At 38.3% G+C, this 72,089-nt stretch overlaps 1 long non-coding RNA gene and 2 pseudogenes across 1 annotated transcript; all 3 read right to left on the bottom strand.

Moving 5' to 3' along the window:
* Positions 1-38,560: 38,560 nt before the first annotated feature.
* LOC111755413 (small nucleolar RNA SNORA2/SNORA34 family) lies at positions 38,561-38,679 on the bottom strand (annotated as a pseudogene).
* Positions 38,680-40,569: 1,890 nt separating this feature from the next.
* LOC134475378 (uncharacterized) lies at positions 40,570-50,161 on the bottom strand. Its single transcript, XR_010046483.1, has 3 exons — positions 50,051-50,161; positions 48,184-48,341; positions 40,570-40,736 (listed from the first exon to the last, which is right to left on the bottom strand). It is a non-coding gene; the product is annotated as an uncharacterized LOC134475378 (long non-coding RNA).
* A 10,813-nt stretch (positions 50,162-60,974) lies between these two features.
* Positions 60,975-62,304, bottom strand: LOC100732262 (vacuolar protein sorting-associated protein 4B-like; annotated as a pseudogene).
* Between the last annotated feature and the right edge of the window lie 9,785 nt (positions 62,305-72,089).

Genomic DNA, 72,089 nt, shown 5'->3' with positions numbered 1-72,089 from the left:
TTAAAAATGTTTCAAAAATTGATCTCATAGAAGTAAAGAGTAGAACAGCGGTGGCCAGAGGCTGGGAAAGGTAGGGAGGGTGGGTAAATACTGACCACGCCTACTAAGTTAACAGGCGTGTCAGATAAGAGCAAGACATTCTGGAGTGCTACTGCACAGTAGGATGACTCTGTGCAACAATTATGTAGTGTGTATTTCAAAAAATGAAGAAAAATTCTGCATGCTTTCACCATAAAGAAATGATAATATTTGAGGAAAAACAGATGTTTAATCTGATTTGAATATTACACAATGTATACACGTATCAAAACATTGCACAGTACTTCATGTGATTATATATTGTACAAACATATGTAATTCTTACATAGCCATTAAGTGTTTCAGTTTATGAACAAAAATAGTGCAGGTGGAATTTGAATCCAGGCATTAGACTGCAAAAGCTAGACTTGGCAATGGTTCTCTCCTGCCGATTCCCTAACAGGAAACAGAACAGACAGGCTCGCTGGACTGATGGATGTGGAGGGTGACAGGAAAGAGTAAAGGGTGATCCTCCAGTTCGTGATGTACAAAACTGCCAGAACAAGACATGTCAACACCTTTTCTTTTTTTGGTGAGGTGGAAGCCAAGACTAAAGGCAATAAACCAGGGCAAAGAATCTGTAGAGTGTGGTAGAGGAGTGTATTGTGGGTTAAATGTAGGCATGTGATCCCACAAAGCCTTATGTGCCCACAGACAGTCCTTTGGGGGATCACTGGATCATAGGAGTGTGATACAATAGTCGTCCATTAGTCCGTTGGTGGGTATATAGCTGAGCATAATGTTTCGAATTGGAGCAGGGTGGGAAGAGGTGTGGCCCGGAGCGGCATATAGCAGTGTCCCTCTTCTCTTGATCTCTCTGCCTCCCAGTGCCATGCCAGGAGCTGTTTCCTGGGCTGTGCCCCTCTGCCACACCACCCTGCCTTGGAGCCAGCTGACTATGAACTGGAAATGCTATAAACTGTGTGAGCCAAAATAAACATTTCCTCCTTTAAATTGTCTGTGTTAGGGCCAGGGATGTAGCCCAGCAGTGCAAGGCCTGCCTGGCAAGTGCAAGGCTGTGAGTTTGATCCCTGATACAAACAAACAAAAACAAAAGCTTTGCTTTGGGTATTCTGTCCCAGCAACAAGAAAATAACTAAGACGGAGTAGAAGGTAGCACAGGGGACAATGTGAAAGGTGACCACCGCAAGCTGAGAAGAGAGGGTTCAGGGAGGCTCCTCATTCTAGGGATTGGGTTTCAGCTCTGCCCAGTGCCCAGGAACATAAGGAGAGCACAGAAGAAGACAATGTTAGCAAGCAGAAAAATGCACTTCACTCAGCTTCAGAAATTGGCGCCTGTTAAGATCAGTGGCAGAAACGCAGGAAGCAAGGCCCCGGGAGAAGATTCTGACTGACAAACACAGTACTCTAAAGCTACTTCCTTAAAGCTCAACCAAGTCTCCTCTACTGCACTGAAGCACGCTTCTGTTGTTGTGCATTCCCTGACAGTGCACAACTAAGTGAGCTGGTGTGAGTGGTGGGATGGAATGGGGAGAGTGTGCAACACTTGGCTCAGGAAAACATCTACCCCCGTCCCCAGTCATGAGACCTTAACATAAGGATAGACCCTGGTCTGTAGGGTGGGCCAGGGTTTGCTGAGTTCAGCCCTGTCTCTCTTTCTTGCCTGAGACATAGTTTCCAGACACCCACAATGTAAAGGAGGAGAGGTTTATTCTGGCTCCCAGTCTGCAGAGATTCCAGGCCACCATCAGCTGGTTTCAAGGCAGGGGAGCACACAGAGAGGGGCGCAGAGGAGAAAGAGCTCCTGGCATGCATGCAGGCCCAGAGCAGAATGAGAGGAGGGGTGGAGATAGAACTATGCCTCGGCGACTCCCCGCTTCTAAACAGATCCCACCTTCTCACAGCAAATCAGGCCCCAGGAGCCAATCACCTTCCAAAAGCTCTGCCTATGAAGGCAGGACCTTTGGGGGACATCTGGATATGAAGCTTACAGAGCCCTTTACCCAGAGCCACAGTCTCAGTGTTGAATGCTTCAAAACCACCTGAAATCTTGTTAAAACTCACCCAGCCTCTAGTTTCTGATTCTGATTTGGAGTAGGTCCTGAGATGTGTGTGGGGGGGGGGGCGGCGGTGTGTCTTACTGGGGACTAACCCTTGCACCCTTACACTGAGCTACATCCTAAGCCCTTTTAAAAAATATTTTATTTTGGGACAAAGTCTCACCAAGTCGCCGAGTTTGCCCAGGCTGGGCTCAAACTTGTGATCCTCCTGCCTCAGCCTTGCAGAGTGCGGGGATCGCCGGCCTGCACCACCATGCCCAGCTCTGAGAACTGGTATTTCTAACAAATTGTGGGCATGATGACCATGGTAGTGGCAGTGATACGAAGGCCACTCTTCAAGAACCACTGCACTAGAACAGCAGTTGGAAAACTTTTTTGGCTCATGGCCTCTGTACTTGCACCTAGAACACTTACAGATGATTTCTAAGAGCTTTTGTTTGTGTGAGTTACATCTATAGGTACTCCATTAAAAATTAAAACTGAGAAATTTAAAACATATTCATTAACTTGCTTAACATAACAATAAACTTATTTTATATTAACATACTCTATGAAGAGTAGCTGCATTGTTGCAAATTGAAAAACAGTCTTATATTTTGCATAATGTCTAGCTTAATGGAAAATGGCTGAATTCTCATGCCTGCTTTGAAGTTTGATTGTTGCAGTATGTGGTTATCAGTGATCTATATGTAAAAAAAAGCATGGCCTCATATAGAAATATGTTTGAACCTGGGAGCTTTATTTTAAAAGCCTTTTCAAGTAACAGTGGAATCTTTGCTTGGTATTAAAAACAAACTCTGCAAATGATAGATTTTTAATGTTAACTGCAGTGTGATGTTTGAAACCATATCAATGTATGTAACACATTATTCCAAAATCTATTGATCCATTTTCTATATTGTTGGTTTAAAATAAAAAAAGAAAAATAAAATAGGGTCACACAAGTAGTTAGGCTGAGAACTAACTAGCCCGATTGGCCTCTAATTCACAGTGATCCTCCTGCCTCAGCCTCCCAAGTGCTGGGTTTATGGGTGTGCACCACCATACCCTTCTTTCTTCCTTTATTGTTATATGGCAAAATAAAACAAAATTTCATAACAAAATAATAGGAGAATAACAATAGTCAATACACTGTATATTATTAACTTCAGACTAGTTACCCAGAGTACAAGATAGGGACATAAAAAATTCTTCAAACAGATATTAGCACAAAACTTTCTTTTGTATGAACTAAGAGAAACTAGTAGTGTAACTATCTTATATTTTGAATTGACCTTTGACTCGCACAAGATGCGAGTCAGTGTTGTTTCAATTTGCATCTCCTGAATGACCAATGATGTTGAACACTTTTTCATATATTTATTTGCCATTTGTATGTCTTCATCTGAGGAGTGCAAATTCATCTCAGATGCCCGTTTTTGGTTTGAGTCTTTTAATTGGGTGGGTTTGGGTTTTTTTTTCTTCCAATTCTTTATATGTTCTAGATAGAAGTACTTCTCTGAGGAACATTTAGTTTAAAATTTTTTTCCAATACATGAGTTTGCTTTTCACTATGTTAGTGATTGATTTTTACAGGCAAAAACTTTGTAATAATATGAGATCCCAGTCGTTGATTCTTTGAAGCATTTTCCTTGCAGTTTGGTTTTCGTTCATGAACTCTCTGCCTACCCCTATGTCTTAGAGATTTCTACCTACTTTATCATCGGGCAATTTAGTGTTTCTGTTTTAACATTTAGATAATTCATCCATTTTGACTTTAGTGTATGGTGATAGACAAGGGTCTAATTTTAGTCTTAGCCCTATAGAGAGCCAGTTTTTCCCTCAGTATTTGTTAAAGAGACTATCTTTCTTCCAGTGAGCATGTTTGGCTCCTTTGTCAAAGATAAGGTGGCTGAGTATGTTTGTAGTTGTGTCTGCTTCTTTTACTCTATACCACTGATCCTCAGGTCTGTTTTTTTGTTTTGTTTTGTTTTGTTTTGTTTTGTTTTGTTGCCAGTACCATGTTGATTTATCACAGTAGCTTTGTAATATAATTTCAATTCAGGGACTTTGATGTCTCCTCCCTTGCTTTTGTTGCCCAGAACTGCTTTTTTATTTGAGATCTCTTCTGTTGCTGAATTAATTTTAGGAATGTTTTCTCTAGATCTAGAAGGTATGCTGATGCTGTTTACATTAAATCTGTGTAACAGTCTTGGAAGTATGGTCATTTTCACAGTTCTTGTTCTTCCTATTCATGGGCAAGGTATATCTTTTAATTTTCTGATGATTATTTGATTTCCTTTTTCAGTGTACTGTAATATTCAATGTACAGATCTTTTACTTCCTTTGTTAGGTTGATTCCTAAATATTTCAATTTTTGGATGCTATTGTGAAGGGTGTGGCTTCACTAATTTCTCTCAGTGGGTTTGCTTATGTACAGGAATGCTGTTGATTTTTAAGTGTTGATCTTGTGTCAAGTTATACTACTGAAGTTGGTTGTTAAATCTATATGTTTTTTGGTGTATTTGGAAGGGTTCTAAATAGAGTACCATGTTGTCTGTGAATAATGATAATTTAACTTCTTTTCTTGCCTTTATTCATTTTATTTCTCTCTCTTGTCTAATTGCTAATCTCTGGAAACTGTTTTCAGTACTATATTAAATAAGAATGGTGATAGAGGACATCCTTGTCTTGCTCCTTATTTTAGAATAAAAGCTTTCAGTTTTTGTCCATTTAGTATGATGATGGCAGTTGGTTTGCCATAGATGGCTTCTATCAGATTGAGGAAAAACTATCTATTGCAATTTTTCTGTAGAGTTTTTTTTTTTTGTCATAAATAGGGCATTGGACTTTGTCAAAAGCTTTCTGCATCTATTGAGGTGATTGTGTAATTTTTGTCTTTTGCACTGTTGATATGGAGTATTACACTTATTGATTTGCATACTTTGCATCATCCCTGCATTCCTGGGATAAATCCTACTTGGTTGTGATGTATAATCTTCGTGATGATTTGCTCCCCTCTATTTGCCAGTACCTTATTGAGAATTTTTGCACCTATGTTCATAAAGGAGACTGACCTATAGTTCTTTTTTCATTGGGGCTTTCTCTAGTTTTGGTATCAGAGTAATACTTGCCTCCAAGAATGAGTTAAACAGTATTGCTTCCCATTAAATAACATTGAAGAGTTTGAGCGGTATTGGCATTAAATCTTCTTCAGCAGTGAATCCATTAGGACCTGGGCTTTTCTTTGTTGGTAACTTTTTAATTACATTTTCAATTTCATTAACTGATATTGGGTAATTCAGAATTTCTATGTCTTCTTGATTCAGCTTTGGTAATTCATATATATCTAGGAATCTGTCCATTTCTTCTGTGTTTTCCATCCTATGTGAATAAACATTTTTGAGGTAGGTATGATGAGATTCTGATTATATTACACTTTAATTGGTTGCCACGTATACTGTATGTTATGATTAGTGTCTAGATGTCCCCCTAAAGCTATAATGATTTCACCCTTTTCTTTCCTCATTTCATTAATTTGAGTCTTTTCTTTCCTTTTTTTTTGATAAGGTAAGCTAAGGGTTTATCAATTTTATTTATTCTATTAAAGAACAAACTCTTTGATCCATTAATTCTTTGTATGCTTTTCTTAGTATCAATTCTGCTAATTTCTGCTATGATCTTTATAATTTCCTCCCTTGTATGGGCTTTGGGTTTGACTTGCTCTTCTTTTTCTAGAAGCCTGAGTACAACATTAGGTTGTTTATTTTGGTCATTCTGTTCTCCTGATGAGAATTTACCACTATAAATTTCCCTCTTAGGACTGCTTTTATTGTGTCCCACAAGTCCTGGTATGTTGAATCTTCACTTTCATTTAATTATATATATTGTTTAATTTCTTCAATTTCATCTGTAAACCTTGGCTCATTCACCCCTTTATATTTTAAATCATACCTAGATCACTCATAATACATAATGCACACTAAATGCTATATAAATTGTTATTTTACTGTATTATTAGGGAATAATGGCAAGAAAAAGTCTCTACATGTTCCACATGATTCGATCATCATTCCACTGTATACAATTTGAGAGTGGTTAACTCCTCTGAAGAAGAACCTGAGGACAGAGGGCCACCTCTAATCTGTCACAGGTTAAATAAACAAAACTAGATGATGGAACATAATTCTATCATCAAAACAAAGGAATTACTGGTACATGATTCAACATGGTCAACTTTTGAAAAAAATATTGTGTGTGCACTTAGTTTGAAATGACCTGACTCTATTGATATGAAAATCATTAAAAGGGAACTATATGGACACACAAACAGATTACTGGTTACCTGGGGCTGTGAACTGGGGGAGAGAGATGAAAAGACAGGGGAATAATTGGTAAAGTTTACAGGGGTTTCTTTTTATGGCATTTAAAAATTAACTACCGTGATGACTGTTATGTACCTGTGAATATACTAAAAACATGGTACATTTTGATTTGGTGCCATGTATACTGTATGTTATGATTTGTGTCTAGACGACCCCCTAAAGCTTCATGTAGTGATAAGAGGCATTATTTTCAGAGGTGACTAGAGTCTGTGATTGATTTGTGGTCCAATGCTGGGATTAAGGGTGTGAGTGCTACACTCTCTCTATCTCATTGCTTTTGCTGTCTTCCACTGCTATGAACTGTTGCCCCTCTGCCATGTGCCACCCTGCCTTGGAGCCAGTCAATTATGGACTGAAACCTCCGAATACTGTAAACTAAATAAACCTTTCCACATTTTACTTTGGGTGTTGGGTTATTTCGTCTCAGTAATGAAAGAAAAGTAACTAAGATACATAGATGTAGATATGGACAGATATATGGATATATACAAATATACCTATCTATATGCAGAAATTAAAAAAATAACTTCTGAGTCATGAAAATCTTCTAAAACTTTATACTTTCAATTGTAATAATTCCAAAAAAATCACATTTCTTGGTATTTTCACCAGTCTGGTCAGAAAACTCTTTAAATATTGGGAAACTGTCAAATTCACAATGACAGATACAAGTTTTCCAAACTTCTAATTTTTGTTTGGAAGCTCAAATTCTATCATTGGCAACAAATACTTGTCAGCTGTTTTCCTTGAAGTGACAAACTCATTTTGATCAGTTTTGAGAAAATGTCAAATACCCAAATCTGAATTATCAAATGTCTGTCTCCCAGTCATGCTTGGAAGTTAAAAAGGGCATCCAGGTGTGGTGGTGCACACCTGTAATCCCAGCTAGCGGAGAGGCTGAGACAGGAGGAAGACATCAAATTCAAGGTCAACCTGGACAATCTCAAAATAAAAACCGAAAAGAGCGTGGGGCATAGCTGTGGCTCAGTCGTAGATCTTTATAGTTCAAGCTCCACTACTGCAAAAAGAAACAAGATAAAAAGAAAAGAAAGAACATTTAAAAATATATATTCCATAAAAACGTGTCTTGTCTGGCATGTAATTCAAGCAACTGCACAAGTGCTTTTCCTCAAGACAACCGTCACACTTCAGTGTGTAGCAGAAGTGATTTATGCACAAGTACTTAAAGGCTGAGATTTAATTTTTTTTTTACTGCCTCATCAAGGACATTATTATAAGAAACTGGACTCTTTTTTTTCTCCTGTCAGTGCTTGGCAGTGAAGAATACAATGACTGCTAGTATAGCTCGGTGCCACTGCCTTGCCTCGAGCTAACAAACCATTACTGCTTCTACACTTTTAGCAAAATGTTAACAGGACAAAAGACAAATAATGTACCGGTAATCTAAAATCATTTGAGCCTCATAGACACCCTGGAAGGATCTTGTTGACTGTCCCCTCCCCCTCAGATTTATGGACCATGTTAGTAAAACTGCTCAAGAAAACCATGCTGCATCCAAAGTTTGATTTCCTTCACTCATTCAAAAATATTCACTAATCCTGGATGTGGGCCTATCTCCCACATAGCTTAGTTCTGTTTTCCGCCATTACAATCTGCCACTCAGATCTGGCTGTGGGGCTACAACTATAACTCTGCCCCCAAACTTGTAAAAGGGGTCCACGTAGGAAATGCCATTTCCCAGTGCATTCTGCTTTGTCCAGACCCAGGACAGTGCCTTTCCCTTTCACACTGACACAAAATACCATGCCACTCAACTGAGTACATTGTATAAGAACTCACTGGTCGTCTCATAAGGATATCTACCCCAATAGCCACCCACTGTGACTTTTAGGAAATGGAAAAGAGTAAGCCCCAACACCAATATTTCATCCTGCCTTATTTCAGTGGACAAAATAAATTCACTTTATATATACTAAAATGTAGCCATATATATTTTTACACACATGTATACTATGTATGTATGCTTTTATACACACATGTATATATTCATATATATATACTTCTAATGTATACTTATCTATACTTTAGATATGTTGAACAGACTATAATCTATAAGCTTTACATCAGCAAAAAGAGAATACTGTGTAGTAATTATAAATGTTCATCACTACACAGTATTATTTTGTTTCATTTAAAATGGTGCCCAGTAAGTGCTATATAAGTATTAGAAGATAGAATGCATACGTTCCAGGCACCAACATAAGCATAAAGCTCAGTTTAAGTCTTACTCTTTGGAGTCAGACTGAAATCAAAGCCTTGTATCTATTAAAGCTGGGTTGCTATGATTAAGAACCTACCAGAAAATATGATGCTGGAGATGACTCATGCAACTGGCGTAGCACAAGGTTTAAAAGCTGTCATGGCAGAAGTTTAAATGAAGCCAGTTTTCATTATAAGAAATGTACCCCAAATTCTAGAGTGTACTCTAAAGTCTTGGTGACAGGCATTCTACGCTTACTGCTGTGCTAAAACTTTTATTAGACTGCCCCTCGCATCCTCCCTGCCCCTTTGTCCATCTGATGCAGCTCCACGAACCTCATGCAACAAGTTATTATTCCACTTGTAATGAATTATATTACTTTCAACACTAGGATTTTCTTTCCTATTAGGGCAAATGTGAAGTGTGTGAATGAGAACATTCATATTGTTCCTACTCTCCTTATTGATCCCCACTGTTTTATTAAAACAAAGGGGAAGCATTTAAGCACAAATTCAGGAAATGCTATTCCCTGGGGCAGTGCTCTGTGGTCCATTTGCTCTGGAGTGGAATAAATGCTGAGAGTTGCAAGGTATCATTAAAAGTTTATTTACATTCATTGTCTGCTTGTTTCCCACACAAATCTATTCTGTGCTTAAAATGTATAAAGCCGAGCCAGGCCTTCTCACGCTGTTTGCTGTAAAATATGGCTTAGCATGTCTCTCCGAGGAACCACTGACAAATAGGCTCTTGTTGTCCAACTTTCACTCTGCTGAGGGTAATGATTCAGTGGTTCAGAAGGTTAATTCCTGGAGATAGTGTTGTCTTTGGCTTGAACAGATGTTGGTAGTGCTTTAATGCGGTTATCAAACTAGGCTGCCCTTCATTCTTTGCTCTCGGGAGCCCAGGGCATTGTTCCACGAGGCATTCCAGCCCCCCTCTATGGAGATCCAGCAGAGCTGAACATAGCGCAGCCTTACTGCTGCCAGCATAGGCTCCTATGAGGTCACAGTAGATACTGACAGTGTACAGCACAGAAACTCATAATGACAGATTTGATCTTTAAAAGATTGGTAACTTTTATAACTGTTTTAAGATTCGGAATGCCTTTTGATGATTTGGTTAAATGACCTATAAAACTACCCACTCATTAGATGTTCAAAGTGCTCAATAGCTTCATGAATTAGCCTCTTAATGGCTTACTATATACTCTAATAACTTCTTGGCTATATCAATCCCCAAAATGTTTGGAATGATTGCTTGCAAAATCAGGATGTCCATACCCACCACATAGAATTAACATTGGGCAAAAGTCCAAATATCCAGCAAGTTCAGTTTTGCTGGTGTTCATGAATCCACCCTGACCAGGTGAGTGGAGGTGAGAATCCCCAAGCCAAGGAGAGATCACTTGCACAAGGGCTCTGTTTCCTATTTTTCTGGCACATTGCTATCAGCACAATGCCACTGAAATGATGGCATCACCATAACACAGTACCATTTTACAAACTGGTGGTTGACAATTTATTACATGTCTACGCTTATCACAGAATAAGAAAAAGATACAAGAATGCCCTGCTCTTATGGAACTGAGTCATTTTGAGGAAGCCAGAATTACATGTATAAAGTAATTTGAGAACAATCAGCACCAGGATAAATACAATTTAGTGTCAAAATGTGTGACATGGCCTGTGCAACAAATGCCACAAATGTCAGGAAGGAGACAAAGTGATCTTGATAATGATTGATGATGATGCTTGGCATACTTTTATTGGAGTCTCACTCTGGGCCAGTCATGAGTTAGACTCGGGCATATGAAGATGAAAATAACAGAATCCTGTCCTCCTGGTGTTTACAGCCTAGTCGGGGAGACAGACTGTGAACAGGCCACTAAAGCAGGTGGATAAGGGTTAAATAGAGGTCTGCACAAAGTTCTGAGGTCCCAAAGGGTGAAGGAATGACCTGAAAAGGAGGTTGGAGAAGCTTCACAGAGAAGTATCTATCACATAGGGCTTGAAGGACAGCCTACTGTATGAATCCATAACAAATTCACCACGAAGATACAAATAACCTGCAAACGGCACCAACAAGAGAACCCACTTAAGAGTGAGCATGTTTAATTGCAAGAATCAACATTTGAACCATCTTTTTGACTACAGCCAAAGGCCCTCCTACCCGGAAAAGAGGAGGAAGAAATTTCAACAACTGAATTGATTACGAGTTTAACTCAAACCTTAAAGACCTGAGGGACACTGCATTGAGTCAATAACCTTAGCACGTTCCCTGGTCCAGCAAGCCTCAGCCCTTTCCTGAAACTTGCTTTCTTGACTTGTAAATGAAGTAGGGTGAAATTAATGAAAGAAGGCAAAAAATGTATTTAACACATGACATAAAGCTGAGATGAAACCATAAAGGAGGGAACAGTACCTTGTCTAGGGGAAGGGAAAGAGAGAGAAGGCTTTGTTTCTTCCATCTCAAGAGTGGAATGATTGGTTGGGATCCTCCACGGGGCTCATTCCATTATTCTGACTTTCTGAGCTTCTACAGTTTTAGATCGTTTGGCCCTCATGGGGGCGTTGTGGTCCCCTATGGAATATTTACTCTCAAAATGGGGTGGGGGGAGTTTTTCTTCAATCTAATAGCAGTACTGATGTATAATTCATATGCTATGTGACTCATTAATTTGAAATACTATTACAATTTAGCCCCAGGTGTGGTTGTATGCACCTGTAGTCCCAGCTACTCAAGAGGGTCAGAGAAGAGGACTGCAAGTTCAAGTCCAGCATGGGCAACTTAGCAACTCAGCAAGACCCTGCCTCAAATATATTTAAAAATAGGACTGGGGAGATAGCTCAGTGCAAAGGTCCTGGGTCCAATCCCTAGTGGCAAAAAAAGAAGTATTACCATCAATAATTGTTAATATATTCATAGATAAATGAATCATCTAAGTCAATTTTAGAACCTTTTTATTGCATAAAAAAGAAAAGCCTGTACCATTTAGTTTAACTCCTCTTTCCCTACCTTCCATCATAGTCTAAGAAACCATTATTTTCTTTCTTTTTTCACTTTTCTTGAGGAATTCTGTATATTTAAGTTTTGAAAACTTATTTTTTTTTCCAGTTTTAGTGCAATATAATGGACAAACTAACCCTGGTATAGCTAAGGTAGAGATCATGATGTTTGGTATGCACATACCTTGGGAAATGATTGCTACTATCCAGTTGATTCTCATTGCTTCAGTTACTTTTTTTGGTAGTGAGAACATGTAAATTCTACTCTTAGAACATTTCAAAATGCATAGGATTTTATTAATTTTCAAACTATGCCAAAATTTACTCATCTCGCATAACTCAAATGTCTGCTTTTGGACCAGTATCTCATTTCCCATGTATCTCCAGCTCCCAGCAACCACCATTCCAATCTCTCCTTCTATGAGTTTGCCATTCTCAGAATCTACATATCATGAGATCATACAGTATTTGTCCTTCTGCATCTGGCTTATTTCATCTAAGTTGTTGCAATGAACCATAATCTTTTTTTATGGCTGAATAGTATTCTGACATATATACGTACCATACTGTCAGGTTTATGGACACTTAGGTTGTTTCCATTACTTAACTGATATGAGGAATAATGCTGTAATGAACACATGATTACAGATGTGTCTTCAGCATACTGATTTCATTTCCTTTGGGTACACATCCAATAGTAGAACTGCAGATTCACGCAGTAGTTATATTTTTTATCTTTTGAGAAACTCCCTTGTTATTTTCTATAATGTCTTCCTAAACTATATTCCCACTAAACTGCCTAAACAAAACACACATGCAATGATCAAAATATACAGTGAATATTCAATTTAAAAAAAATATTACAGTAAATATATAATATCATTAATTTCCTTCAAAAGATACCCCTTTGCTTCAAACACATTTAACATCAGTCTCGCCATTTTCTGAAGAAGTTCTGCAACTCTGCTTTTGTGAGTGTATTTGCAAGATGTGGTCAAAAATACAGTGAATGTTGCAGCCAGTTGCCATCCAACAGAAAGGCAGACTCATAAAAAAAATAAAGTGTGTGCTTAACCACCTTCATTACTGGCTCTGCACCATGTGACTTCTGGCTCTTCCCCAAAGTAAAAATGACCACGAAAGGTCTACATTTTGAATTATCCAGGACATCCAGGCAGCCATGACAGTTAAAGGGAAAATACTCACAATGCAGGACTTCCACAGGCCCCCGCGCCCTACCACAGTTAGGAAGGCTGTTGAGTCTCCCAAGGTTGTTAGTTTCTTTCCGAGTCCCCCAGTCCTTCCCTTCCTATGGTGATGAGTTTTTTCCAGAAAAGAAAACTGAGGCCAGGGGAACTTCCACACGTCCCTGGCTCAGGAGTGGCTGAGCAGAGACTAAAAGCAGAAGATATGGCCTGCAGAGGGCATACTTCTTGATGCTATACTGCATATGCCTAGCCTGGAACTTGGGGCAGAACCAGAAGTTGGGGCCTTGCATTTTCACAATTCCCATCCCCAAACTCAAAATTTTCCTAGTTTCTCTTTTGCAGACTTTCCAAAGTAGGTAGCAGAGACTTTTGCAGCATCTACCTGAAGTCCAAACAACCTCTGAAAGTATTTTTTAAAAGCATCTCTGTGATTTGGTTTCTGAATATCAAATACTTAGTGTAATTATTTGGATTTGCCTTTATTCCCATAGAATTACTTGGTGGGCTACTGGCACTGTTTAGATTGACCCATGGCTCTTGCAATTCTATGCCTATGCTTCAAAGTAAAAAACGACATAAAGGAAAAGGGATTTTTGAGAAAAGATCTTTCAGACTCCAGTAAAATTAACTACCTCCCAGCCTTGAGAGTGGCAGAGAGCCACCCACTACACAAACCCAGAGCACACCAGACCCACTGTATTGTATGCAAGGGATCCTGGTCATGTGTGACATGTGAAAATAATGTCCTCTGGAGTTGTGCCATGCATCAGGCTTTGACCAAATTTTAAAAGCCTCGATCCTAGGCAGAGGCATAAGGAGTTTCTGTGGAGCCTGGAGCTTATACACCTGAAGTTGGCCCTCTTAAAGGAATAAAAATTTGTAAATGGGGGGCTTCTGGTAAAGATGGAGGATAGATAAGAGCAGATTACAGAGGCTCCCTGAAACAGACAACTCAGATGACAAAATAACACAGTATGGGGAGTCCCAGACAGAGGGAGATGGATCCTCTCAATCCAGGAAGAAACTAAAGTGAAGAGAACAAGTCAAGCATGCAGTCCCAGAGCTACCATTGAGACAGCTAAGATTCTGTGCTCTCATGCACCCGAATTCCTGCTGCTTCCACTCACTGGAGCTACAGTCATACTGAAGTGCAGTCACACTGAAGACGGAGGTCTGCGAGCCGAGCAGAGAGTAGAGCTGGCAAGGGACCTGCATCGACCTGCGGTGGGTGCCAGGAATAAAACTCTTCCATGGGAAAGGGGCACCAATGGGACAACATTTTGGAATCAGGCAGGACTGGCAAGAATAAGGAATAGCAGTGACTTCAGTCAGTTGTTCCCTTCCCAGACAAGATTGGTGGGTAAGCTTGGCCTGGGTCACACCCCTGGCTGAGACCTAATAAGTTGCACCAAACCAATTCCCTACGCACGGTGCACACTAACACAGTGAAGGCCTCAGCAGGCTGACTGACTCGGAGGGGAGGAGCCAGCATATGCCACCCATTGAAGTTGGCACTTCAATAACACACCGGAGAGGGCAGGATCACCTAGGAAGTGTGCCTCAGAAGAACCATAACCAACAAGGAAAGGGATTGGGACTTCCTCTTTATGCCTGTATGGAAGAAACCAAAAATATGAGAAGAGGAAGCAACAAGAAAAGTCCCCATCCCCCAACCCTGAGAACATTGATCCAGGAGAGGTAAATATAAAAGAGATTGAGGACAGCAAACATGCAATATCAGGCACAGCATCAGTGGACATAAAGAGATATCTTCAGGACCTCATAGATGAATTCAAAAGTGAAATATTTAACCAAGTAAAGCAAGATATACGTAGATTATTAAAAGAAATGCTAAGCATCTCTCAAGAAGACACAGGTGGAAGAATGGAGGAGCACAAAAAAAGGACAGAAACTTTTGATGAAGAATATAAAGAAAACATAAAATACATTAAGCAGGTTCAAAGAGATTACCAGGAAATAAAAAACTCCATTGAAAGCAGGCAAAACTGCTTGAAAGAAACTAAGGATAGATTATCCAAACTGAAAGATAGGTTTGCAGTGTGGGATCACGAAAGGAAAATTTTCTTAAAAATAACAAGGAAACAGGCAGTAACAATACAAAGGCTAGAAGATGACAAGAGGATCTATACCTTAAGAATAAAGAATGTGGCCAGGTGTAGTGGCTCAGGCCTGTAATCCCAGAACTGGGGAGGCTGAGGTAGGAGGATCGTTGCAAGTTTGAGACCAGCCTGGGCTACAAAGTGAGCTCAAGGCCAGCCTGAACTGCATAGGGAGACCCTGTCTCAAAAAAGACAAAAAATAAAAAAAATAAAGAATAAAGAATGTGAATAAAGAAGCAGGGATACAAATGAAGGAACTACAAAGGCTATTCACAGAAGTAATTAAGGAAAACTTCCCAAACATAGGAAAAGGAAATGATATTCAGATGTATGAGGCATACAGAACTCCAGCCACCTACAACCAAAACAGAGCTACACCCAAGAATAAAATAATCAAGAATCCAGAAATTCAATATAAGAACTGAATATTAAAAGCCATCAGAGAAAAGAAACAGATCACCTATAAAGGAAAACCCATCAAATTCACGGCAGACTTATCGACAAAGACGATCAAATCAAGAAGAGCTTGGAGCAAAGTATTCCAAGCCCTGAAAGAAAATAACCTTCAGCCTACATTGATGTACCCTGCTAAACTGTCTCTAGAAATTAATGGAGAAACAAGATACTTACAAGACAGAGGAACTGGGGGAATTCGTGACCACCAATCCAACTCTACAGAGAATACTGAAGGTTATTCTAGAGAGAGAGAGAGAGAGAGAAGTACCAGGATTCCAGGAACAGTGGCAGAGAGGCCTCAATGAATGGAGCAAAAAGTGAAATGAAGAAGAAAAGCAGACAACTAAATGGCAGAAAAAGAGCACAACAAAAATGAGGCAGAGAAGGTAAGCTATAATCTCTAATATAGATAGCCTTGATACACTAAAAAAGAGAGAGAGAAACACAGGCAGAGTAGATCAGGAGGTAGGGCCCACTGAGATGCTCTTTATAGGAAATATAATTAACCTGAAAAGGGTTTATGGACCAAAAATCAAACATGAGAAAACAATGCTCTATGTGACAGGGAACCAGAGAGTAATAGGGGCAACTCAACCAGTATTTGTAGATAGATTGGAAAGACAGGCTTTAATAGGTAAAGGAATACTACTAGAAATCAAGTACAGAAGGGAGGTTTGGAACCACTTAGGTAAATAGCAGGTTGTCCATCCAATCTAAAAACTGAGGGTGTTGGTGAGACCCAAAAATGCACAGTGCACCCTGGGGGAGTGAAAGGGGAGGAATAGTCTTAAAAAAGATGGCAGAGGATATTATTAATAGTGTATCAGGATTTAAAACCCACATTACTTGCACCGCTCTGCTTAGATTTTATGTCGTCCCAGTTTGTCTACTTGCACTAGATCTGAGGGCACAGACAGCTGTGCCAAAAATAATAGGATATAGTACAGTAATCATCTTTAATTTCTTAATTTATTAACTTAATCTGGAGCCCTATATAACTTATACTATTTTACCATGACTGATCTTAGATAAATCTGGTTTGTTTGATTGCTGTTTGATATCTACAGATTTTATTCAAAACTGTTATGATTGATAGATTTGCCATGATACCCATCCTGGTTTGATTATTACCTGTTTTTGAAGTTTTATACTATTTACAAAGTTTTGTTTTTATTAATATTGTTATGTCCTACTATGTCCAATTATACTATGTCTGATGATATAGATAATTCTATTGAAGATAAGAAGAGACAACACAGTAACCATTGTAGAACTCCTTGAACAGTGGTTTTATATGTCTTTTTCATTTCATGTGTTTATAGGAATATGCTTTGTTTTGTCTTGCTTTGTTTTTTTCTCCCTCAAATAAAGTATAGAAATACATGTTAAGACTCATGCATGCATAGAACCTATAAACAGCTTACATGAACTGATCTTATAGCACATGATGAAATGAACAAATACTTTGAAGAAAAAGAGATGCTACAGTACCCTGTGCTGATCCCATAGTGTCATGATGTGAAATCCAGCAATACTATTATTCTTTGTTCAGAGTGATATTAGTCTGCTTGGTTTGTTCAATCTCAACATAAATGATGATATGGATAACTGCATATATGTTTAAGTGTATAGGATTGATAACCATATTACTATGTTTTTGTTGGATAGTTTAAATGAACCGTTTGCAGTCTCACTGTTTGAATCCCCACTTTGTATGTTTCACTTTTATATCTTGAACAACTATTTGTGTGAGGACAATATGTAATCATTAACTAGTGATTTCTTACTGTTTATTTTTTCTTTCAAAGTATGTATTATTTCTATCCATTTTCTGTTTTGTTTAGCGTTTCTTTAAATAAAATTTTAAAAAAAGAAAATTTGTAAATAAAAAATAAGGTATTAAGCCATATTTGATGGTGTATACATACAGTCTGAGCTATTTTGGAGGCTGAGGTAGTAGGATGATAATTTGACACTCGGAGTCAACATAGTAAGACCCCATTTTTATTTTTAAAAGTACTGGCACACATTTACCAAAAATGAATGTCTTAATTCAGTTGGGCTGCTAACACAAAATACTATAAACTATGTTGTAGTAGTCAGTTTTCACATTGCTGGACACAACACCTATCACGAACCACATATAATTTAAAGGAAAAAAGACATAGTTTGGCTCGTAGTTTCAGGCAATTCAGTCCATGGTTAGCTATCTCTAAAGCAGAAACATCATGATAGAAGGAAATGGCAGGGAAACTAAGAGGCAAAACAGGGAACAGCAGGACCAGATGTAGTTCCCAAGGCCACATCTACCTGACCTACCAAGACACATTCAAAAATGTGCCCCACCAATCGCCTGGGCAGATTCCAAAACTAGTCAAGCTGCTGCTTCACCTCAACCATGACATGCATAGCTTATTAAAAAAAGAAATTTATTTTCATAATTCTGGAGGTGGGAAATTTCTGAGATCAATACTTTAGTAAGGATAGTATCTGAGGAAGTCCCACTGTAGCATTCACAGATGGCACCTTCTAGCTGTGTACTCATATGGTAGTAGGGGCAAGGCAGCTCTCTGGAACTTCTTTTATAAGAGCACTAACCCCATGCATGTGGACTTAATCACCTCCAAGTGGCCTCACTTTGTAATACCATCATATTGAGAATTAACATTCAACATGCAAACAAGGGAGGAGAACAAAGATTCAGACCATAGCAATGTATTCGATGACATATAACATATATAAACCTGATAGACCCAAACAGGTATCTACTAAAATACATAAAACATAATAAATTTGCATACAAAAATACTATACAGCAATAAAAAAGAATAATCTACAGATACATACAATAGGGAGGAACCACACCAACACACCTTTGAGAAAAGAAGCTAGACCCAGGAATGGTAGTGCATGCCTGTAATCCCAGCCAGGATAGCTGAGGCAGAAAGGTTGTAAGTTTGAGACCAATCTGGGCAACTCTGCAAGTTAGTAAAATCCTGTCTCAAAATTTTTAAAAATGAAAAGTGGCTGAGTATATACCAAAGGTCTTTGGTTCAAACACTGGTACTGGAAAACATAGAGAAGAAAAAGGAAGAGGAAGACATAAAAGAGGACAAATTATATAATTTAATTTGTACACATGTGCAAAACAAACTATGCCATTAGAGTACAGAGTTGTGAACTTTGGCATATATTGACTGCAAGGGAACAATTTGGGTATTTGTAAGTTACTGGTCGCTAAGGTTATTTTATTTGAATAATTTTCTTGTATTTTGTTCTGTTTGGGGAGGTTGTATGTATATATGTATGTATGTATTTTTGAGATAGGACCTTGCCATGTATTTAAGGCTGGGCTTGAACTCACTGTGTAGCTCAGGCTGACCTTGAATTAACAGCAATCATTCTGCCTCAGCTTCCCAAGTTCTGGAATTATAAGCATTTGTCACCAATCATAAGTTTGGTAAGTATAAGCATGGCAAATACTAGGTATCCAGATATATCAAGTCATGAAAATACTTTGAACTATATTCTTATGACATGTATTTTTCTATAATGTTTTTTTATGTTTCTTTAAACATACCGCTCAGAAAGAGTCTGTGTTGCAAGATTTCACATCCTGGGGTCGATGAAAAAAAAACCCAGACAGATGTTTCCTTCAGTGTTCCTTCCATAGAGCAATCCCAAGGAAAGACTTCACTATAAACCCATCAGGCTAGGAATCAGAAGAGGAATTTGGGCAATCTTATATCTGCCCAAGGCTCAGTACCTAAGGAATGTAGGTAAAGCATCACACATAGGCCTGCACCTCCCTAAATGTCCCCCTTTATTCCAATTTTTCAGAGTCCCCCTTCAGATTTCCTCCAATCTTTCTTAAGTACAAAGTCTATTTGTTCCTAGCCACCAGTACAATCATAGCAGGTGACTTCGATACCCCACTCTCACAAATATGTTGATTAGATGAAAACTCAACAAATATCAGAGTTAAATCAGCATTGAACAAATGGACTCACAGGTATCTACAGACTGCTTTATCCAACAACTGAGCACACATTTTTCTAAGTAGCACAAAGAACATTTTCCAAAATGAACCATATATAAGGCCATCGAGAATATTTAAATAAAGAATAAAAAATCCCTTGCATATTTTCATATCATAATGGAATGGAACTAGAAATTGACAGCATAGAAACCACAGAAACTTTGCACCACATGGAAACTAAATAATACATTATTGAATAATCAATTTATTACTGAAGAAATCAGGAAAAAATTTAAAAATTCTTAAAATCAAAAGGCACTGGAAGCAAAACATCCCAAAATGTATGGGACACAATAAAAGCAGTTTTAAGTGGGAAGTTTATAACTGTGAATGCACACATTAAAAAACAGAGCAATCCCAAATAAATAGCCTAACGATGCAACTCAGGTCATAGAAAAATAAGAAAAATGTAAAACTAGTGGAAAGAAAATTTTAATGATCAGAGCAGAAGTTAATGAAATTGAGAGTAAAAAAAACATAATATAATATATCAATGAATCAGTGAACCAGAGTTGGTTCTTTGAAAAGACAAAACATGATTCATAGATCCCTAGTCAAACTTACCAAAAGAAGGAAAGAAAATACCAATATCAATGCAATTAGAAATGAAACAGTTTAAATCACAATAGCCACCATCCAGAGGAGTGTAAGAAACTGAAATCCAAAGGAATATAAGAAAGTATTTCAATAAGTTATATTACAATAAATTGGAAAACTTAGAAGAACCTAGAAATTGCTGGATACCAAAATTGAACAAAGAAGATTTAAAACCCTAGACAGATCAATGATGGGCAATAAAACAGAGACATTCATAAAAACCCTACCAACTGAGAAAAGCCCATGACCTGATGGATTCATCATCAAATTCTACTACAACTCCAAGGAGTATCTGACACCTATACTCAAACTCTTTGTGTTAGTCATTTTGTCATCACTGGGGCATAATGCTCAACACCTAAAACTTAAAGGAGAGGTTTGTATAGCTCAGATTGTAGTCAATGGCTGGCTGGCTCCAAGGCAGAAATAACATGGTGGAAGGGATTGGGTAAAGCACAACTGCTCACTTCATGGCAGCCAGGAAGCAGAGTGAGAAGAGAGGGCTCAGAGAGAGAAATATATCCTTCTAGGTCACACCCTCAGTGATGCACTGCTAATCAGGTCACATGTCCTAACAGCATATTCAATTACTGAACTCATTGGCAAATGTCATGCTCCTGTGATCCAATCACCCTGTAACACTTCAGGCTTTGGGGGATATTTATGAAGTAAATCATAACATCTAACTCCTGGCCCCCAAAGGATTCATGTCCATGTTTTCATGTGACATTAATGTAGTCCATCTATAAAAGTGACCAAATTTTTAACAGCTCCAACACTGCTGGAAAATCAAAGTCCAAAGTTCCCCTGAGACCTAAAACAAAGTCTTAGCTGTACACCACTATACAAATTCCAAAAAAGTTAAACACTGCTGACATACAATAGCACAAGGTACACATTGCCATGCTAAAATTGAGAAATAGGGGGATAGAAATTGGACCAACCTGAGAATGAAATGCAGCAGGAAAAACATTAAATCTTATAGTGCCATATCTAGCACTGAGGGCAAGTGGTGGTGAGCTGTGAACTCTGAGGGGCTTGGGAAACTCTTCCCATATGGCATTGCTGGTGGGCAGTCTTGATGGCCTCTTTCTCAGGGTATTCTGCTCACTGCTCTGGCCTTCCTCAGCAGATATTCCACATTCCTGGTTTCTCCAACTTCGTGGAGTCATCGCTGCACTTTGAGCTTCATTCTTACAAATTCATACAGTCTGCGTAAGCTCCCAGGCATTCCTATGAATTAGAGTGGAAGCCTCCCTGAACCACAACTCTCACATTCTGCATCCCTCTTAGTCCAGCAGCAGGGCTGGGGATGTGGCTCAGTGGTATATGGCTCTTGTATTGCATGCACAAGGCCCTGGGTCTCATCCCCAGCACACACACCCACCCACCCACCCACACACACACACACACACACACACACACACAATCCAGCACCACATGAACAAGGTGAAGTTTGCTGCCACCTTAAGCATTAGCCACTGTATCATAGCTGCAGCAGCCTCTGAGTGACGGAATGCCTGGGCAATGTGAACCAAACCCTGAGGAATCATTTCCCCAGTGTGGCTTCTCTAATAGGATACACTGTAGCTTTCCTTTCAAATGAAATCTTTATAGGTTTACACCTTTGAGGCTGTGAAGGGTGAGGTCTTACTGATTCCTGAGATATGCTCAAAAACATAGTTCCTATTTTTCCAATGCAAGGAATTTAGCATCTTTTTAATGCTAATCTTTTCAGCAACCACACTTTTCTTTGCCCTGTCTTTGTAGTGCTTCCTTTCTGTTGAAACTGTAAACATTTAAATCATGTAACTCTGCCATTTGCTCATGATTCTCACTGAAGATCTCACTAGAAGCGGCAAGCAGTACCCCCGCTGAATGTTGAGTTTCCTTAAAATCTCCTTCATCAGATTTAGTCTGCCACTCTTATTCTCAGTTTCCCAAAAGCTATCAGGATATGAACAAAATACAGACAAATTTTCTTCCAAATTGTAACACACATGGCATTTAGGCCACCATTGTTCTTGCTCCCAACTAAAACCTCTCAAGGCTGGCTTTTACTGTCTGTATTTCTATGAGCATTCTCATCTTCTAAGCTCCTACTATGATTTCTCATAATGCTTTGCTTTCTCTGCTTACAGAATTCCATGGTTTCTCTAGCTGGCATCTCCAAATCTTTCAAACTTTTCTCACCAGCCATTTACAAAGGCTTCTCAACCACATGGTCATGTATAGTTATAGCGACAACCGCATTCCCAGTACCAAAATCTGTCTTAGCTATTTTCTCATTCATGGAACAAAATACTCAACACCCACAACTGAAACTTACAATTTTCATCCATGGTGAGCTGGCTCCAAGGCAGAAATATCTAGACTAATATCTAGAATATATAAAGAACTCAGAAAAGATCTTTCCCAAATAAAATATCCAATCAAAACATGGGCAACTGAAATATATATATATATATATATATATATATATATATATATATATATCCCTGAAGGATTGAATACACCACATTACAGTGATACATACATATGCATGTTTATAGCAACACAAATCACAATAGCTAAATCTTGGAAACAACCTGTGTGCCCATCAACAGATGAACGAATAAAGAAAATGTGAATATAATTGAATATGCAGACAAAAGATAAATTTGAGTCATTTATAGACAAATGTATGTACCTCGAGTCCATAACACTAAGTAAAATAAATCAGGCACTGATTAAAATCAGATGGTTTCTCTAATAGGAGAAACTGAAATGTATAAATAATTTTAAAAGTAACATAAAAGATAAAAGATAGGAAATAGGGAGATAGACATTATGGAGATGTGCAGGGTATCTGAGGATGGTGGGAGACAGGGTCAAAGAAGGAAGAGGTGAAGTAAAGACAAGATATACCAATTCCCCATGATGAATGCATTTATTATGTGTCACAAACATACGCTAATAGAAAGTTTTAAAAAGAAAACAGCCTGTCTGTCCCATTGTTCATCCTCCTCTCTAAAGGCTAGACTGTAACAGGCAGAGAAAAGGATGGGAATTCAGGACACTTTTCTGGTTGATGTAGTTTTAATTCAAACACCACTACCACAACGACTAATGCTAATAGTTTAACACATGTCACACATTACTGGGTTTCATGAGTATTACTCAGCTAACATTCATAATAATACCCTTTGAGGCAGTAGCTGTTACTATCAGTATTTTCCAAAAGAGGAAACTGAGGCTCAGAGGGATGGAGTGATTTGTTTAAGATAACAGATCTAATAAGTAGGAGAACTGAGATTTTTAACTAGATTCTATTGGTAGAACTTGAACTGGATTCTGTTGGATTCTTGTCTCTTTTCGATCACTAAGCTATGCCACCTCCAGCATTAAAAGTTCAAAGTTCACCTTTATCCCCATTCTCCATTTTCCCACTGTATTTTTATAGGTTCCATGGTCTCTGCTGTAGTCAGGGTTTACAAGGGAAAAGTTTTAATATAGGACACATAATTTATAGTATTATTTTATGCTAGTCACCCAAAGAATCAAATGCAAAAAAAAATGTGCAGGAGATCTGTCTAGTCATCAGAGACCCAAAGAATTATGCTGAGAACTTGGATCCCATGGCAATGTCCTGCATGACTCCAGCTGAAGATCTAGAGCCCAAGATAAGGTCCTCCATGAGTCCAACTGGAGGCCTAGAGCCCATGGCAATGTCTCACTCAAATCCGTATCAATGATCTGCACTGGGAAAGCCCAAAGGTCAGTGGTGAAATGCACAAAGTCTGCGCCAGCGAGATGAAGGACCTGTGTCAGTGGGCTGAGGGATCAGCACTGGAGCCAGGAATGATGCTCAAAGTGAGGACCAGAGCACTTCTATAAAGAACTTCAGTCATACTCAAAGACAGGGAGGACCAGAGCTTCTCCAACAATGAGAACAGCTGAGTTCATATCAGGAAGTAACCAGCTTCTCCAGGAGTATCAACAGCACACCATCTTTCCCTCCAGTTTTCTTTATGCTGTTAGCAACAATCCTCAGGTGGGCCTTCCACACCCAGCACACACTGGGTGTTACAAATTGACCATTAGTTAATCCGCCAGTCCGCACTCACTGCAGCCTAGCTGCCACCTATCCAAAAAACAAGAGCCCAGTAGCTGCTGTGGCAAAGTCTCTCAACTCATCAAGCTGATACAGACAGGCAGAACAAAATCTAAGTCTAAAGTGACTTCAAAACATAACAAAAGTATCTTCAAGTGACTTGGTGCTATAAGGGATGCTTGGCAGTTCATGGACATGTTTTTCATGCATATAATGGTCAAATGTCAAGACACAAATTGTCAGAACACAAACGTTTCCATGCCTATATCTGTGCATACATGTATGTTTCTGCTCTGTGGAATGTGTAGGTGTAACTATGGTGAGTGTTCTATGTGATTGGGTACATGTGTACATATGTGAATACACTATGGTTGCACACATGTGTATTGTGTGCTGATATGCACGTGCACATACGGATGAGCACAAGAATCTGAATGTTGTGTGCTACTAAGTATATATAAGCATGTTATCTGCATGTCTCTGCGTCAATCTGCATGCATGTGCCTGTGTTTATCATTGTGTATCTCTAGGGTTATGTGTGCACATTTGCATAAATGCTTGCATGTGTCTATGTTTGTATATTTCTACCTATGCATGTGTGAGCACATATCTGTGTATTTGTGACTTGAGCTCATGAATACTTGTATATACCTTTGTACAGATGTATATTTAAGTATATAATCATGTGTTTACACACTCATGTGAATCTCTGCCTACTGGAAGTACCTTTGCAGATCTGTTGTACATGACTGTGTGTGTGTATGCATATCCACACATCGATCCATATGCTAGTGTGCATAAAACTCATACGATATTTATATATCTTTGTGTGAACTCATAAATACTCAGCTACATAAAAATCTCCAGCTTGGAATCTCATTTCATTACACTGTATCAAACCACACTCATTCATGTCTTAAAGATTCTCAATTTTGACATTTTATTACTTCCTCCAACACCATGCCTGCCTCACTGCCTGGCAAATTCAGTCTACATTCAGATGAGCTTTCCAAAACCATGGCTTCTTAGTTCCTAGAACTCTAACAATTGCATCCTTGACCCCACCTCAGTCATTCATTCTCACTGTCACACTTTCCTGTGTTAGTTCCCTGTTGTTGCACAACCAAGCAATCCGAAACTCAGCATCTGAAACAACAAATGTATTATTCCTCACAGTTCTGTGGGTTGGCTAGGTAGCTCCTCTGTGTATCTCCCAGGACTGACTCCTGCCCAATTTAATGGGTAAGCAAGGGGCTGGGCTTCCCTCTGCATTAGTCTTTCATCCTCACTTACACTTTTGCTTGTTTGTTTGTTTCTGATGTGAAGTGACAGCATAGTAAGAAAGCAAAACAGAAGTTTGCCAGGGCTCTTGAGGCTGAGGCTCAGAAACAATACATCACCACCTCCTCTTCCTCTTGGACAAAAAAGACCACAGGTCCAGTCTAGGTTCAAGGGGCAGGGAAACATACTTTGGAAGGAAAACTCAGCAATAAACTTGTAACCACTTCTAATCAACTATACCTAGACCTTGCCATGAGCAATATCTCTCCATCCTCCATATCTCAGTCACATAGGTACCCTCTTTGATGCTCATCTCCTACATTTTAAGCTCAGACACTAATATTGCAAGTCTAGTAGTTCTTCAACCATGCTAGACCACCATTTCATTGATATGCCCCAACTTTTCAGTGTCTACCTACCTGCTGCCTTTTTTTCTTGCCCAGCTTAAATTATTTTGGTCCCCCAGAAGCTTTGTGGCTCTTCTCCAAGCAGCGTGTGCAGTTAAATTCAGCACTATCACCCTTGTGCCTGCACTTGTACACCTGAAAGGAATTTTGGCAACAACACACGATTACAGCTGATTCCATCCTAAATCCATAACAACCAGCCTCAACCCACATGGGGTATTAAACATACCCCTAAATCATATCACAGTCCCCTAGTCCATTTATTCTGACATTCCTTGAAAAACATATGATTTCTTCTCTGTCTTCAGACTTGTGACCGTTACTCCCATACTCAGCTGATGACTTCACTTGTTGCTTCCCTAACAATATTTCAGCATTTTTACCAACATATGTCTCTCTCTCCCTCTCTCTCTCCTTGTACTAGGGATGCAAAATTGCGAGTCCTAGCTAAACTCAATCTCTCCACCTGACCTTAGTCGTTCCCCCTGCCCAAGGACCTCTCCTAGTAATTCTCTTCTATCTCATACAGCATCAAGCACCTGCTCTCTAGGAGATCCATCTGGATCATCCCGGTCACTGTACAGGAACACTAGGATTTCTCTCAATTTAAAAAGAATCTTCATGGACTGGGGCATAGCTCAGTGGTAAAGTGCTTGTCTAGCAGGCACAAGGTCCTTAAGTTGATCCCTAGTACCACAAAACAAAACCAACAAAACATGTGGTGGCACACACCTGGGATCCTAGCACTTTAGAAGGTTGAGACAGGAGGACAGCAAGTTTAAGCCCAGCCCAGACAACTTAGCGAGGTCCTATTCTAAAATAAACAAAAGAGCTTGGTGTAGCTCAGTGGAAAAGCCTTAGGTTTAATTCCCAGTAGCACAGAAAACAAAGTTCTCTCTTCACTTCCCCTTCAGCCTTTGCTGTATTTCTTTGCTCTCCATACAGCAAACATCAGGCATTACTTCCTTTTGCTGTTTCCAGTTCCTTCCTGAACCCGTTTCTATAAGCTTTTCTCATGAGTCCACTCTAAAGCAGCTCTTTGCAAGGTCCCCAATGACCTCCATGTTTTCAAATACAATGGTGGATGCACATGTCTCACGTTATTTGACTCATCCGCAGTATGTGTTTCCGAGACCCTACACCACATTATCCCTTATTTCTTGTTTTACTGACCTTTTCTCTCATGTCTTTTGCTGGCTTCTTCTCATCTTTTGACCTCTTTATAGAGCCATGATGCTCACTGCTTGACACTGTTTATGCTCATTCCCTGTTACTCCGTTTACACTCATTCCCTTGGTAATCTTGTGTGCTCTCCAACAATTCATAATTTTGTTTCAGGACAGATTCCATCCCTGAACTGTGGAGCTGCACATATCCAACTACATATTTGCATCTCTATTTGGATGTCTAATTGGCGGCTCACACTTAACATATTTGAATCCAATTCTCTATCTCCCACCATGGTCAGTCCCTCTGTGCTACTTGCCAGCTGTTAGTGACAACTCCGCACTTGTAGTTGCTCAGGTCAAATACCTTAGAGTCATCTCAACTCCTCTCTTAGCATATATTCAGGATACTGCCTTCTCTCACCATGTCCCTTCCTATCACCTTGACTCAATCTGTCATTGGATGATGTCCAAGAAATTCACCTCAAAAAGGTTACAGGAACCTCAACTCACTCAGGATCGGTTGTAGCTCCACAGATTTGCATCAGAGAAAAAAATTCAGAATATACCACTGGGGGCATAGAAAGGTCCATTAGACAAAAGAGATACATACTCAGAGCAAAGTTCAGACACTCAGAGTAAGATGCATTATGGTTGGTGTTCTGGGTTGTTTGCGGTCTTGGGGTATCTCCAAGATGGATGATCCAGGATGCACTTCAGGTTGACCGTTTTGTGGGCTAGGGTAGAACACAAATCATATATGTGTGTTTGAGGGTTAAAGGTCTGCCACCCACTTAATAATGCTGCTTCTGTGAGGAGGAAAACATAAGGGAGAATCAATGGCCCGATTAACAGGCTTATTATATCTTTAAGACTCTTAGGAGTCTTGTGTTTGTTTGCTTTTTGGTTTTGTGTGTTTTTTTGAGCCAGCTAGCTGCAAAAGAAAATAAAGCATTGTAACCTTGAATAACTTTGTACCCTGAGGCTGTAATTTTCTTAAAAGCATATGTTTTAAAATATGATTTTACTTTTCTCCTTTCTACCTATCTTTATTTCTTCTATGTTTCCTCAAACCCATTATCATGTCTTGCCTCAACCATAGCAACACTGTCTAAGCAGTCATGCAGCTTAATTTGTTCCTTCCTATCCTGGAAAAACATCGAGAGTTGATTTTGTTTAAAACGTAAGTGAGACTCTGCTCAACATCCCGCTATGGTTCTGTCTTAGAGCAAAAGACACAGTCTTTATTGCAACTAGAAGAACCTCTGTGGTCTGTACCATCACCACTCCTCCTCTACTCTCCCTTAGATCGGGTCCCCTCCCACACACACACCCCGGCCTCCTTACTATCGCTGATATGACCAGGCACTCTCCTACCCCAGGGCTCCTGACCTTGCTGCCTCCTCATCCCAGGAACATCTTGTCACAAGCATCTACGTCGCTCACTCCCTCACCTCCTTCAGATCTCTACTAAAAAAAAATGTATCCTCTTAACTGGACCTTCCTTGGCCACTGTAAGTAAAATGTCAACCCTTCACCATTTCTTTTCTCTGTTAATAGTTTCTCCTGGACATGACACTACATAGCCAAATATAATCTATTTATCTTTATATAATATATTTAAAATAATATACTAATATATATCTATTAATCATATCATCTTTCTCACCCACTAGAACACTAGATCCACAAGGCCAGGGAATTTTGTGTTTTCACCATCACTGTAACCTCATTATCTAGAAAAGTTCCAGTCACATAACACAATGTGTACTTAATAAATGTTACTGAATACACTTAACTAATGCATGTGTGAAGATCTCTGTACGCCTTAGTACACTTACATGTGTATACACATACTTGGCCACTAACTTTATCTATCTATCTATCTATCTATCTATCTATTTATCTATCTACCTGTCTCTCTGTGCTGGCTGACATGCACTGTGTATATCTGTGTGGTAGAAGGCAAGATCAAAGTTTGAATCATAACAGTTTCCAAGTATTTATGTTGTGCTTACCTCTATGCTCTATATTGTGCCTACTAGTGTGCTAAGCACTTTGTAGGAAGCATCTCATTTAAATCTTATGCACAAGACAAATGTAGTATACTGTTTAAGAACAATCTTTTGAACCAGTCAATTTGTGTTTGAGTCCTAGCTCTTCCATTTCTCAGGTGTGAGACCATGATCTAGTTACTTACCTTCTCTGAGCCTGTTTTTTCCATTTATAAAATGAGCATAGGATCCCTCATTACAGGGTTGCTGTGAGAAGGAAATGAAGAAATCAATAGAGGGCTTGTAGCACAGTGGCTTAACACCACTGACACATTTGCTAACATTCCCTATTTATGCATATGGCATTTGAGGTGATTATAATAACAATTGCAACATAATAGCTTCCATTTCCCAAGTGTTTACTGTATGTGGAATAGCCCTTTTCTAACATTATGATACACAGAGACATGTAATATGCATGTGTGCATACATTTTTACATACCTTTTAAAATAACAAAATAAGTGGTTCAGAAACCTGTCCAGTATTCCACAGCTCTAATTGGGTGTGCACAGCTAGTCCATGCAAGGCCAGAACTTGCACTCTCAACCGCTTTGCAGTACTGCAGGTGTGTATAATAGCATGTGCATGTGGGTGTCTTTGTACTCTGTGCAAGAGTGTATGAGTGAAAACAGTGCTTTGGTGGATTCTGTTTTGTAACGTTTTTTATTTTTATTTTAAGACAATAAAACCAAACACAATACAACAGAATAAAGTGAATCAAAACAAAACAGTGAAAGTGATACAGGATTTCAAAACAAGATAATAGGAAATCAACAATGGCGGATTCGGCATCCCTCTAGGAGCATATTTTTATGAGTCTGGTAATTCCTCACCTGTGCTTCTCCAATATAGCCAGCAGAGGGGGCTGCGGAATTTTTTTTCCCCATCTCAAAGAACCAACAGTATACAGTGCAATATTAACTTAAATTTAAAACACAAAGTTCTTTGAAAAGTGCTAGTTTTTGAAAGGAAGAGCTACATTTTATGATTGACTTTTCACACTCTGATGATGAAAAGCAGAACAGCCAATGGAGAGACTGCAAATCTCTCCACCGATGGAGCCATTTCTGTGTGAGAGCATGCACACAGCACTCAAAGGATACCCAGCCACTGAGAGGCTCAGCCAGTCTCACCTCCATTTCTTCTGTGACATTACATCCAGCTTGCTCACTGCCTTCTGAACACCCAGACCGCCCTCGGCAGCTATCTCACAATGAACCAAGTACTCCACTTTCTTTCCCACCCCCCCTTTTTGTTTTGAGAATTGTTCAGAGGTGAGTCACCTAACACTGACCACACACCAGTGAAGCCAGGCTTCACTTCTCAACTAGACTGGGAAGCAAGAACCACTATTTTATACTCTTTGTTCAGCAAAAGAGGAATCCAGGCTTAGAGAAGACTATGGTTTGCCTAAGGAGAACAGGCAATAGAGGGCGGAGACAAAAATCGAACCCAGACTCCTCTAGAGCTTACTCTTCACTACTCCTAAGATTTGGAAAATGATGGGGCTGTAGTCAGAATCCAAGAGGTGATTATTTTTCACAGGGTGGGGATCCCCAGGACCTGGTAGATGCTAGGCAAGCACTGTACTACTGAGCTACATCCCCAGTTTAAACACACACTTAAACACATATTACATATACACACACACAGTACTGGAGGTTTAACCCAGGGTCTCCTGCATGCCACGCAAGTGGTCCACCTCTAAGCTACATCTCTAGCTCCAGTGGCTAGCTCATGTTGACTCTTTACATCAAAAATTCTCTACCTTGAAAAATGTATCACAATGATTTGAGGGCGTTTAAGAAAAATTAAAGCCTAAACAAAAATAAAAAGTCACAGGGAGGCTCAGTCTAGAGCCTAGGAATTGGCCTTTCTCATAAACATCCCATGTGTCTGTGAGGCAGCTCATCTCCCAGCCACACTGGGGGAACAACAGTCCTCATACAAGCACACCACAAGTTCTCAGCCAGTCAAATCAAAAAGCCTCAGAACACTTCCAAATACCTAAGGTGACCACAGATGGAGCACAGTCATGTGCTGAGTACTTTACATCTAGGTCTCTGGTCTATTATGATCTAATTGGAGTTCTTTTTTGTGGAAGATATAAAATCTGTGTCTAGATGGACAGATTGGATCTCTATGGAGATCCAATAGTTCCAATGCCATTTGGTAAAAGCATTATCCTTTCTGCCATCGAATTGCCTTTGGTACTTTGTCAAAGAATATTGACTATTTGATTGGGTTACTTCAGACCTGTCTGTTCTATTTCATTGATTTGTTTGTCTATTCTTTCACCAGGAGCACAGCATCTTCATTTCTGTCACTTTATGGCAAGCTTTGAAATCACAGTAGTAGTCTGAGTGTTCTGGCTTTGTTCTTCAGTACTTGATTGGCTATTTTCTATCTTTTTTGTCCTTTGATATATATTTTAGAATCAATGTATCGATTTCTACAAATAGTTTCACAGGGCTTTGCATGGATTACACTGGAACTATATGTCAAGTTAGCAGTAAGTGACATCTTAATCATACTTATATAAATTCATGAGCATAGTATATCTCTCCATTTACACGGATCTTAGAATTCTAACATCAGAATTTTGTAGTTTGATGAATGCAGAACCTTCACATATTTTTGTGACATTTACACCTAAGTATTTCAGTGGTGCTTCTATTGTAAAAAGTATTTGCTTTTAATTTTTAGTTGTAGGCATCCACTGTTGGGGTGTATAAAAGCAAGATGATTTCTGTATATTGACCATATATCTGTGACTAAGAACTTATTAGCTCCAGGAAAGTTTTTTTAAATCAAATCCTTTGGAATACTCTATATATGTGTTCATGCCATCTGCAAACACCCAGTGAATGTAAGTATATTGTATTACACAATATAATCTAAATTAAAACAAGGGACACCATTTCATTCATCCTTGTTATGGGTCCCAATGCTGGGTACATAGCAGGTACTCAAAAACCACAGACTCAGTAATGTGTGGTGGGTGAAGGTCAGGGCCCCATGGTCAAGGTCAGAGGTCTGCTCAGCTTTAGACAGGGAATCTGTAATGTGTGGTGGGGTGAAGGAAAGGCCACTGAATAAAATTCACCCTGATAAGTGCTAGAAGGTCTTAGGGCATGTGTTATGAAATGTATAAACCTATCAGGGGAGGTGCTGACTGTGACCTTCACCCACCACACATCCTGAGTCTGTGTCTAGACCCGGGGAGACCCTGACCTTGTTCATAGGCCCTTGACCTCCACCCACCATATATCACTGTGTCCCTCTCTAGACCCTGGGAAGACCCTGACCTTGACCCTGGGCCCTGACCTTCACCCACCACACATTACTAAATCCCTGTCTAGGCCTTGGGAAGACCCTGGCCTTGACCATGGGCTATGGGGTCAGCCAGGGCTAGGCGCACAACACTGCTCTCCACTGACCACCTTCATTTCCTCGGACAACCTCACCTCTGCCACTCTGGAGCTCTTTACCAGGAATGGGGTGTGGAAATCCTACCAGCCCCACAGGACCCTGGGGACGAGGAATGAGAGGATGAGGGTGACACTCTGTCTGGTGCCCAGAAGTGCTCCAGAGGTGCCAGCTACTGTTCCTCAGAGCCCTGCTGTCTGAGAATATGGATGCGGGTGTTGGGATCCCAGGATCCCCGCACCACCACACTTGGCCACTTCCTAATTCCCAGTCATCCTGGGGCACAGGCAGGAAGAAGGTGGGGAAGGGGCTGAGGAGAGCCCCCCTCAAGGACCTGTCAGCCACTCTGGGTAGACTCAATATCCAGCCAAGGACCCAGGGACATACCGAGCACCCGGCAGGCCAGGGCTGAGGTCCCTGGGAGCCAGGAAGCCTGGTTTGGAAGGGAAGCACAGGGGCTGCAGCAAAGCTAAGTAATCACCTTGTGGCCAGCGCTCAGCACGGGGCCTGTGTGTGTCCAGTGATGATGGCCACTTAGGATTAGTCAAGGTCCTGGCCCTTAAGGAAGCTGCTAGGACTGGAGGTGAACCTGTGGCACACACGGCACAGTGGGCTGTGTATCCCATTGAAAGCTCTGCAAGGTTCGCCCTCACTGTGCTAGGAGATCCCACCTGGACTTGTGGGGCGTGGCCTACCACCTTCCTGCCCCTCATGTCACAATGTCTCACTGTCACTGTTAGATGTGCAGTCCACAGAGAACAGGTGGCAGACACGCAGCACTGCACTGGTTCTGCCCAAGGACAGAGGCACCTTCCTCAGGACACAGGGAGGCGGATGTCCCTGATGAGGCCAGCACCCTGTCCCACTGACCCATGTGGGACCTCGGCTCAGGCTGTACCGTGGGGTGCTCTGGGCGGAAATGCCAGAGACTGGAGGTGGCCTGCCACTTGGGCCTCTTGCCTCTGAGACAGAGTTGTTCTCTCATTTCTTTCCTTCTCTTTTTCAGGTTTGGTTTCATAATTAGTAACAGTGCTAGATATGTGTCATTTTTATGTTTTTATTAAAGGCTTTAATGAGATGATTACAGATTCAAATTCAGATATAACATACTCTATGGAGATCCCAATTACTCTATACCCACTCTGCTGTACTTCAAGTACAACTGTACTCCAAGATCACTATGAAGGTGCTGATAACAGTGCAATCTATGGGTCTCTTTCACATCTCCCCAGTGTGTTTAGGTGTATTTACTCCTCTGTAATTTTATCAGTGTGTAGGTTTATGTCTATTGCCAATGTCAAGAGCCCAAACAATTCGGTCATGAGGATTCCTGCTGTGCCCTTCTATAATCCCATGGACCTGCTTCTCAGAACACAACCCCATCCCTAAACCTAGAAACCACTGATCTGTTTGCCATGTCTCTAACTGTGTCATTTCAGAATTGTCATATAAACAGGATTTTATCATTGGCTCTTTTTTACTCAGCGTATTTTCCTGGGGAATTACTCAGTTCATTGCGTGCAATGATAGATCATTCACTTTGGTTGAGTTGTACTTCACAGTGGATGTGATGTGCCAGAGTTTGTTTAACCATTCACTCACTAAGGAATATTTGGGATGTTTCCATTTTTACGTTCTTTTGAACAAAGCTGAAATAAACATTTATGTACAAGAGTTTTATGAATATAAGTGTTCATTTTCCTGGACAAATGCTTGAGTGAAAATGCTAAATCATATGATAATTACAACTTTCCTTTCTTTTGGAAATAGCCTAGCTGTTTTCCAAAGTAGCTATATTGTTGCACACCACCCAGCTATGTATGACTTACCCAGTTGCTCCATATCACCACTAATATTTGGTATCATTTAATCATTCTGGTAAGTATGTGACTGTATGTCTTGTGTTTATGTCATGTGTTGGAAAATTCACATTTTCCTAGTGGATAATTATGTCCAACATCTTTTCATGTGCTTATTTCCCAGTGATTATTTGCATATCCTCAGTGATAAGTAGTCAGGTCTTCAGTTCATTTTTATGATTGAGTTATTCATTTCACTCATGAGTTTTATGACTCTTTTATACTTTTGAGAAACTGGTCTGTGTCAGACATACGCTGTAGAAATACCGTCTCTCGGTCTATAGACTGTCTTTTCATCTTGTTTCCATGGCATTTTGCTGATTAAAGTTTAAAGGTTGATGAGACTAGGTTATCAAGTTTTCCTCTTCTAGATAATGCTTTTTCCTGTAGGATTTCAGATAAAGCACAATGGATTTGTCCTCTTTGACTTGGAGGTCAGCAACCTTAGTGGATTTTGGGTTGGGGTCAGCACCTAATAAGCATATCGTAGTTTCCATAATTATGGCAACGTAACTTCTCTCAGAGCACAGTGTGCCAAGCACTCTTTAAGCATTATTTCATTTAATTTTCCCAAGCACCCTGTGATATAGATGCCACTAACATCTAATACATACATACATACCTTATTTTGGTGCTGGGGTTTAAAGCCAGGGCCTCATACCTATTAAGTATGTGCTGTATCATGAAGCTACATCCCCAGCCCCACCATCTGGCATTTTATGCATGCAGAAATGGAGGTAAAATAGACTCAGAACCTTCCTCAATGTCCTGCAGCTAAGAACTAGGAAGCAGAAGAGTTGGACATAAATATCTCTTTCGACACCAAAGCACCTATTAAATGTGTTCATTTCAACTTTCTGTATCAGTCATGATTTACTAGAGACACAAATACAACACAAGATATACAAATATATAAGAAATTGCAAGATTGGCTTATCATAGTCAAACACAGAGTCAGATGAGGGCGTGTGCAGAGGGTGCCTGCATGCTGGTGGATGAAGGTTTCAGCCCAAGGGCTGGAGTTTACTGTAGGGTCCTGGGCAAGTCATATCAGGAAGCCAATGGGTCTACAATGGAATACTGAAAAATCTACAACAAAAGGCTGAAGAGTCTACAACGAAGGCTAAGAGTCCCAGGCAGAAGCTGAACAATCTGTGCTAGGAGCCAGGAGACAAGGTCCACGCTGAAGACGAAGACTGGAGCTCCTCCAAAGAACCAGCAGTCAGTTCCTCCTCATTTGCCTTTTTTTTTTGTATGAGGCAGCTTCCCTGGGGTGGGTGTAGCACTCATACCATCTGCCTGCCCTCCTCTTGCACAGGCTGAGGATGTTACAAACTAGGGACCCTGGTCCCCTGCTGAATCACTTAGTTAAACATATGACCTTCTCAAAGTGAGACAATGAACTATATCCTAGAAGGAAAGGGCTTGTCCCCTACGTCCCAGGATGTAGAGCTACTGAATCCCTTAGTTAAGCTTCTAGACTTCTCAAGTTGACACAACGTATAAGCCATAACACTTTCCAACAAGGTAAAGAAAATTCAGCTTCTGGGTATGCAGTGTATTTATGGCCCTGGCATGAGCCGTGAACCTACAATTAGGAATTTTCTTATTACCAGATCAGTAAACAACAGGGACGACAGCCTGAACTGCAGAAGCATTCTCACCCCCACAAGGTCTGCCGTGCTCTTTGCCCAATCATTCACCCTCTCAGTCCTAACACTACTGAGCACCCAGTGCAGAGCCCCAAGTCCTCAGGGGAGCATGTGTCTGGTGCAGGGACATTTTCTCTGGTTCACCACAGGCCTGTGTTCATCAATTTCTAAGGAGAGCCTCTGGCCTGACTTAAGGCTTTATTGAATTTTCCTGAGTTTAAAATCATGCTTCCTCCATGCTGAACCAGGAGCTCACACTCACCAAGGATTCTAAGGCACAGACTGACCTCCTTTCATCCCTTCCCCCATGCGCTCAACTAATCAGAGAGTGAGCACCCTGCCCACACTGGTCCCAACTTTCCTTCTGGGTTTTCTCTTGCTTGTCTGTTTGCTTTGCTGTACTGGGAATTAAATCTGTAGTGAGCTGGGGTTCCCACCGAGCTACACCCCAGCCATTTCACTTTGCTTTGCTTTTATTTTTGAGATAGGTCTTATTAAGTTGCCTAGGCTGGACTTGAACTTGCAATTCTCCTGCCTCAACCTTCCAAGTAGATGGCATTATAGATGTCCTCCAACATCTGTGGTTTCCTTTGTTTCTTGAAGATTTTGATTAGGAAGCTAATTTGCAAAATAGAATCCTAGAAATAAATCTTCATATTTTTCTGTTCTTTGATAAATAGATTTGTATTACTTTCCAAATACTTGACCAATTTCTATAACATTTAATCTTATGATTTTCTCCTTAAAAAAACTTCCTTCTAGATGCATGGAAAAAGGAACCCTTCTCCACTGTTGGTGGGAGTGCAGACTGGTGCAACCACTGTGGAAATAGTATGGAGATTCCTCAAAAAGCTAGGATTGGAAGTTCTATTCAATCCAGCTACTCCCCACCTGGGTATTTTCCCAGAAAAATTAGAAAGGTCATGTCTCAGTGATATATGTGCACCTATGTTCATAGCAGCACAATTTGTGATAGCTAAATGTTGGAAACAACCAAAATGCCCATCAACTGCAGAGTGGATGAAAACGATGTGGTATTTTATACAATGGAATACTACTCAGCTATCAAAAAGGATGATCTTGAGGCCTTTATAGGTAAATGGAGGCAACTTGAGAATATCCTCATTAGTGAAATAAACAAGACTCACATGAGTAAATATCACATTGTCTCTCTAGTATAAAAATAATAAAAACTGACAGGGTAATGAGATCCAAAAAGTATAATAGATATTATAAAAGTAAAAGGGAAAGAAAGTGCTCTAAAGGATATAAAGGATGTATAGTATGTAAGATAGATGACCATATTACTAAATTTCTGTCAGATCATTGAACAGAAGGGTTTGCACTGTCAATATTTGAGTGTTTAGTCACTTTTTATGCTTTGATTTTGTAATTATTTTTTAATTTTATTTTTAAAGAGTAAAGTTAAATATAGCAAACTGAACAAAACAGATCATAAGAAAACAATGTAAGAGACACAGATTCCAAAGCATGACAATTGGAGATCTTCACTATCATATTGTCTCTTGTTTTCTTCCAAATAGCTGTCTATATCTTCACATACAGTGAATTCCTACAGAACAACATAGTATAAAACTGACCAGAACAGGATGATGAAGGTATTTTAGGTCTTCAAGACCAGACAATAGGGAAGTCAACAATGGCTACTATTACGCCTCTCATTCCCTTCAAAATAGCTGTCCACACCTTCATGTATGTTGAAATTAAACAAAACAAAACAGACTAAAATATCTATGAACAAAGAATAATACTATTGCTGGAACTTTTTAAATTTTTTTTTATTTTAAAAGGGGTAAAATTAAACACAACAAAATAGAACAAAATAGGACATAAGAAAGCAATGTAAGAGGTATAAATTTCAAAGCTAGACCACCTGAGATCTTCACTCTCATACTGTCTTTTGTTTTCTTCCAAATAGTTGTCCATGTCTTCACATACAGATAATTCAGACAAAACAACATAGTATAAAACTGATCCAAACAGAATGAGAAAGGTGTTTTAGGTCTTCAAAACCAGACAATAGGGAAGTCACTAATGGCTGTTGTAGAGTTTATTATTATCTTCAAAATAGCTGTCCATACTCTCATGTATATTGAAGTTCAACAAAACAAAACAGGCAGAGAGGAGGGGTTGCTTGGTTTCCCAGTGCTCCAGGTCCCAGCATGGTGTGCATCCCAGTAAATGCCTGTGGCTCCCATCCTGGGCCACCAGAGTCTGCCACGCTCACAGCTGCTCACCAGGAGGGGGGGGGGAATGTTGGTTGGTTTCCCAGCATGCATGGGTCCCAGTAAACACTGGTGGCTCCTGTCCTGGGAGCCTGCCACACTCACAGCCACTCACGAGGTGGGGCAAGGGGTTGCTTTGTTTCCTAGCACTCCAGGTCCCAGCATGATGCAGGTCCCAGTAAATGCCACCTGTGGCTCCCATCCTGGGCTGCCACAGCCTGCCAAGCTCACAGCTGCTCACCGGGGGGGGAGGGGTTGCTTCAAGCTGTTTCTTTCACTGCCCAAGTTCTGAAATGGCCAACAGACTATAGAAAGACATCTCTTTAGGCTCCTCCTTGAAACCAACAGCATCAGGAACCTGCCAGCCTTGATTCAGGGACAGCTAATGCTGGAACTTTAACAACTTTTTAAGGTGACAATATGTAATATATAAACTGTTGATTTTACAAAATTAATTTTTTTGAATTCTGTATTATTCTGCCTTTTTTCTATTTTTTAAAAACTTTCTTTTTCTTTCTTTAAAATAAAAAGATTTCTTCTAATGACACCATAATTCCAAATCTTCTTTTTAAGATGTTTTTTCTTGGAACATATTTAATTTTATCATTCATTTATTCAAAACATTCTTACGGAGACCTTGTATTTACCTAGCAGTGTGCTAGGCACTGGAGCAAAAGTCCAGAATAAAATAGACATAGCTCCTGATACCTAATGCCTGCACTCTCCCTAAAAGAAATTAACATGAAATAAACCATTATAGAATTCATTATTGGCTCCGATCTGCATCCCTAGAGCTTTTCCAACTCCCACCTTCAAATCTGACAGTTTACTCACTCTAGATTAATCACCTATTCCTAAACATGCCCTGGACTTTGCATCTCTCTAGAATTTTCAAGATTATTTTATCTTTTTATTTTATTACAGAGTCTGAATGGACATATACCTCTATGAAAGTGGAGAAGTATGCAATAAATATGTGAAAAAGTTGCTCAGCATCACTAATCAACATAGAAAATAAATCAAAATCATAAGGCCACTTCATACAGCCTACAGGGGTTATAATGTAAAGCTGAACAGTGGAAGGTTTGGTTAAAAAATAAAGAGATGTGGAACTGTTATTGCCACTTGAGAGAATAATTTGGCAGTTCCTTGAAAACAAAACATAGAATTACAATGTAACCCAGCAATTTTGCTTCTAAGTATACAACCCAAGAGAATTGAAAACATATGTTCACAAAAAAACTTTATAAAAATGTTAATAGTAGCATTACTCAGGCTACCAAAAGGTGCAAGAAATCCAAATATCCATCAATTGATGAATGAAAATACAAAATTTGATCTATGCATACACAATATGCATGGAATATTATTTGTTAATAAAAACAATGAAATACATATGCTGTGACATCATGAACCTTGAAAATAATCATGCTAAGTGAAAGAAATAATTCATATGAGGACTTACAGTATCCATTTATATGAAATACTCAGAAAAAAATCCACAAAATAGGAAGTCCATCAATTTTTGCTTCATGGTTAGGAGAATAGGAAGAGAATATGACTGCTGACAGGTATGAATTTGGGTGGGGGAGAGGTGATGGAATTCATCTAGGTTAATGTCACAGTAGCACAGCACTATGAATACTCTAAGAAATTCAGGGAGTTGTACATTTTTAAGTGGTGAATACATACTATATAGCATAGTAGTATAGTACATATAATTATTTGATAATAATATATTCAATATATAATAGTATATTCAATCAATCTGATCCTCAAAAGAATTACCATATGAACCAGAATTCCTACTTCAGAGGATACACACACATTCAAAAGAACTGAAACCAGGATGTCAGAGAGCTATTTGCGCACGTAGGTGCATAGCAGCGCCAATAGGCATGCGACCCAAGTAATTCAAAAATCCATTGAGAGTGCTTGCCTAGCATGTATAAGGGGTTCAGCCATCAGCAGTGCAAAAAAACAAAATGAAAGCAAAATGTGGTACCCGCATACAATGCAATACTGTGCACCCAGTGAAGGAAGGAATTCGGTTGTATGCTATATAACATAAATGAAATTTATACTTGAGGACATGATGCTAAATGATACCTCGGTCACAAAAGGACAGGTACTCTGTGGTTCTACTTTTGTGACTGATAGAAGTTCAATATGTTCGCAAGAATCCGTATGTTGGAAACTTGACCTTAATGTAACAGTATTAAAAGGTGGGAACTTTAACATGTGATTAGACCACGAAGACGATACACTCATAAATGGATTCAACCTTTATTGTGGGAGAAGGTTACTTATAAAAGAATAAGTTCAGTTTTCTTCTCTCTCCCTCTTCCCTTCTCATCTTCCCTCTTGCCTTCACACCTTCAGCCTGAATGCCACTGCCAGATCCTTTGCCCTCAGTCTTAGACACACAATGTTCCAGAGCTGTGGGAAATAAAATTTTTAATAAATTACCCAGTCTCTGGTATTCTGTTATAGTAGCACAAAATGGAGTAAGACATTGAAGTATGTAAAATGGTTGAATTCATGGCCATAGAAAATATAATGGTAGTTACCATGGGCTGAGAATAATAGAAATGGTAAGTCATTGTTCAGAGGTATAAAAATTGTGGCAGTAATTAGAAATTGCCAATAAGCCAGGCATAGTGGTGCCCATCTATGATCCCAGCATTCTAGAAGGCTGAAGTAGGAGGATGACAGGTTTGAGCATAGCCTGGGCAATTTAACAACTTAGCAACACCTTGTCTCAAAAACAAAAATTTAAAAAGGGCCATGGATATAGCTCAGGTGTACAATACTTGAGTATCTTACACTAGGCCCCTCCTTCCATCTCCAGCACCAGAAAAAGAGGGAAAGGAAACAAATACAACAATTTTTGTATGTTGGTTCTATATTTTACAACTTTCCCAAATCTGTTTATTAGGTCTAAAAGTTTTCTTTTGCTTTTGCAGGCTAGCGGTTTAACCCCCATATCATGCGAGGCAAGAGTGCTACCTCTGAGCTACAACCCAGTCTTTTTTTTTTCTTTTGTAGTGTGAATTTTGAGAGAGCTTTCTATATACAAGATCATGTCATCTGTGATTAGTTTCACATTTTCTTTTCCAGTCTGAATGTCTTTCCTCCTCTTCTTGCACAACTTCCCTGGAAAGAACTTTCACTGCAATGTTGAAGTGGCAGGATTGGATATTTTTATAATTTTGTTGATCTTAAAAGAAAAACAGTCTTTCAGTCTTATGCATGATGTTAGCTGTTAGTAGGATTTTATTTCATAGATTTTTAAAATCAGGTTGAGAAAATTCTCTTCTATTACGAATAGAAGAGTTTTTATGGAGGCTCTTAGATTTTTATCAGATATTTTTCTACAACTATTAAAATTGTGATGTACTTTTGTTAATATATTTTGTTGACCAAATTTCAAATAGTGACCCAACCTTGCATTCCTCAGATAAATCCCATTCGGTGATGGTGTGAAGTTTTTATATAATGGGCCTCAGTTGCATTTTTATACACTAACAATGAACAATCCAACAATCAATTTAGCAAAATGGTTCCATTGAAAATAGCAAAAGCGCACGGGAATAAATTTAGCAAAATCTATACACTGAAAATTCTAGGAATTTGTTGAAAATTAAAGGATACCTAAATAAATAGAAGTGTATCTCTTACCCATGGTTTAAAAGTCTTTATTGTTAAGATGCTAATACATTCCAAAATGATCTACAGAGTTAACAAAATCCCTATCAAAATTCCGGGTGCCTCTTTTGAAGAAATGGACAAGTTGATCATAATATTCTTATGAAAACACAAGAGACTCCAAATAGACAAACTAATTTTCAAACTGAAGAGCAAAGCTGAAGGACTCATACTTCCCGAGCACAAAATCAATTGCAAAGTTACACTAGCAAAGACTATGTGATGCTGTCAATGGCTATACACATTGAAGAAAGGAATAGATTTGGGAGTCTAAAAAAATACTTTCACCAAACATGAAATCTATTCAGTAGGGAAAATGATCTTTCTTAACAAAAGGTGTCTTAACAATAATATTCATTGTATAAAGACAAATATGGGCCCCTAATTCATATCATATATAAAAATTAACCCCAAATATATCAAAGAACTAAATTTATAAAACTTTCAATAGATAGAAACATAGGCATAAATATTACTTATACAAGTTTTAAAAACTGAATATATGACATGTAAATACCTTTTGTCATTTTGTGAGTTGTGTTTTACTCTCCTGATAGAACCTTTCATGCTAAAGTTTATATTGATGAAGTCTGCTTCATCTAGGTTTTTTTTAGCATGTTTTGAGTACAATATCTTAACAAACCATTACTTAATTCAATGTCATGAAGATTTGTACCTATGTTCTGTGTAGGCAGCCCTTAAATTCCTGGGCTCAAGTAAGGCTCATGTACCTGGGACTACAGGTGGGCATCACCAACCTTGCTTATTTTTAAAAAAATACAATCATACTAGCGGATATAAAGTTGTATTTCATTGTGGGTTTGACTGATATTTCCCCAATGACTAATGAAATTATTAAATAACACATTCAAAAATGTTTTAAATGAGAAAAGGATTTGAATGGATATTTCTCCAAAGAATATAAACAAAAGGCCAATAAATACTTTAAAATGTGTTAAATACCACTAATCCTTTATTACTCTGGGTAATACAGTGAGACTATGCTCCCTAGTATATTTTTTAATTAAAAATAAAATTTAAAAGGATATGATCCAAAATCTACAATAAATATTGTATAAGGGTAAGAAACTGCTCAGAGGAAAAGTAATTGGGATAGGGGAAAGGAGGGAAGAAGGAAGAGAAAAAGAAAACACATAAATTTGTATGTGTGTGTGTATATATATATATATATATATATATATATATACAAGCTGAACATAATATTCTTCTGAAAATACAAGCAACTCCAAATAGATGAAATAATCTTTAAACTGAAGAGCAAAGTTGAAGGACTCACCATGTATATACACACTCACATACACATAAGATAGCTAAGAAGACTATTCTACTAATTGTATAAGTTCTTGAAAAAGGACAATTAATACTTATATGATTAGATCAGTTTTGTATGTCTACATCTGATAATCTAAGGAACTCTTTTGAGGGTAGCAATATGTAATGTGACAACCATTGTTAAATTCCTATCATCTTGTTTTGAAACTGGAGTCCTCAGACATTGCTAGCGGAATGAAATATGGCATAGTTGCTTTGGAAATAGTTTGGCAGTTCTCCAAAGTTCAATGTAAAGTCACTGTATCACCCAGCAATCCCTCTCCTAGGACCATGCCCAAGAAAACTAAAAACATATGTTTACAGGAAACCTAGACATAGAAGATCACAGCTGTAGTGTGCATAGTAGCCTAAAGTAGAGACAATCCAAATAGCCATTGACCAATGGCTTAATAAGCAAAATGTGACCTGTCCCCAAAATGGAATTCTACTCAACCACGAAAGAATAAAGTACTGACACATGCTTCTTCAAGATGTGTGAGCCTTGAAAATATGCTAAGTAAAAGAAACTGAATATGTAAGGCTATGCTGCTGTTATAGGAAATGCCTACAACAGTGAATCCATAGGGCAGACAGTACACTCCTGGCTGTCAGAGGGTGGGAAGAGGGGGCAATGGAGACTATATCAATGCCTAGGGAACTTCTTCAGGGTGACGAAAATATTCTGAGGTTACATATCCATGATAGTGCTGTAACACTGAATTATATAGTTTAAGTGGTAAAGTTTACATTTTGTGAATTTTATCTTAAAAGATTAACTAAAACACAACAGTCACCTCCTTGAGAACACTACTGCCACTTTAAAATGCACCTTCAGATACTGAGGAAAACTGCATCACCTATTGCTATACTACTGGATACGACCCAAGAAGGAGATGGGGTGCTCAGCTCACCTACCTATCAGATAAGTTGTACAGCTTATAGGAACTTTCTGTTGTTGATGCTTTTTGGAGGGACGTTGTTTTATTTTATGGGGGGTTGTGGGTTGGTACTAAGCATTGAACCCAGGGCCTTTATTTACACTAAGCTACATTTCCGTTCCCTTATTTTTTAATTTTTATTTTGAGACAGGGTCTTAGTAAGCTGCCCAGGCTGGACTCCAACTTTCACTCTTCTTGTCTCAAGGGGAAGAGCTGTGATCCACAACCATCCTTCACTCTGTGGAGCCGAGTGACATTACATGAAGTAATGCATTTATACCGCTGCCTTGGAGACAATAACAAGAGAGATAATCCCCACAACAACAATTGCTAACATTCAATCAGGCTTTACATTGAGTCCGTTTCTAGAGTTTTAAATTTGCATATCCTTTCATTTCAATCCTCAAACCAACCGACATGATAACCATTGGCTAAACCACGCAAATTTGCTAATGCTTTAGCTCAAGGAAGATTGGTTATGGTCTACTTCATACAGGTGAACCTAATATTATTATCATTATTCCCAGTTCATACATGAGTAAAGAGAGGCACAGGGAGACAAAAATAACTTCCAAGATCACATGCTACTAAAGTGTTAGGGATAGGATTTGAAATCTCTTTCTGATTCAGTGACTCCTAACAACTCTGTCTCCATAAAGTCACCATTCACTCAAGAAACATTGATCATGCGCTTCGTGCAATGCTAAGCACCACACGAAGAGTTGTGAATAAGACACAGCAAAATTTGCTTTCCTGGAGTTCACACTGTAGTATGGAAGATGCATGTGAAAATAAACCAGAAGGGCCACCCAACATCATGAACTAAGGGCAATTACAGAGGGCAATTGTAGAGGTAACGTGGAGAAGGGAGGTTTCTCTTAGTTTAAGCCTTCTGAAAAGGCGATGCCAAGACAGGATTAAAGGAGCATGGATTTTATTAGAGGAAATGCCTTTATGAGAGGAAATGGAAGGGAGCCAGCAAAGGGCTGGGAGAGTCATTAGACCATGAGGCAAGTCTGACAGAAATGGTTGGGGAACACTCCAGACTGCCGTGCATCTGAGAGGCTTGACAAAGCTGCTGTTGGGGACTTCTCGAGCATGTCTCCTGGGAACAAGTCTGCCTTAGCAACACTGCTGTCTTGAGTCACTGACAGGTGCACCCCAGTGCCTGGCCTTGAAGGAAATGTGGGGATGAATTTCAGAGCACAGCTGCTGGAGTGCTTGGTTGATAATGCTCCTGGGGGTTGTAAGAGTTCAGGTGCCTGCGTCACGGGGTTAAGCGTCAGCGAAGGCTTTCTGGCACTGTGGATTTTTACCCAGATTCCAAGATTAGACTCTCCTAGTAGATAGAGACAGTGTGAGGTTGGAGAGAAGAAATAAAGATACCGTAGGAACACCCAAGAAAAAATGTCATTTTAAAATTGCTCTTTTCAGGAACATAACAGCTTTGGGGCACAACCTAAGTTACCCAAGGTTGCAATGTCTTTTTTCCCTCCACTCACTCAAAGAAAAAATTCCTTAAGAATCTTTAAAGGTATCCTAAGCCAGTAAAATGGACCAGACCTCTTCTGCTTTCCTCCCACAGCCTTCCATTCTCAAGGAAGCAGTACTGCCAGGTAGACAGCAGATCTGAAAATTTCCAATGCATGCAGTTTGCGTCCTAAATGAGCCCACCAAATGGGCACCCTACACCATCATTTTGAAGGTTCCCTAAGAGCTCAAAACCCCAACATCACACCACAATGTGTCAAAGCTCTCCAGATGCCCACATTCCCCTCCATGAGTGTACTTCTTTCTAACAGGCTTTTCTGTGCCTCTCACCAAAGTGCCAAACAATTCTTTTCTGTGATGTAAATCCAGAACCTAAAAGCTAGTTGGATGTGGTGATACACACCTGTGATCCCAGTGCTCCAGAAGCTTGAGGCAGGAGGACTGCAAGTTTTAGTCCAGCCTGGGCAACTTAGTGAGACCCTGACTCAAAATAAAAATTAAAAAAAATTAAAGGGCTGGGAATAGAGCGCAGGGTAGGGTCTCTGCATTCAATTCCCAATACAAAGACAAAAACCCTACAACCTATCCAATTTATACAATGAGTAGGTGAACTGAGGACCCCATCACTCCTTTGGAGGTACCTCTTTGGGTCCTATTCAGTAATAAGTATAAGGGAGAAAACAATATTATGCAATAAAGCAGAATATCTGACTGGCTATGGTATTTGCAAAACTTCATACCACAGCAGTTATGGGACTCGGTCTTTAGACCTTGTTTGCTTTTCTTTCTTTGTTTTTCTTTCTTTTGAGATAGGAACTCGATATGTTGCCAAGGCTGGCCTTGAACTCCTTGTGATCTTCCTGCCTCTGCCTCCAGAGCACAGGAATTAGAGGCATGCACCATCATACCCAGCTGGAGCTCTCAACAGAATTTTTCTTGTACTGGCTTATCCCTAGGTACTTACTCTTATAAGCTAGTTCTTATTTAAAATGTTACAAAATAAAATTAGGTTTCTATTGAATGCTGCATTGTTCACTGTAATTCAGCTCATCATTTAACACATGGAAAATTTTGTGGATTAATCTTCAGTCATTCTAGGCAGAGTACTTCTAAAAGATGTATGAGTTCATTTACATGTTTATCTGCTCTCTTCTCGTTGAGAGTTGGATTGTTCTTCTGCCTGATGATTAGAATGAATTGGATAGTTTGAACTCATCCATCAGATTTGGAAATGATCTCTTAATTGACGAGTAATGTTTAACAGTTAATTGAACATTTCTACCATGAACTTCGATTTTTCTTAAGCACGGAAATTGCACAGCAGAACCAGGGACAAGTGAAGTCGATCACACAAACATCTTTCTATGGCTGTCTTGCTCTCTGCAATATCCCTGCTTCATCGCAAAACTGCTAGGCATACAGTAGGCCACTCAAGAATACTGTGTTTCAGTTTTAATGCATTTCAGAATGTCAAATATATAGGAGTAAATAGTATGTTTGCTATGGCTGGCTACTGAGAAGTTTAAGCTGATCTTATAATATTCTTTAAATATCTATCTGTATGTCACCAACTCATCAAGAAAGATTATATGGTGTTTGATTCCTATGCCCTATCAGAAATATTTCTTACATCTTTCCCTCCCTTCTTCCTTCCAAAGCACCACCACAGAACTACCTAAAAGTTACAATAAGAATCCAGGCCTAACCTCTAACACACATGGACCTTCTTTAGCTGAGAACAGAGAAAATAATTTCCTATTGAAGAACTCTTTCAACCACGATAACTGATCTCCTATATCCTGATGAGAAAGTGATGGCCTTCATTCATTTTAGCATTTCCAGAATGTGTGCCAACCAAGAGGCATTCATATTTCTTTCAGTTTGTGCAAATGAAGAAGCACTATATTTCTTCCAAGTTTCAAATAAGTATTTTAATGAAACTATTTGTTAGAAAATTTTAATGTGCATATTATTGACTAACTATAGCCAAGTTATATTATAGCATCCCCTGAAAATTGCTACATGGAGTATATACCAGACTTGCCATTCGTCTTTCTTTGACACTTGCATTTTGGCAATCTATTTTTCTCCTTGTATTATCCATTTATTTCATTGGCCTTTTAGTCTTGTCTCCAGAAATGATTTACCTGAACAGGTGTCAATATCTCAGGACATTGTTACTTGTTAGTCTGAGGAAGGGACATCAAGATGAATTTAATAGAGAAAATATCTAAGAGGGAAAATTAGGAGGAGAAGCGAAAGGAGACTAGAAGAGCTGTCAAACAGTAAGAGATACATGTGGACCTTTGTAGAGGAGAGAAGGAGGGAAGAAGATTGGGTAAGAAAAATTTTAGACTGCAGTGCAGTTACAAGAAAGTTTTAGTCAGACCAGCAAAGGACCCCGGATCCAGACTCACTCTTTGGACAGCTCCACAGGTCTCAGGAGTGGATTGGCTTTAATATCCTCAATGTGCTCCATCATAGGTCGCAAGCACTGTATAGGGAACTTGGCCTCAAGAAAACACAGGAGAGTTTTGCAGGGCTCAGCCACTGGGGTCATTCTTCAGTCAGGCTCCTTGAATTTAGATCGGAAAGGAGACGATCATGGCTGCCACAATACTCTTATAAGAAAATAGAGGTTTACATCCCCAACTTCATACTCCTTACCAAAGGCTCATGATAAGAAGCAAACTAATATAGTACAGAGGCCAGACACTCACAGGTTCATTCAGATCATACTTGAGGGAGATGTTATGGCTTGTATCTAGAAGTCCTCTCAAAGCCTCCTGTGGTCATTGGTGGGAAGTTTGAAAAGTGGCTGGATTAGGGTGTATGAATCTGAATTAAAGGTGAGATACTGGGATTAAGGGTGTGGATAATGGAAACTCCAATTTGGGTATGGCTGGCACCAGTCAATAAACTTATAGACTGGGTAGAATATAAAGGGACAAAAAGGAACAGGCTGCAACAGCTGATACTGCTGCTGATTCTTTGCTGTCCCCTGCCTGCTTTGCCATAGCCTGCTTCTTTTCTGCTATGTCTGTCTGCCATGCCAGCCAACTAAGGATTGAAACCTCTACAAACCGTAAGCTGAAATAAACTTTTCCTCCTTTTACTTTAGGTGTCCAGTATTTTGTCTTAGCAATGAGAAAACTAACTAAGGCAGGTTACAACTAAGCACCTGACCTTTTACTCTCATAGAAATGAGCTCAGGTTTCACTTCTCCACTCCCTCTGAATCATTATAAAAATATTTAACAAAAACTAAGTGAAGTCTTTAAATTTTGTATCTGTTACTCAGGATTAAACCTGGAGCCTTTTGCACTAAGCAACAACCCTAATCCTTTTTTTCAATTGTGAGACAGGATCTCTATAAGATGCCCAGGCTGAACTCAATCCTTCTGCCTCAGACTCCCAGGAGTGTGAAATTACAGGTATATGTCACCATGCCCAGCTCAAGGATTTAAATCTAATGTCCATCTTTTATGAAACACCAGAGATAAGGAATAAGTTGAAGGACATCAAGACGAAACCACAAGGAAATCAAAAACAAGAGGTGAGCATTCCATAAGACAACTGAGCAGGTATCTCAAAAATTCAATGGCATGCAGGGAAACAAGCAGAGGGAGCAACATGACTAGACTGGAAAAATCTTGGATTGGAGTCTCGTTTGAATAAGCCAACTGTAAAAGTTGTTTCTGAAATAGAGAAATTTAAATGCAGAATGAGTGTTAAAGGATATTAGAAAGTTATTAAGTTTGTTAGAAGTAGTAATTCCACTGTGGTTATGTGGGGAAACTTTCCTTTTTTGTCAGTTATGCATACAGAAATTACACAGATGTAAAATATGCTTTCTGCAACTTATAGTATTTCAAATATAAAGTAAATATAGTAAATTCTTATCATTGTTACATCTAATTGTTATGAGTGTTTATTCTACTATTTATTCTGCTTATCTGTATGTTTGAAAACGTTTGTTTCAGATACTTAGAAGCTAAAGGAATTCATTACCACCAGAACTGCAACACAGGAAATGTTAAAGGAAGTCTTTCAGGCAAAAAGCAAATGTTACCAGATGGAAACTGAATGCACACAAACGAATGAAGAACACCTGAAATAGGAACCAGACAAGCACACAACTTTTTCACTTACTTTTCAAATCTTCTAAAATAATTGAATATTTTCCACTTGGACTCCAACTAGAAATTAAACAATCTTTGGAAGATTGAAAAACTGCATTTGTCCATAATTATCTATGGGTGATTATGAATAAAAATGTGGTTACCTGCTTCTCTAGGCAGTTAGAGGTCCAGCAAGTCTGGTCCTTACTTTCTCTTGGCAATGGTTGTTATGAAATGAACAATGGTTGAGTTTAATCTTTTATGGGAAGGAAAACTGGGAAAAAAGGAGAGTATTATTCACCTTCTTGGGTTAACAGGCTGAAAATTTTCTAGTTACAGAGAATGTACGATCAGAGAAGGCAAGTTGAAACCCCTCCACCTTTAAGTTTGTATCTAATCTGCTGAGACCCTAGACTTCACAACAAGCATGACTGCTGGCCATGCAAGCCCTACAGGGAAAACGAAAGGGTCTTGCCTTTTTTCTGGCAGTTGGTTGCCTGCACTAAGTATTTAACATGATTTTCTGTGGTTTGCAAGAGATATAGCTCTAAGGTATTTTTAAAAAATGAACACACTGTGAAATCAAGATTAGTAGTGCGCTTTCACCAGATAGAAGTTACTGTTTCCATGAAGGTGTGTGTTAGCATTTTCAGAAGGGCTAAGTCATTATTAAAAGCCAGTGAGCCAGGAAGGATTGCACATCCCTGAAATACCAGCAATCTGGGAGGCTGAGGAAAAAGGATTGCAAATCCGAGCCCAGCCTGACTGAATCAATGACGTTATGATCCTGTCTCAAAATAAAAATCAAAAAAGGCTAGAGATCAACTTTTCTCCTATCATCAGCTACTGGACAAGGTGATTTGCTCTACTTTATACAACACTGAAAATCTAGCCAGGGAAATTAGTCAAGGGACGGACATATAAGACAACCAGATTAAAAATGAAGAGGTGAAACTGACTCTATCCACAAATGATATGATCTTTATAAGAATAAAAATCTATACAGTACACACCAAAAACTCCACAAGAGTCAACCAGTGTTTATAAATCTTGCAAGATACAAATAGATATATAACTATCAGTTGAATTTCTATATATTTGGAATGAATAATCTAAAACTAAAATTAAGAAAAATAATTATATAAGCAATCTCATCTAAAAGAATTTAAAAAGTTAAGAGCATGCTTAATAAAAGAAATGTAAGGCCTGTACACTGAAAGCTACAAAACACCTTTTAATAAAATTAAGAAACTTAAATAAATAAAAAATCCTTTATCTGTGAATTGAAAGATACAATATTGTCAAAACATTGGTACTCACCTGTATTAAACCACAGAATCAACAAGTCCCCATCAATTTCATTTGACTTTTTCTTTTAACAGACATTATAAAGCTGATCCTAAAATAATTATGAAAATGAAGGAAACCTAGAGTAATCACAATACTCTTGAAAAAGAAAAAAGTTTATACTTCCCAAATTCAGAAACCTACAGTATCCAATGTTGTATAATGCTGGCCTAGCATAAACATGTAGATAAATGGAATAAAATTGAGTTAGGAATAAACTCTTACATGTGTGACCAATTTTTGAAAGGGGTTTTGAGACATTTCAGTGGAAAACAAAGTCTTTTAAATAAACAAACCACGATCCAATAACTAGATAGCCATATGTAAAAGAACAAAGTACTTATACACAGAAATTGACTCAAAATGGATCAAAGGTCAAAGTGAAAGAGCTAAAATTATAAAACTCTTAGAAGAAAAAGGAGATATAGGTCTTCATGGCCTTAGATGAGTTCATCAACTGAACATTAATATCATAAGTGGCAAAAAAATAAATTGGACTTCATCAAAATTAAAATCATCTGTGGGTATCCAAGCTAACCCCACAGTGGGTCCCAGAGATTCCAAACTCTGCCCAGCCAGGACCAAGGCCCCGGCACCATATACCAGACATGCACCCAGCTAGCTGTGTGGTTCAGAGGCTCTGAACTCCTCCCAACCAGACACAAGGTCCTGATGACACCACACTCTGGTGGCATACTCCACCTAGCCCCCTGGGTCCCAGAGGCTCTGAACTCCATTCATCCAGGTACAAGGCCATGCCACTATACTCCAGGGCTGTGTCCTTGTAAACTGCAAGAAGAATCTGAGCTCTGCCCAGCCCAGTATCCTAATGCGACCCATCAGTGAAACACTCAGCCAAACTCACAGGTCACAGAGGTACTGGTCCCAGCCCAGCCCAGAGCCCTAATGTCACCCATCAGGGAACAACCAGCCTAGCCAATGGATCTTGGAGAATTTGTAATCTTAATCTACCCATCAGTGCACAAGGACCCAGAGCCATAGTTCAAGGGTGTGTCCGTGCTAGCCACATGGGTCCTGGAGGTTCTGAACTCTGCCCAGCCAATAGTAAGTCCCCAGCACCATACACCAGTGCCGATCCCAGGCTAGCCATGTAGTCCAGATGCTCTGAACATCTCTCAATCAGACACAAGGCCCTGGCAGTGCCACACACTAGGAGCATGTTCCAGCTAGCCACCTGGGTCGTAGAGACTCTGAACTCCATCCAGCCATGTGCTAGGCCCCAGCAACACATGCCAGAGGTACATCCCTGCTAGCTTCATGGAAGATACAAGCTCTGCCCAGCCCAAAATCCCAGTGCAACCAAGTGCAGTACATCAGGTGAATGTCTGGCCATCCTCACAGATCACAGAGCAAAAGGCTGTGGTGCTCTATTTTGGGGATGTACCCTGGCTAGCCACAGGGATATTGGAGGATTGAAGCTCTGCCTAGTGCAGCATTCCAGTGCAACCCATCAGAAGGGTGCATGGTCAGCCAAATGGTCCCAGAGGAAAATGACAAAATGAAAGAGCAAGATGCAGTCTCAGTCCATCAGCCTATGGAGAGCAAACACAAGAGACAATGAAATGGAAGACACTGGAAACTGCACAAGTGAACTTTCTGAAGTGATAGCAACTAAAGTAGAGAAACAACTCCATAAAGCTATAGAGGAAATCAGATCAGAAATAATCTCTCAGGTAAAGGAGGAAATGACAAACATTATGAAAGAAATGCTGTGTGTATCTAAAGATTATCTCAACAAAAAATAGAGGAACATAAAAAATGATGGAAATTCAAATGAACAATATAAGACAGAATTAGAATTCATGAAACAGAATCAAAGGGATGTTCAGGAAATTAAAAATTCCATTGAAAGCTGGCAAAACTGCTTGAATAAAGCTGAAGACACACTATCAGACCTTGAAGACAGGGTAGAAGCTTATGATCATGAAAGAAAAGATCTCTTAAAAATAACAAGGAACAAGGAAACAATTCAACAACTGAAAGATGATGCAAGGAGAAACAATATAAGGTTGATAGGTGTCATCCAAAAAGCAGGGGTCAATACAAATGACATACAAAGACTATTTACAGAAATAATAGCAGAAAATTTTCCAAATATGGAAAAGAATCTGATATTCAGATAAGTGGGCATACAGAACACCAATTGACCATACTAAAATACATCTTCACCTAGACATATAGTAATTAGGATATCAGAAATTCAGCATAAGAACAGAATACTAAAAGCTGTCAGAGAAAAGAAACAGATCTCCTAGGAAGGAAAGCCTATCAGAATCATGGCAGACTTTTCAATACAAACCTTCAAGTCAGGAAGAGCTTGGAGTGAAGTATTTCATGTCCTGAAAGAAGACAACTTTCACCCCAGATTGATGTACCCTGAAAAATTATCTTTGAAGACTGATGGAGAAATAAGATACTTCCATGACAAAGAACAACTGAAGAAATTCATGACCACCAAATCAACACTACAAAGAGTACTGAAAGACACTTTAGAAAGAGACAAAGATAACTACAATCCCAAGAACAACAGCAGAAGGAAACCACTAAGCAGGGCAAACAAACAGAAAAAGTAGAAAACAACAGAAAGATAACATGACAGTGATAAGTTAGTACATATCAGCTATATCCATCAATGTAAATGGTCTCAACTCACCAATAAAAAGAAACCAATGGGCAGAGTAGATTAAGAAATAAAATCCTTCTAAGATGACAATATGTAATCTATTAAGTAGTGATTTCTTACTGTTTATTTTTTTTTTACATTCTGCATTACTTGGACCCATTTTCTGTTGTTTTTTTCTCTTTAAATAAACTTTTAAAAAGAAATAAAACCCAACAATATGCTGTATAAAGAAACACATTTAACTCAAAAGGCAATTCACAGACTAAAAGTCAAAGGATTGAAAACAATACTCAATGCAACAGGAACCCAGAAGAAAGCAGGGGTAGCTATTCTATTTGAAGAAAACATGAACTTCAAACCAAGAATGATCAAAAGAGATAAAGTCACTAAATATTTGCTAGAAAAAAACTTAAAGAGGAAGAGATTATAATCATAAATATACATGCTCCAAATATGTGAGTGCCCATCTATGTAAGATGAATCTTAATACACATGAAAAGTCAAATAAGTAATAACACACTGATGACAGGAGACCTTAACACCCCATTGTCACAAAGAGACAGATCTACCAAACAAAAAATCAACAAAGAAATAACAGAACTGAATCAAAGCTGTGAACAAATGGATGTAGTGGATGTGTACTGAGTATTCCAACCAACAACATCAGAATACACATTCTTCTCAGCTGCACATGGGTTATTCTCTAAAATAGATCATATACTAGCCCACAGAACATGCTTAAGTAAATGCAAAGGAATTGAAATAACCCATGCATATTATCTGACCATACCACAATAAAATTGAAAATTAACAACAAAAAACCCACAAGAACCCCATTAACACATGGAAATTCACACTCTCTTAAACAACCAATGAGTAACAGAAGAAATTTAAAATTATCTATAATTGAATCAAAATGTAAATATAAATTACAGGAACTTGTGGAATGCAATGAAAGCCATTCTCAGAGGGAAATTTATAGTGCTAAACTCCCACATGAGGAAAATGGAATGAACACAAATAAACAACCTAATGCTGCACCTCAAACTTCTAGAAAAAGAAGACAAAAGTGCAAAGAAGGGAGGAAATTATAAAGATCAGAGCAGAAATTAATGCAATTGAAACTAAGAAAATAATACAAAGAATTAATGAGCCAAAGAGTTGGTTCTTTGAAAAAATAAATAAAATTTGTAAACCCCTAGCCAACCTTATCAAAAGAGGAAAGAAAAAAACTCACATCCATGCAACTAGAAATTAAAAGGGTGAAATCACTACAGTCCCTGTGGAAATACAGAAAATCATAAATACCTACTTCAAAAAACTTTATTCTCATAGGTTTGATAACACAGAACAAATAGACAGATTCCTAAAAACATATGAATTTCCAAAGCTGAATCAAGAAAATGTAAGATTGCTGAATAACCCAATTTCAGTTAATGAAAATGAAAATGAAATTAGAACCTTAGCAACAAAGAAAAGCCCAGGTACTGATGGATTCACTGCTGAATTCTACAATAAATTTAGGAAAGACTTAATTCCAACACTCCTCAAACTCTTCAATGAAATTAGAAGGGAAGCAATACTCCCTAACTCATTCTTGGAGGCAAGTGTTACCCTCATACCAAAACAACAAGAGAAAAACCCAACCAAAAAACAAAATTTCAGGTCAATCTCTCTAATGAACATAGATGCAAAACTCCTCAGTAAAATACTGGCAAATAGAATGCAACAAGTTATCAAGAAGATTATATACCATGATCAAGTGGGATTAACCACAGGAATGCAGGGGAGGATTAACATATGAAAATTAAAAAACATAATAAACCATATCAACAGAACCAAGGACAAAAATAATATGATTATCTCAATAGATGCTGTAAAAGCTTTTGACAAAACCAACACTCACTCATGAAAAAAACCTTACAGAAAATTGGAATAGATGGCCTGTACCTCAATGTGATTAAAAATCATAAATGATAAACTAACAGCCAATATCTTACTAAAGGGACAAAACTGAAAACTTTCAACCTAAAATCAGGAACAGGACAACGATGTCCATTATCACCACTCCTATTCAACATATTTCTGGAAATATTAGTCAGAGTAATTAGACAAGAGAGAGAAATTAAAAGAATAAGGATAGAAAAGGAAGAAGTTAAATTATCATTATTTGCAGATGATATGATACTATACATAGAAGACCCCCCAAAAAACTCCATTGAAAGACTTTTAGATGCAGTAATCAAATTCAGTAATATAGCTGGATACAAAGTCAACATTCAAAAATCCATAACATTCCTATACACAAATAACAAACTCACTGAGAGAGAAATAAGGGAAACCAAAACCTTCACTATCACATTCAAAAAAGTGAAATACCTAGGAATCATTCTAACAAAGAAAGTAAAAGATCTATACATTGAAAATTACACTACTCTGAAAAAGGAAATTGAAGAGGATTTCAGAAAATGTAATGCCATTCTCTGTTCATGGATAGGCAAAACAAACATTGTGAAAATGGCCATTCTCCCAAAATTGTTATACAGATTTAATATAATCCCAATCAAAATACCATTTGTATACCTCACAGATCTAGAGAAAATTATCCCTAAAATTCATCTGGAACCAGAAGAGACCTAGAATAACAAAGGCAATTCTGGGCAACAAAGCTAAGGCAGGAGGTATTACAATCTTCTACTTGAAATTATATTACAAAGCTACAGTGATAAAACCAGCATGGCACTGAAATACAGCCAGACACAAAGATCAATGGAATAGATTAAAAGATATAGCCACAGCTACAAACACACTCAGCCACTTCATCTTTGACAAAGTAGTCAAATGTGTTCACTGGAAGAGAGCCTCTTTAATAAGAGGTGCTGGAAAAATTGGCATTCCATACGCTGAAAACTAAAACTAGACCCATGCCTGTGATCATGCACTAAAGTCAAAATGGATCAAATATCTAAATATTAAAACAGAAACACTAAATTAGCTAGATGACAAATTAGGTAGAAATCTTGACAACATAGACGTAGGCAGAACATTCATGGACAAAAATCAAAGTACATGGGAAATACCTCCCAGAATCAACAACTGGGGTCTCATCTTATTAAAAATTTTTTGCGTGTCAAAAGAAATCTCCAGCAGAGTGAAAAGTAAACCCAAAACTTGGGGAAAAAAGGCTTAGTCAACTGTCCCTCAGCAAAAGAGTTCTATCTAAGATGTAAAGGATTTTTAAAAAGCAGGCCCCCAAAATTCAAGGGCCCAACACAAAAATGTATATCAGAGATGAATACATAATTTTCAGATGCAGATGGATAAATGGCAAATAAATACAAGGAAAAAATCTTCCATATCAATGGTCATTCAAGAAATGCAAATTAAAACACCTAGATTCATCTTACTCCAGAAAGAACAGCCAAGATCAAGAAATCAACCAATAGCAAATGATGAAGGGACTGTGAGGAGAAAGGAACTCTTCTGCACTGTTGGTGGGAGTGCAGACCACTAAAACCACTGTGGAGATCAGTGAGGAGATTCCTCAAAAAGCTACGATTAGAGGTGCCATTTGATCCAGCTATCCCACTTCTGGGCATTTTCCCAGAAGAATTGAAAATATCATACCACAGTGATATATGTGCACCCATATTTATAGCAGCACAGTTTGTAATAGCTAAGTTTTGGAAACAACCCAAGTGCCTATCAATCAAGGAATGAATAAAAAATTTGTGGTAATTTTATACAATATAATACTACTCAGCTATAAAGAAAGATTACATTGAGACTTTTATAAGTAAATGGATGTGACTTGAGACCATACTGATAAGTGAAATAAATCAAAGACACATATGTAAATACCACATTGTCTCCCTAGCATAAAAAACTGAAACATTATATACAAAATCTACAAAAAATACTTTGTAAGGGTAAGAAATTACTCAAAGAGGAAAAGTAACTGGATAGGGGAAAGGAAGTGAAATGGATTGAGATATATATATATATATATATATATATATATATATATATATATATGATAGCTAAGATGACTATACTACTAATTGTATTAGTTCTTGGAAAAGAATAGTTAATACTCATATGGTTAGATCAATTTTACATGTCTATATCTGGTAATCTAAGAAACCCTTTTGAAGGTAACAATATGCAATATAGCAACCACTGTCAAATTCCTATCATCTTGGTTTGAAAACCTATAATGTTATTGTTTTTGGGTTGTTGTTTTTTGCTTGTGTCTTTTGCTTGTTGTTTTTCTTTTCTGAGTCTTCTATTCTCTTAAATAAAAAATAAATTAAAATCACCTGTGCTCTAAATGACATGATCAAAAAAGCAAAAAGAAAACCCAGAGAACCTAAAAATATATTTATAAATTATATATCTGAAAACGGGTTTACAAAAGAAATATTACAACTCAATAAAAAATAGACAACATGGTTAAATTGACAAGGAATCTGAATAAACATTTCTCCAGAGAGGATACACAAATGAACACTAGACAATTAAAAGATGATCAATGTCATTAGCCAACAGTAAAATACCAATCAAAACCATAATAAGATACTACTTCACACTCACTAGAATGAATAAATCTAATCAAAGAGAACAATTACAAATGCTGAAACTTTCACACACTGCTGGTGGGAGTACAAAAGGGTATAGCCACTTTGGAAAATAGCCTGGCAGGGTTTCAAAGGGTGATCTACCAGGTGGCCCGCAATTCCATCCCTGGACCTATAATCAAGAGAACTCAATACATATGTTCACACAGAAATTTGTACATGAATGTTCATAGCAACACTATTCTGCATAGTTAAAAAAGAACAGTTTCGTGGGGTTATGCAGAAATAATGTCTTTTTGTTAGTGATACAGCGAGACCTTGTCTCAAAAGATATAAATAAAGCAAATTGTAGCAAAATTAGTACACAAATGTCCAATAAGAGATTAAAAATATGAACTAATGCAATCTAGCTAACTTGATATTCAAGCTCAATATCACAAAGTTTAAGATAAAAAAGAATGATGAGCACTGAAACTAATAAACTGTTAGTTAAACACTAACTACTGCTTACTGTGTGGTTAGGAACCACAAGACCACTTTCAAGAAATCTTTATTGAAATAGAAGGATCCTAATGGAAGAGGCAAGTATAGCAGCAATCTAGAGCTCATTTCCCAGATTAAAGTGAAATTAAAATAAATATATGTCTCAACTTCTAAGGCTAACGTGGGAAAAAGGGTTGAATTCTAGAAATGGAAGAAAAAATTAATTGAAATATAGTTGCCAATGACTCAAAGGTAAGCAAATAAAAGAGAAATTAATCACTCTAAAGATAGATAATTTATCTAAAATTTTATCTAAAAATAGATAATTTAAAAAGCTAGTTTGTTCCAGGAAAATTGAGAAGTAAAATAATTGGAAATTATAATAAATGGAAAATATTTTTTAATGGTGGGAATGGGGGTAAATAGGTAACTACACTAAATACAAATGCTAAGGTACAATGAAGAGAAAAAATGATCCAAGTATGTTATATGTGTGTATGAATTCATCAAATAGAAACTCATTAACCTGTATAATCAATTAGCACTAATGAAAAAGATATGAAAATAAATGTGCACAAGAGGCTGCTTTTCCTTATTCAAAATAAAACTTTCAATGTAAAATAATTTTAATCAATTTTTTAGGTTATACCAATTTACTTCACATATATTTCAAGCCTGTAATTTCCATTTATTATCAACAAAAACAATCTGCACCGAAAATTCAAAGGCAACCACACAGCATAATATGTAAAATGTGCAAATATACTTTAAAATGTGAGTTGATGGATACCATTTGTGTATTACTGAATACATCTACATTACTGTAGAATTTTATAGTAATTTCAGACTCCAGCTCATTCTAGATAATTTGATATTTTGCATGGTTAGCCGATGCAAATGGACAAGGTACAATTTAGTGTTGATGCTCAAATGTGTAACACACATCCTCAGGTTATTTATTTGAAGAAGTTAAAATAACAATGTCATGTTTATGTTTTATTAATGAGCCATCAGTTGATTTCCAAAGCTTCATAAAGTATTACACTTGTAGCACATATGTGAGCAGTACAATCTTCCCTGAACTTAAAAAGAGAAATTCAAGACCTTTGATGACATATATATATATATATACACACACACACACACACACACACACACACACACACACACACACACATGTATACACACATATCCCTCATGACACACAAGAAACTGCCTATAATCCAAAGATCCAAAGAGAGGCCATTTTCTTCTTAGCAGAGGTTCCCATTACAGTATTTCATGACAGTTATTTTAAAATCTATACTCATGTATCACCTGTTTTCCTCAATCTTTACAAAAAGATATTGAAATAGACAATTTTCTTCTTCAAGGTCAAGACAATGCCTAATATAGAAAATGTCTCTTGAGACTGCACAATGGAAGGTTCACTCAGTTAAATATGAAAGCTTGCTGCCTTTAAAGAAATTACTACACGGGAAAAGAACTCAACTTATTCAAACTCAGAAAGAGCACTGACTGTGACACAGTTCAAACACTTTCTAAACCAATCGCAGCAGTGCTGTTTGTTGTTTTATTGCCCAGCCTTGAGAGTAAAGATTCTATCATTTTAAACTTTTAATAAAGAAAATAAATTTTACAATTAAGAATGTTTACAATGTTTTTTTCCCAAGTACAAAGCCCTATTTCATCTTAGAAAAGAAAAAAAGGATAAAGACTCTGCAAAGACCACCAATCATAAAAACTCTTCAGTATTTGTGGTCAATGTTTAATGCTCTTTTTACTGGGTAATTTCTATTTTTCATGCCAGTCACATATTGCTCATTTCCTAAAATCCATTATTTTATAATTTTTATCAGGAGCATTTAACAGGTGACAGAGGAAAAGCACAGTGTGAAACTTAAATGAGCTCTGAAAAGAGATGTATTTTTCTCTGTGATAAGAGTTTTACTGGAAATGATCTGAATGCCATCCAAGAAAGGCATGAATATCTGTGAAAGGATTACATATGGTAAACACCTTCCCTGCTGTCTTTGTTTAGCCTTGTTGGCCAAAATCTTCGGTAAACTTCTTGAATTTCAGTAAGTCGCGTTCACTAACTATAGGTTTTATGCTAGACAGGGATCACAACATATCCGACATGGAAACAACTGGTTCCAAAAGTTTATCTCCAGGGACATCCATCCATGTCATTGCAATGGTACCGGGGTCCCCTGGAGAGCAGGGTGTCAGCAGATCATCTATGATGTGGCTGGGGTCAGCTCCGGAAGCTCCAAACCCTTTTGAAGTGAGTAGCTGATTGTACTTTTCTCACAGGCTGTGTAAGTGCATCACGAGCAATGATACTTATATCTGCCCCTGAATAGCCATCAGGTTTCTTCCCAAGTTCTGGGAAGCTGGTGTCCATCAGACTGTTCCGAGTGGTTCCCAAGTGTAGCTGAAACATTGCTGCTCGGGCATGGGCTTCAGGTAAAGGGATTTAGATTCGTTTCTCAAGTCTCCGCCTAATGGCAGAATCCCGAACCCAGGGTATGTTTGTAGCTCCCCAAATCCCATCATTGTCCACACCAACTACTCGCATTTGCACAGGAAACTCTGTTTTAATTCTACGCGCAGCTTCACTTGCATTTTCACTTCTAGAATCACAGAGTCAATTTCATCAATGAAGATAATGGAAGGCTTGTTTTCCCTGGAAAGCTGCAATAAATTCTTAACAAGGTTTTTACTTTCACCCAGCCGTTTAGAAACAAGGTCAGAGGAGGATATTGAAAAAAATATTGAGTTGTTTGCTTCTGTTGCTACAGCTTTGGCTAAATAGAATTTTCCTGTTATAGGCATTCCACACAATAGGATTCCTCTCCAAGGTATCCTCTTGCCTATAAAAAGATGCGGAAATTTAATGGGCAAAATCACAGCCTCTTTAAGTGCTTCTTTGGCTCCTTCAAGACAAGCAACATCACTCCATTTCACATTTGGTCGCTCAATAACAATGGCACCTTGAAGTTGATTCTGTAGTTTCTTTTTTTTTTCAGGGCCATCAGACTCTCTTTCCCTGTCACTGTCATTTCCCTTTTCATCATCTGGACTTGGCTGTCCCTCCTTCACTGGCTTTTGTGGGGTTTTCTCTCTTTTCTTCAGATAGTCCTTTAGTTTTTCTGCTCTATCAAGATATTCTGCACAGTTTACCATGGTGCTTTGCTGGGCTTTATCACCGTGTGATTCATATTTAACTACATGAAGAAAACACTGTACATACAGCATGTTGATAGAGTTGAAGGGCTTCCTCATAATTCCCAGCTTTGTCATCTTGTGCTGTTTTGCTAGCAAGGTCTATTGCTTTCTGTAGATTTGACCCAGTGGATGCCATAGTGGAAATTCAAGACAGTTCCCTGGGCGAAGACTGAGGGGCGTGGAGAGCCAACAGCAGCAACATCGAATTGCACCCAAGGTTGCGGCCACAAACTCGGGAGACTGATGTCTTTCTGACCTCAAACGACAACCTCCATAATGAAAAATCACAAAACAACACTGCACTCCACCAGCCGTCTGACCAGTGTCATGAAATTTCTGCAACTCCCAATTGTAATTTTATACAAAAATTATTAAATCTAGCTATTACAACAATACCTAAAACAAATGGTGAAAAGTGATTAGTGATAGCCAGGTACAGTGCCTACCTTTAATTCCAACACTGAGGTTGACTGAGGTGGGAAGTTACTCAATTCAAATCCTACCTGGGCAACTTAGCAACACTCTTTCTCAAAATAAAAAATAAAAAGGGGTGGGGATGTAGCTCAATACAGAGTTCAATCCTCAGTATCATAAAAAAGTACATTATAAAAATAAAAAGGAGAGCCAAAAATATACCAGAAAAATAAATTAAAATGAAAGCAGAAAGAATGTATCACTATCAAAGCTGACTATAGGCCAAAAGCATTAACTAGAACACAAAGGGATATTTCAGAAATTACAAAGAACATAACAATCATTAACCTTTATGCATGGAAATATATAGGAACATGTATTTTTAAAACTAACTTCTAAAACTACACAATTTCATAAAACTAAAATCATCTGGCAAATTTTAACTCTTCTCTCAGAATTTGGTAAGATCAAGTAGGCATGTAAAAATAAGGATAAATAATGGCTTCAACAAGATCATTTTTAATCAATACAGAAAAATTTATGTACTGAATATAGTATTTCCTCAAATTTTCTTAGAACTCTTCCAAAAATTGATATAACAAAATGCTAAAAGCTTCTAAAATCTTACATGCAGTATTGGTCATCAAACGCCACATGAATCTTTTTTCCTTAATAAACTTGTTATATTTAACCAATCATCGCTTTTTCCCCAAATATACTTATTTTGTAGATGGTGAAACCAAAACACAGAAAAAGTAACTCCACAAAGGTTACACAACCAGAAACTGATACAGGAGTGATTCAAATAGAGTCTTTCCTATTTTAACAACCTTGCTATTAGCCCTGTGTACTTTGCCCATCTAAGAGCATAAAAAAACTCAGTCAAGGGTGCTGGCTGTTGCCTGTAATTTCAGTACTCAGGAGGCTGAGGCAGGAGTATTGCTGTGAATTAAAGGCCAGCCCGGGCTACATAATGAGTTTAAGGGCACCCTGATCCACGTAATGAGACTCTGTCCCAAAAAACAACTATGGAAAAATTAAAACTGTGAATGTGTCAGAAAAAATACACAGGAGAGGGTTCATTGTTTTGTGTTGATCATGAAATATGATCCCTTCAGACAATAAGGGAAAACCTACCAGCTTTGCTTACATAGAAATTCAAGTTTTAGACAGGAATGAAAGGACACTAGAAACAAAGTGAAAGAAAAGGGAAAAACATGAAAAAATTGTAATATTTATGAAATGGTTACTAGCTATACAATACAACAACAAATAGAGAGTTCGTGGAAGAAGTCTACTAAATATCCCGAAACAAAAAGATAATATAATCAATGTGATAAACTGTTACTTTATCAAAATCAGTCAATTTAGTTTTATAGAAGCCTTAAAGACAAAGTAGATTTATTTGAATCCACATAAAGGATATTCACTAGATATTGTTGAATTATAGAATACAACACCAAATAGAAGTCCAATCTACAATAAATTTTAAATGTGTACAGGCTGTGATTAGAAAGAGCTTGAAGCATACCACATCGTTAAAAGTGGGAATCTGGGGGACTAAGGGAGTAAAATGAGAAATTGGAGAGAATTTCATTTATTGTTATGTGATTTTTGTGTGCTTTTTACAATGTATGTATGTTTAAATTCATATGGATTAATTTTATTAAAACATTGATTAAAGTAGTGTATATTACCTTCAAACAGCCTAATTGTCCTATTTTAACTGAATAAGACAGATTCTCATGTAGATTAATATTATGTGTAAATATAGTATAAGCAACACACATATATGTATGTGTGAATGTGTGTAAACAAGCAAGAAAATGTGAAAATCCTAGTGCCTGCATTTGTATATGGGCCAGTGAATAGTTACCTCTGCAGTTGGGGCTGCAGGGACTTGTCTTTTTATTAAATATGGTCCATTTTAGGTTTGTTTGACTAAAGTGGAACAAAAGTACACTTGTCAGTCATGCATAAATCAGCGCGAAGTTCACTGGCCTGGAAATCAGAAAAAAACTAGGTTCCTAAGCAGACCCTGCCTCCATTCCTCTCTGCATGTTGCCACTTTTTCTTTTTAGCTGTAAGATCAGATAATTTTATTCAATTTCTAAACTTTTTCCCAACTCTAAAAACCAATCATTTTGTGATTCTACATAATCCACATTTCATTCGCTAAAAAAATAACATTGTCAGCACTTGAGAAACGCCTAGAAATGGTGACAACTCGTGAGGACAAATGAAAACCTTGAATAATTTCCCGCTGCCATCCACGGTTCCCGCCGTATATCCATTTGGACTGTTTCACCAGACAATAGTGTAGATTCTGATAGTGACAAACAGCCAGCAAACAGAGACTCACATAAGGGCGAAAACCAGGACCTCCGGTGGGTTCCTGATCTAAAACTAGCACAGGTCAAATTGCAAAACTTGTTTTGTGTTAGTTTGTTTGCCTGCACTTTTGTAAATACACATAATAATTATTCAGTTCCTGCCTTGACAAAGTCCTCCTGCTTTAGCAGTTCTCACCCCCTACTCACTGCCCCATCCCTCTTCCAAACTCCTGCCCCATAGGTTCCTTATTAGCAGCATTCACTTTCACCGAGATTGTAACACTGCTGAAAGAAGACCAAAACGCAATTCTGCTCACCATTAATCCTTGTCTTCTCCAGCCCTCCACAGTACAATCGCCTCTCTATTTCATTCATTTCTCTCCATCTACAACCTGCACATATTTGCAGTCAATTGCAGAAGTAATTACTTTTAGACTGAGAACACCACAGACCAACTCTTATTTCCCCTAGACACGAGCATCCAGCAACTATACTGTTCAATTTAGGGGTAAAGTGCTGCAGAACCTGCCGGCAAAGGCAGGGTTAGGCACTGCTATTCTTTAATAGGATTTCAAACTTCGTGTTTTGAAAAGAAAAAAAGGAAAAGCAGGAATCCCTTCGAGCCAAAGTTGTCCTATTTATTTCTGGTGCACTTTTATGGAACAAAACTTAGGTAAACAAAGAAAAATCTCTGAAACTACATCTAAGAAATCTAAAAATAGTATTTCACAGTTTCCAATTGCCAAAAAGACGTTTCTTGAATCCAATATAAGATACTCACTTGGATAACAATGGCAGAAACATAAGATAAATCAAGGCTGGTAAGGATTAAAGCTACAAAAGTAAGAAATTTTGCTTTTGTTATTAGTTTCAATGGTGCACACAGTCATATGGGTTGCATACACTGATGGAAAGCCCATAGAGCAAAAAAGATCAAGTTTCTTACACAGTAGTAAAACAAATTGTCCTTGTTATCATTATCTTTCAAATAATTAAACCTAATAAAATGCACTCTGCTGGCAAATAAAGAGAATCCTCCTAAAATAAATTAATACAGCATGAGCATATTTTGTCTTGAAGAATGGGCCTTTTATTGTTCCAATTTTTTGTATTATTCACTTAACGACATGGTTTTTATTTGAAGTTCTCTGTGTGTGTGTGTATGTGTGTGCGCGCACACATCTATATAATAGATTCACAGAGATAAACAGCCACATACCTGATCTAAACATGACGGGGGTGGTGCTTGACCTTCTCTTATTAATACAAGGACTAATCACATACAAGAGCCTATAATCTTGAACTCCGAAAAACAAAATGCATTCATCAATGTTTGAAAAGTACCCTCTGAGAAATGCATTTCTAAATCCTTTAAAATAAACAAATTAAGAGTCCAAGAATAGGAATTCAAGGAGATTTAAATTTGAATTAGCTTAACTACTTTTGACAAGTTTACACATGAAAGACACCAAGATTGTATGTACTACTTACTTGCTGCTTTAAGAAGTTTCATTCTGTCTGTCTATATAAAAAGTTTCAGCCAAAGTTAAATCAATCTCCTCTACTGATTTTCAACATTAGACAAATACCCAGCCTCCCGCCCCCCCTTTTTGAACCCTGCTTTCAGCTTGACTTTTTCCCCAATTGAAATTCAGGACCTCAATGGTTGGTTTTTCTTGGTTCTAAATGTTGATAAAAAAGGGTTTTCTCCACTCCCTCAATTTGATGTGACAGGCTTCTGACATGAATAATGGAAGCATTTCTTTCACAGGCAAATCAACTTAATTTAGCGAGCCTTTATACTTTCAGTGGGCCAGCCACAATCCCTGAGATTCCATGAGAGCCTTTAAGTTAGATGAAATCTTTAGAATTTGCAGAAAATGTATAAAGTAAACAACACTTATTTTGTCACAATACTTGAATAACTTTTATGCAGGAGTTACAGATGAATATATTACTTCCTAATCAGATCTTGATTTACAAGCAATTTGTGATGAACCCTCTAAGTTCAAGGGAAACTAGCTCCCAATATGAAAAATAAGGGAAATTTCTACACACATAAATTTTAAAGCCTGCAGATTGAAAACAAAAGAAAGAAAGAAAGAAAGAAAGAAAGAAAGAAAGAAAGAAAGAAAAGAAAAGAAAAGAAAAGAAGAAGAAGAAGAAGAAGAAGAAGAAGAAGAAGAAGAAGAAGAGAAGAAGGAAACAAAAACTCCCCACTCTTCCCCAAAAAAAGGCCAATTAAAATCAAGGTACGTGTATTTCGGTGAGCTGAGTGGAGTATATAACAGCACTGGATCTATTTTGAACAATCCTTTTAAAAAACAATAAACTGAAAGGGAAGCACTTCCTAGCCATCAGATTAAAAGGAATACATCCTACAGTCATTTCCATTTCTATATTCTAGGCCACTGTTATTCCCGTCAGAACTTTCCAGAACAGAAGATGTGTTAATAATATATTTTTTTAAAAAGATGAAACTCATAAGAATAAAACTATGACATATGCCAACTGAGTTGACCATTGAAGAATGGTTTTTAAATGAATGCAGCCAGACTTGGAGTGCAACAGATTTTGCATTGAAACAGAATTATCTGCTATTTTTAACAGAAAATGTTTTTAACAGAACATGGTGTTGTTCTCCCGCTGGCCTTCAGTATCATTATGTAAGGGGAAGATTAAAAGAATACAGAGCTGAGATGCAGGAGACCTGAGTCAGGCTCAGCCAGAAAATTTGCTGTGTGACCTTAGCCACGTGCCTTTCCCCATCTGGGTCTCTGATTCCTCCTCTTGTGTTCAAGGAGAAGGTAAATGTATGTGTTCTATAAATTCACTTCTACTCTAAAATTCTCTTATTCCATAGCCTGGTGACAAAAGCCTAGATGAGCAATATAAAGACTGAAAACCAGGTGTGGTGGTACATGCATGTAAATACAGTATTCCGGGAAGCTGAGGCAGAAAGTCGCCAACTCAGTGCAAGCTGGACACCTGACCAATATAGCAAGACCATCTCAATGTTAAAAATGGGGAGGCGGTTAAAAGGGGGATTGGACAGTTCAAATCTCTGTCTCTCTGTCTCTGTCTCTCTCTCTCTCTCTCTCTCTCTCTCTCTCTCTCTCTCTCCCTTTCTCTCGCCCTTATACACACACAGAATTATCTAATCAACCAATTAGGAGTCACAACAATTACAAATGTCAAAGTTCAGTGCAAAGGCCCTGGGTTCAATAGCCAGTACTTGGGTGGGGGTGGGGAAGTAGTAAAGTATTTATATAGTTAATAAATTTTAAAGAAAACGTAACTGAGATTGGGGCCTGGACTGATATACTAAATTAACCTCGAATTTCCTCTTGCACTTTGCCATAGTTTACCATTTCCAAATATATAAACACAATGTATTTGCATCTGCATAGGAAAACTCCAGCATTTTTAAAATCACCAAACTCTGGGAATATTTATAAAATACTCACTAATAACTAAGAGGAGAATTTTACATCTATACTTTTTCAATTCTCTTAGCATATTATCATTTTCATCACATAAAAATATATCTGTCTCTGTTCCAATAATATATTCTTTCAGCTAAGGTGACTTCTGTTTTATTGTTTAAATGTTTTTATGAAGACATGTTCTAGTAAAAAATAACTGATCTCTAAATTGTCAGACTTCTCATTATATTTCAATCTCAGTTTGAATACTGTGGTTGTGAGACTCATAAACTAGGAGGTAACTAACCATTCCAGGTTTAAAAAATGCTGTAAATTTCAAATAAATCCTTTACTACAAGTATGTTCACATACACATTGTTTCAGAGAGTAACAACTCATATTTTTATAAACTTTCTCTTCCTCCCTCCTTCCCTCCCCTCTTCTGCCTCACCATTCTCCTGTATGCTTTCTCTTTCTTCTCTATCTCTGTCTGTCTCTGTCTCTGTTTCTCTGTCTCTCTGTGTCTCTGTCTGTCTTGCTCGCTCGCTAGTGTGCACGGGCACCCTGATACATACACAAAATTATCTAATCAACCAATTAGGAGTCACAACAATTACAAATGTCAAGGAAGGGAGAGAGGAAAGGAAAAGGAAAAACCAATCAAGGTGGAACATGGTAGAACAAAATCATTTTATCATAAATGGTGTCCACCATTAACCCCTAAAGAATTTCTACTCCACCTTGACAGATTTGCTCAGGCAGACCAGTCTCAGCCCTTCCCATCATCCTTCCCGATTATAATTGTTAGGTCAGTTAATTGGCTGATTAAAGACACCCTGGCATTTTTATAAACTGGCAATTAGAGTCAGACCCTGAACCATAGAAGATTCTTTCTCATTGGGGGGTGTTACTTGAGTTACAAAGATTAATAAAGCCAAATAAGTTTTATGGTCTGGTTTGGTTAATTTAGCCTTCTTGTGTGGATATTTTAGCATCGTCTATAGATCTAATAGCATCTCAGTTGCTTTCAAACCAAACTGCATTCATCCCAAGAACAGCAATCACTCAGTCTCTAAACACTCAAAAGACTACATCTAGGAATATCATGGGAGTATCATAAATCTCAAGCCTTAGAGGTGTTTCTGTCTACTATGGAATCTTGTATTAGATTCACAACTCTCTTATTATCCACATTCATTCCAATAGAAAACCCACGTTTCCCACTCCAAAAGCCTACAGACAAGCCCTGGCCTACTAAATCCTCTCCCAGGCTCTTTCCATAACATCTCCAAAACAAGCTGGCTAGTCCAGGCAAGGCCAATGCTCCTTTAAAGTCCAAAACTCACTTTGTGTTATTATAAGAAAATGGCATACTTGTAGTAAAATGATGGGCTGCAGAAGCAAAACTGGGCATACCAATAATACCATGAATAGGCAGCTGCAGAAGAGGATACGCTGGCTTTACATGTAGTATGCGGAGGTTAGTGTTCCAGAAAAACACTGGAGGCAATACAAAGCCATAGTCAAACCCCAGAGTTTCGGATCAAGAAGGACCCAGAGTCAGGATCCTGCCTCTAATTACATAAGATTGTGATTTTGGTTACTCTATGTGAGTCTTGGTTTTTTCATATGTAAATTGAGAACAGTAACAGAATTTATCTCAGAAGCTTAATGGGAGGATTAGGGGACAAGCATGCAAAGCATTTTTCTCCATGCTTGGCAAATAACAAGTTCTCAATCAACAAAAGCTATTACTGGCATGACCATTTCCTCATTCAATTTACTGGCTGGTTGAGTAAACCAATAGGGCATGGAGAGAGAGAGAGAGAGAGAGAGAGAGAGAGAGAGAGAGAGAGAGAGAGAGAAGAGAGAGAGGAAAGACAGAGAAACAGAGAGAGAGACAGAGAATGAACTTGGGAAAACCTCATAGGACAGAGAACACACAATTCCAGTTTAGGAAGGGTAGACTGAGTCCAGGACTGTGGAAATATAATATTGCCAGTATCTATGTCTAAGCCAGGTTGATAGCCCTGGGGAAGCTGAGGCAAGCTACTTACTTGTAAAACCTGCTACAAATTTGGAGTGAGGCACATGGAGAATTACACCAGGCAACTCAGTATCTCAAGGGACAGAGTTTGAAAGGGTTAAGTGTGGAGTCAGACTGCTTGCATTTTAATCTGTGCTTTTATTAGTTGTTGGGCCTTAGGCGATGTGGTTAACTTCTCTGTGTCTTAAAGCTCCCCTTCAACTCAGAGGTTGCTCACTTCTTCCCCCATCACACAAATGTCAAATCGTCTCCTTTTAAAAAAATAATAAAATACAAAATCAGAATGCTCAGGTTGGAAGGTCTATTCCCAAGCTTTATGCTCTCTTACTACAGCTGAGGTCACTGGTGCCCACAGAGAGGAAGTGACTTTACTTAAATGATCAAATTCATATTTTTTCCAATTTCTTTAGAGTCAATATCAAGTTGCATTTATACAAAAACAATGGGCAGTTCTCATCCCAACATTTGCCGTTTGGATTTTTGCAGACTGGCATGCCTTCCAAGAGTTCAAGCCAAATGCCACTTCATGAGCTCAGCTGTGCTGTTTGCATGGGACATTCCAATGCAAATTGGGTGTCTTGGTCATAACATCTTGGTCTTGTTCTTCTCCCAGATTTGCATCACTAATATATGCAAGTGCAGTACAGTGCAAGGGCACTGGAGGGGGGTAAACTACAGAGGAAATGTTGCCCTTTAGGGGGTTCTGTATTCTCAAGGGCAACTTACTGTGGCAAGTTGGCCATAAGTAGTATTTTCACCCTAAATGTGAGCTTGACTATTAATCATAAGACCAAAAAACACGTAGTAGGATCAGAATAGTAAAGAGTGAAAGGAGAGGTAGACTTTACAGACAAAAAGAAAGTGCCGGGTCGTCCATCCTTACCCTTGTTTTATGTATAAAGTCTGAAATAGGCAAATCACAGGACTAGTTAGGGCCAGAACAAGGCTAAGAAACCAGGTCTCCCAACTCCTCGTCAAAGGGCTCCTTCCCGTGCAGAAATTGTATATAAATTTCAGTTATGGAATTCTTTTAGCAATAAATATATGGCTGAAAGTGGAGGTCAGTCACATCCCAAGGTAAAATGCTGGGACTTAGTCAAAGTCATAGCCCTTCTGTGTTAAACATGTTGTTTTCTATTCATGGGCAGAAAAATGCAGTAATTTCAGTTAAAACTGTTCCAGGAATTCTGAGCATGAAAAATGAATGTTACTCAAGAAGGTTTCTAATAGAGCAAAATGGCTCTTAAACCCTTTTTGTGTTGGAACAGAAACTCCTGAAAATATGTATTCAGTACTCAACCTATTATCACTTGATAATGTTTGATTGCACTGAATGAAGAGGAGGACTCTTTTTAGATAACCATACTGCATTTAGAGAAATCCAACCATATAGCATTTTTATAGTATATTTCTTGCCCTAATTTTCTTAGCTATTGGTCTTTGCCAATGAAAGCCATATACTATCACTGCCATTTGGGAGAAAACGAGTAACATTTCTTGCTATGTTATAGGTCAATAGTTAATTCATCTAAAATTTCATTCTTTTCACTTTAAAATTGCTTATTTGCCTCATCTGGCTGAATATCAAATGGTAATAAGATTCGGAATATATAAGGTTGTGACCCATGCTAGTAGCTTCTGCTGTTTCTAGGAGTTTTGTTGTTGGTCTTGTTGTTAATTGGTTGCATTATATGTCAGATAT

The sequence above is a fragment of the Cavia porcellus genome, unplaced genomic scaffold (assembly GCF_034190915.1).
Source record: "Cavia porcellus strain 051 isolate PalLab524CR breed Dunkin Hartley unplaced genomic scaffold, mCavPor4.1 scaffold_3, whole genome shotgun sequence".
Taxonomy (NCBI): domain Eukaryota; kingdom Metazoa; phylum Chordata; class Mammalia; order Rodentia; family Caviidae; genus Cavia; species Cavia porcellus.
Note: the sequence above shows the minus strand (reverse complement) of the source record. Positions and strands in the feature narration are given on the sequence as shown.